The 72,089-nt window shown below is 34.7% G+C and overlaps 1 protein-coding gene and 1 pseudogene across 2 annotated transcripts; one reads left to right on the forward strand and one right to left on the reverse strand.

Moving 5' to 3' along the window:
* The first annotated feature begins 14,267 nt into the window (after positions 1 to 14,267).
* LOC123537853 (obg-like ATPase 1) lies at positions 14,268 to 41,523 on the forward strand. Of its 2 annotated transcripts, none has more exons than XM_045321725.2 (12): positions 14,268 to 14,327; positions 20,313 to 20,429; positions 21,028 to 21,110; positions 21,675 to 21,735; positions 22,495 to 22,622; positions 25,691 to 25,866; positions 27,675 to 27,749; positions 34,008 to 34,105; positions 35,146 to 35,289; positions 37,042 to 37,138; positions 38,761 to 38,883; positions 39,206 to 41,523. In XM_045321725.2, exons 2-12 carry the CDS (start codon positions 20,326 to 20,328, stop codon positions 39,311 to 39,313), a joined length of 1,197 nt encoding a protein of 398 aa, XP_045177660.1. In that variant the 5' UTR covers positions 14,268 to 14,327; positions 20,313 to 20,325; the 3' UTR covers positions 39,314 to 41,523. The 2 variants fall into 2 exon arrangements, with proteins under 2 accessions (XP_045177660.1, XP_045177661.1); XM_045321726.2 differs by having other exon boundaries at positions 14,309 to 14,449.
* A 9,663-nt stretch (positions 41,524 to 51,186) lies between these two features.
* On the reverse strand, positions 51,187 to 57,325 carry LOC123522874 (uncharacterized; annotated as a pseudogene).
* Positions 57,326 to 72,089: the final 14,764 nt, after the last annotated feature.

The raw sequence follows: 72,089 nt of genomic DNA on the forward strand, positions 1-72,089 counted from the left end.
AAATATACTATACAGAACAAAGTGTGACAATAATTTTCATCCTGTTTTAAGTAAATAATTTAAAATTCATACACAATGTAATGAGGGGGCGGAGCTATATCTCTCACAGTGTGAAAATATAGATTTCATATAGGAAGTATCAACGCTTTATAACCGATTTATTAAGAAAATTCAAAATACAATAGTGCTATCTTTGGATGACATTGTAAACATATTCTAAAATATTTTATTGCTTAGAAATGATTGTCTTTACTCTGGCTTAGCCTTCATATTCTTACATTATGCCATGTTGGTCTAACATCATAAGAGATACTGAGTACATTGTATAACATTTGTGAGAAAATATTTCTATTCAGCAGTTTTATCAAGCTTACCGGAGCATTTGTTTTTTTTCGCCGTTCAGTCATATAACGGCGGGCCGTTAAAGTAACCAATGGCTCTGAATTTACTATCAATACTGACTTGTTCTTCGCAAGTACCTGCCAACTGATGGATCACATGTGGACGAGAACTGATTTCAGACCGTCACGGAAAACATATGTCTTGCCCGAAGCAGGAACACACGATTCTGCGAATCGTAGATCTGCGCTAAGCCAAGTGGATCGCACATTGTTGTGGTAGTGTGCTATATAGTGTTACTATTGCCTCAAGGTGCTCAAACGAACTAATTTACATTCTGTGTTTGGTGTTTTACAGCACTATAGAAGTCTTACAGAAAGATCTATGCGACTTTTAGGAATATAAAGTATACACTGTTCCAAAGGAGCCCGCTTACAGATTATTGTCATGTTTATCGGATCGGAATTTAGAGTGTGCTCTCACCAGTAAGTTCATTAGAATTAAAAGAAAGCAACAATATCTTTACCATTTATCATTTGACAAAATGATTGTCTAGAAAAGCCTCCATAAGCGCGCAAGACATGCTATAGAATCTATATATAAAATAGAAAAGTATAACACCTAGCCCGGAGGTAGCGAGTTCAAAATGTCTGCAGTAGCCGAGTACCTATCAGAGATCCAGGAAGCGGTCATCGAAGCTGTGAATAATTTTCAACAACTGTCAATCGATGTAAAATAAGTTAACTTAAAACTAAACATTCCATGTATTTGTCAGCAGCCTACTTAAAACGTGCTTATGTTGAAATTAACGACACATCAGAATGTGAAAACTTTGTTAACCCTTACCCTGATAAACTTATCCATTTTTCAATTTGGACAGTACCATTAACTATTAAAAGGGGTGAATACCAAAAAGATACTGACTAAATGGCGAACAGTGTAGATCTTGATCAGACTGCACGGATGGGCAAGCTGATCATGATCTGCACTGGTCGCAAAGGCAGAAGAAATCATGTCCAGCATGATAAGGGTTAAAATGTCCTGCGATCAGTTTTGCACAACGTAAGTGTGTGGTGTCTTCGTCCCATACTGAAAGGGTTTTAGAAATTAAAACAAGGACAGAAGAACAAGTGTTTTTTTTTATATATATATAATTTACAAAATAATATAGAAACAGAATATCATTTCTCATTCGTCTGTCCAGGATATATGAACATGCACTAGTCTGTTACACAGTTAATTAGTCCCCTACTGGTTGAAAACCAGTTTCGGGGACTATAGGAATGCGCTTTTCCGTCCGTCCGTTATTCCCTCATTCCGTCCGTCTTTCCGTCCGTCCGTCCGTCCGCAATTTCGTGTCCGGTCCATAACTCTGTCATCCATAAAGGGATTTTAATATTACTTGGCACAAATATTCCCCATGATAAAACGACGTGTCCTGTGCAAAACCCGGACCCCTAGCTTAAAGGTCAAGGTCACAATTGGAGGTCAAAGGTCAACAGGGCCTTTTTCTTATCCGTTCCATAACTGCCATCCATGAAGGGATTTTAATATTACTTGGCACAAATGTACCTCATAATAAGACAATGTGTCATGCACAGACCCCTAGCTCAAAGGTCAAGGTCACAGTTGGTAGTCAAATGTTAACATGGCATGAACAGGGTCTGTTTCGTGTCCGGTCTCTGCCATCCATGAAGGTATTTTAATATTACTTGGCACAAATATTTCCCATGATGAGATGATGTGTCATGCATAAAACCCGGACCCCTAGCTCAAAGGTCAATGTCACAATTGGAGGTCAAAGGTCAATATGATTTTTTTACTGTCCGGTCCAGAACTCTGTCATCCATCAAAGGATTTTAATATTACTTGGCATAAATATTCCCCATGATAAGACGACGTGTCAAGCGCAACTGCCAGAACCCTAGCTTAAAGGTCAAGGTCACACTTGGAGATCAAATGTCAATGGGACATTTTTCCTGTCCGATGTATAACTTTGTCATGCAAAACAGGATTCGAATATTACTTGGCACAAATGTTCACCACTATGAGACGGAGTGTCATGCGCAAGAACCTGGTCCCTAGGTCGAAGGTCAAGGTAGCACATAGAGGCCAAAGGTCAGATACAAGAATGACTTTGTCTGGAACGCTTCTTCTTCTTGCATGGAGTGATTTTGATGTAACTTGGCATAAATGTTCACTACCATGAGATGGATTGTTTTGCGCAAGAACCAGGTCCCTAGGTCTAAGGTCAAGGTCACACTTAGAGGTCAAATGCTAAATTCAAGAATGACTTTGTCTGGAGCATTTCTTCTTTATGCATGGAGGGATTTTGATGTAACTTGGCACAAATGTTCACCACCATGAGGCACTCTTGTTTTTAGAACTATGTCCCTTTGTTTTATTATAAATAGCTTATATTGTAACTTATTTATTACAGGCCGTAGGGAAAATTGAGACCAGTTTTCTGTGGTACAATATACATGTTACATCCAATTTTTAGGTGTGTTTTGACCTATTATATGATACTTATTTTGATAATCGGCCAAACAAATGCTATATGAAAACAACTAGGTTTTTATATATACAAATTTTAATCCAAGTGTTTTGTTATAACATACTGTATATATAGTACAATATTGTTTTTACATTATTTACAGATATCAGTTCATTATGTTATACTGCAGTAGAGAAAATTAGGTGCCTTCCAGTAGGTTACTTTGTATTGCATGGCAATACTTCATTCACTTGTTTAAAACAAGTTTACACAACTGGCCCAAAAGTACATTTAATCGCCCACTGAGTTACAAAAATATACATCAACACATTGCCTTCACATTATTTTAGAGGCAAAAGCAAATACCTTCTCTTTAGAAAGCTATATAAGAGAATCATAAATATTACTATCAAGTGTCCTTCTGGCCTCATATCTGTCAGGATGAACAGTGTACTGCTCTTAACCAATATGAAGCGGACGAACCTACATTTTGTACAATTCCGCAGACAATCGTTCTCAAACGAAATCATGATATTCTAGCAAAACGACATATTTCCCTTTATCCCCATCAGGTCTTTAAAATGTTCTTACTAAATTTTCACTTTCAGTAGCTCGAGGAGTCTGTGTTAAGAAATAAGGGATTGTTTTTCTTTCGAATACATTTCCTTTATTTGGGAAACGAGGGGCAGATAACTGTACCTAATTACCATATCCAAAATGTAAATTTAAAAAACTTTTTACATATGTGTGTGTTTCTGTACATCTGAACGTGAAGATGATTTTATTTGAGCATCACGTACGCTACTATCGCATTTCAATATATATATGACTTAAATATAGACAATACAAAGTGTTATACCACAGGACCACCTTCCACTTTGCACGTTTTTTGATTATGGTATTTTAGGATAATATACTTTTGACATGTGAATAATATATCCTAAGGAAAGTGGTACATTCAAAACTGTTATGAATAGTATAGTAAATACATACGTATGTTTTAAGTGTTTGTACAGCCTATTATTTCAGAATGAACTTCTCTTTGCAGGCATTACATGAACATATGTAGACAAATTGTATCTTGTACTTTCCAGCTCAAAAGTACAGCAAATTAAGTATGGCTTTTTATGTCCCAAGTAAACAGTAAATAAGTGGTATGTATGATATTTTACTTTCTGTGCAGAATGCTCACATTATAAACTTGTGTCCATTTTGAGTTCTAAACAACATTCTTCCTATTGCCTCATTTTAATCGAACAATTAAGCGCTCTATGCGATCGAAGGACTCGCACTTATTTCAATCGTTCCCATGATTTGCATACAATTTCTTTATAAAGGTATGTGTTTATTTTTATCCTTTGCAACGATTTTAAATGTTTGAGAAAAAGTCGATGTGAGTTACATTTAGTGCGTTTCCTTTATGCTAATCTGTACGTATATTGCCGTCACATGAATTCCCTTTAATATTTTTTTAAAAATATTTTACCATACACCATGTATTTTCATTTTCGTCATTGCTAATTCCGTTGCTCTGTTACTCTACGACGTCAATGCATGACCAACGTGGGAGTGTCGTATTGTATAAAAGTGGCGAGTTTTCCCGCACAATGTGTCAAAGCAGCTTTGGAGATATTTCTTAACTCAGCACGCCGTAGAAGATAAAACATAAAATGGAAACATTGTGTGTACCGTCACCAACATTTGGAAAACATGTAACGAGTTGTCCAAATATAGATATAATGTCAGGAGAAATATTCATCCGCGTGTTCATTGATGGGAAACCTATAAAACTCAGGATGTATATGAAAGTGTTCAAAAATGAGTATGAACACCATGCACAATTGTACACCGACTCTGAGTACACAAATACCAACGGGTTCATCAGTTTGAGAAAGTGCACCATCAAAAATAACGAGATTTCGAATATCATTCATATTTCAGGAGGGAAAATCAGCAACTTTCGTTTGAATGACACTAATTCTAATTGCTTCTCATTTGAGGCCAAAAGTCAGAACGAGGCTAAAGAATGGCTGAAGTCGCTCAAACCGAGTAAACCTTTCTCTTGTGAATCAGAGTTCTCACCAAATCCTTCTCGCCGATGTCAGAACGGAAATAATGAATAACAATATACACTTGTCCTGTACTTGATTGAGTATTCAGCATGTCTTCGGCTGCTGCCGAAAATCAATGACATTCGAATGTGAAGCCGATGCGGAATGTAAGTTCGAAAAAAAGAAACAGATATGAACATGAGCTTTTTGCTGTTAAAAACATTGTGCTGGAAAACAAACAGAGTAATTCCCCAGAGCGTGCACAGAAAAGTCAGACATTGACGTAGTATATGAGTTAAAATGTTAAAGCAGGATAAAAGACTTGTGTCAGCATTTATGTTTTATATTTAGTAACATGCCAAAGTGTATTTCGTTTTATTTTATAAGTTATAAAAAATGACACGTTTCTTTATTTGTAAATAATATATGCAATACATGTTGTAAACATTTCGTTTTAAGAAATTATATACTAAATATGGAAACATTTCTAACAGACATATGTACGTGCTTACACACGTATATCGAAACTGTTACCCTTATATATGATCCGGTCTTTTATGTTTTGAATATTATTTTATTACTGATACGTGTTGTAAATAAAGGTCTGTAATTTGTTAGAAATAAACGTTCTGAAAATGAATGTTCTGTTTTTATTTGTAGCAAAAAGATAACTGGTTTGTAAACGAAATATCTTTCAATTTTGCAATAGATATAAGTCAGTTTGGTACAATCTAACAAATACAAGTAGGTCTGTTTTCTGTCTTACAAAAATACGTCTCGCATACGTTCAAAAGCCTAACCCTTGATTGTTTACTAATAGCAAATCAAACAAAGTTATTTTTTATCAATTTCCGTTTAGGTCCGTATTTTCCAGTTTTCACTTTGTCACAGACCGAAACAAGATATTGTACGCGTTTCCACTGCAGACGATAAAATAACGCCAGCGATAAACATAGGGCCGCAGATCAAGAACCGTCTCGTAGAATAAACGTTCAGGACCTATTTTTGATACGTTCAAACAAGATGTGAATACAAGCATGAACCCTGAATTTATCAATGTGAATAAACATTTTATGAGATAAATAGGGTAGGCAGTGCATATAACATGTGCTGAAATGTGAAAACTGGTGGTCATGCGTTTGAGACTCATTGGGGTCAAGGTCATACGTTCTCATATGGCACCATTACTGTTTTTTTCCTGGAAGCGGACTCGAGAGTGATTCAAATATCTTTTAAGCTTTCACAATCACAATCGAGGACAAACTCGTATTTAAAGTGAAAATATGGTCTATCTAGCAGTATACATCTACTAGGATTTGTTTTCGGTGTCACCAAGAAAGTACAATCTCCTAAACAAATCATCCTGTCCAAGAAAAGGAACACATCAGACTTATTTTAAAGACCAAACCTACAATAAGATTTTGAACGTATTTAACTATTTAACAGTAACAAGGTTAATGTGTGCTTCGCCAAAATATAAGGACGTAAACGTTTTTGTCAAGTATAGTAACGTTTTCCTTCAACTTGTCTCATTTTTCAAAACGCTACTATGCTTCATGCATATGATGACAATTAAAAATTAAATCAGAATAGACATGCAATGCACGAACAGAATGATCATCGTTTTAATTCGCTTAATGTTAATGGTCAGTGCCTGCTACTTGCATATTGTCAACCAATGAAGAAATCGCGTCATACTCGTTTTTTATAGGAGCATGTATAGTACTGTCATAGGCGATAAACTTTTTACTTGTACATATTTCAATTCATTTAACTGAAAGAAAAGTGCGAATATTCATGACATGCAACTTACTGTACATTCTGGCACTTTGTTAAGTCGATAAGAATTCGTCATAAACAATCATCTTAACGCATATTCTATAATACGACATGAGTTTAATATATTCAACTACTGTACCATCTTCGCAAAGATTCTAAGTGTGAAATATTACGTTAGAGATGTGTTACATTGGAAAGTAAATTGTGATATAATGATATCTGCAGATTCGGAGACCCTCATAAACGATTCATTTTCAAATCATATTTACAAACGACAACATACACAGCGTTAGTACGTATTTCTCAACGCCGATTAAAAACGTAAAAATAGCAGGTCACACAAATATTATTCCATAATATATATTTTATATAAAATGGACACTTTACACAGAGCCGTCACACATAGCTAAACCAATTTCAGGGTGCAAATCCCTACCTCATTTTAAAGAATTGGCCTTAAACTGACATAAAATGAAGAGGAAAGTGCAGGGTCAGATATATTTTGAGAGAGATTTTTCGTGTAATATTTTCTTTCTACAAAATCATATCAAAATCACATTACTGCGACCTGGTACTGCTCATAATAAAGTTGTGTTTTCAATCATCAATATAACCTTCTGTCTCATTTGTTTCTACCAAATTGTCAAACATTAAAAATCGCTTTAATTTAGACCTCCGCAGCCGCCCAAAAGTGAACAAATATAGGAGGGGGGTGGGGGGAGGGGGGAAACCGATGGATACTCACGGAAGTATGATTATTGCCTTTAAAAAGCACAAAAGCGGAATTCATCTAGAAATACTCCAGACAAGGATGGTGCTATATAGTTTACTAATGTTGAATAATCAAAGAGCAATCACTCACTGAAAAATGATCCGACCGCAACATGAAGATAATACTAGTATGTCCATCTCCTTTTGAGAGTTAAGCTCCCTATGAATTTTCATTGAATTCCAGACAAGAAATGATGCTATTGTTTACTATAATGTTGAATAACCGAAGGTCACTTACTCCGTGAAAAAATCATCTGATCAAAACATTAAGACAATTTGCGCATCTCCTCTTGAGGGTGAATCTTACTATGAATTTTCACTTAGTGTTAGTTAAAGATTCTTGAGAATTACTTCGGACAAGGATAGCACTATAGTAAAATAATGTTGAATAATCAAAGGGCAGTAGCTCATTGAAAAATCATCCGACCAGAATATGAAGACAATACAAATGTATGTGTATCTCCACTAAGGGTTGAAGATTCCTATGAATTTTCACTGAATTCCAGCAAGCTGTGGCTGAGAAAAACATCGAACAAGAAATGGTGCAATAGTATAGAAATGTTGAAAAATCAAAGGGCAATAACTCAGTAAAAAATCATCCGATTGGAACAAGAAGACAATATGCCCATCTTCTCCGTAGTGTAAAGCATCTTATGAAATGTCCCTCAATTCTAGTGAGGGGTTGTTAAGAAATACTCCGGACAAAAATGCGGGACGGACGGACGGGCGGACAGAAGAACGGGCGGAAAAACGAATGTACAATCACCATTGCGCGGTTCTCACGTTTGTTACACTCATACTGTTGCCCATTAGTAGTCTATTCACTGTACAACCACCCAATAGGGGAGAAGTAACGCCTGCTAATAAATTATTCATTTCCCAGGTAGCAAAATATATTGGGCCCATATGGGCCCCTTATTGTTTTCTATGTGGGGCCCACATGGGCTGCCAATAAGGGACCGACATGGGATTAGCAAACGGGATTGGCATGGGTCCCACATGGGCTTCAATATGGGATCCATATGGATCCAGTATGGGACCAAAATGACACCTAAATGGGCAATCTGTATGGGCCCCACATGGGCTGCCAATAAGAGACCCACATGGGTTTTGCAAACGGGATTGGCATGGGTCCCACATGGGTTTCAAGGAACATCGCGGAAATGTATGACATAAAAATATGAACAAGAAATGTTCAGTTAAAGACGAGATTAACCTGAAAATAAAAATGTATTCAAAATCTTTAAACAATTACTTATTATAAGATAAATAACGAGTACATTTGTAATAATTTTTGTTTCGCTCGTGTTGAATTTGCCATTTTTCCACAGAAAAAAAACGCGCGCGCGAAATTTTGTACTCTTGTGAGATTTTGCGTTAGTATTATATTTTCTAATCTATTTTAAATTTGAATAAAATAATACAGTTGTACCTGTCATTTTTTAAAATATAACGTTATATGACTTAAAATAAATGTTATTTTTAAAAACAAATAAAAAGAACTGTAAAAACGGAAAATTGTATGGAAAGTTACGATTTGTCACGATTCCTTTCGATGTGGGACCCATCTGGGTCCCATACTGGTGCAAAATTTGACCAATTACCAAAATTCGTATTAAAAGGATGATAACTGATGAAAATTTACACTGCTGAACCGAGCAGAAAATAAACATATGGCAAACATATTGTATTTGCTCCAAGGGCTATAGACATGGGCCCCATATGGGCCCGATGTGGGCAAATAATTACATATGGGTCCCATATGGGAACAGTATTAATCTGCCCACATGTGCATACCCGTATATAGCCCATAAAGGGCCCATATGGGCTTGCTTGCTTGGTTTACACTCAATATGTGCGTACATTCAACTAGAAAGAATTAATGTTTGTGGACAAAGTCATTTAAAACATATAAATAACATAAAATACTAAAAGATCTAGATTAAACTATTAGTGTATATGACAAGGATAAATGTGTACTTAAGACAATTACAAATACTATGCTATGCTATGTATGCTATTTGCTAATTCTTATGCTTATAAGCTTATACTTATACTTATACTTATATGCTTATAAACTTATACTTTTACTTTACTTATACTTATATTTATACTTCTTATACTTATACTTTTTTCTTATACTTATACTAATATTCTTTTGCTCTCATGAAAATGACAGCATAGCATGGCATAGCATAGCAAAGCAAAGCAAAGCATAGTAGCATAACATAGTAATAGCATAGCATAGCATAGTAATAGCATAGCATAGCCTAGTAAGAGTATAGCATAGCATAGCATAGCATAGTATAGTCATAGCATAGCATAGCATAGCATAGCATAGCATAGCATAGCATAGCATTGTAATAACATAACAAAGCATAATAATAGCATAGCATATAATGGTAATAACTTAGCATAGTATAGTGCTAGCATAGCATAGTACAGTATAGCATAGTATTGTTTAATCTGTACAATACGAATATTTTCAATAATTAAATTTCTATTACTCTATTTAGAAAAATAAATAAGACTTAAAAGTTAAATATCATAGAATACAATCACAGAAATAAAATCCTAGAAATCCAAATCAAGTAATAAAACTATCCAAATCCCAAGGGCCAGATGAAATACACCCCAAAATCATCTACGAATGAAAAGAGGAAGTCTGTGAAATTCTGACTAATATAAAAAATCTCTTGATGAAGGTAAACTACCACATGAATGGAAAAAAGCTATTGTCACAGCAATACATAAAAGTGGAAATAAAACTAATGTAGAAAACTATAGACCCATAAGTGTAACAGCAATATGCTGTAGGATAATGAAAAAAAATATAAGAAAGGCTATAATAAAGCATCTGGAAGATAATGAAATAATATCAAACTTTCAACATGGATTTAGAAAATGCAGATCTTGTACTATGCAACTGTTGGAATGTATTGAAGAATGGATATCTGCAGTTGACGAAAACTATTACAAGGCTGCATTCGATAAAGTTCCACATAAAAGGCTATTGAAGAAAATCTGGAGTATCGGAATAAAGGGTAACATTTACAAATGGATCGGGGTCTTCTTGAACAATAGGCTACAGAGGGTCAAAATCAATGGTGTCACTTCCTCATGGCAAAATGTCACCAGTGGTGTCCCACAGGGTAGTGTTTTAGGACCTGTCTTGTTCCTAATCTTAATCAACGACTTACCAGATGCTCTAAGTTGCGCACTAAAACTCTTCGCAGATGACGCCAAGCTATACTCCGCCTTAAGAGGTCATGAAGATGAAGTAAAGCTGGAAGATAACATTTTGGTACCTGCGAGTGTGCAAATAAGTGGCAAATGACCTTTAATTAACATCAAGAAATGCAAAATGATGCACATAGGAAATTCACCTACTACACTGAAAACAGAATAAACAGGATCAAGCAAATAAATGAAGAAAAAGACTTACGGGTAATATTTGATGATAAACTCACCTTTAGCAAACATATAAGTACTTAAGTTAATCTTGTAAATTGGACTCTTGGACTGCTTGATTATTAAAAACTTAACGTACATGAACAAAGAAATGTTTTTACAACCATACAAGTCACTTGTACGTCCACATTTATATATGCATCTGTTTTATGGACCCCGAAATACAAGAAAGATGCCATATATTATTTATTATATTTGACTGGCATATCCTAGTAGGTTGTCCCCGTTGAAAATTTTCCGATAATCAATATTGGTTAGTGATTTCTCTTTGAGCAATAATTTATATAGGAAATTTATTTTCAATGATTAATTTGAAATATAAATTTAAGTTTGTGAATATTTTAACACATATGGCAGTATACATCAATTTCATGTGCAAATATTTATTCTAACTGAATATCTTCTTGCTTCCAATTTTGTTTTAAAAGTATCACAATCGCTTATATTGAACATTTAGTGAAAATCACTAAACTTTTCAATTTATTTTTACTTTAGAGGCAAATAAACTATATTTTCCAAAACATGACAACTTGTTAACACATATGTAGGTGTTCTTGACTTTATAAACAATACAATGGTATATTTATAATTGTAATAGGGTAAAAGCTCCTTGCTTCCATTTAACGTCAAAGTGTCTCAAGAAATTAAAAACTGTTGATTTTCTTAAGTTTTGATGTTACTCAAATGGCGATAATTTACGAAGTCATATACCAGCAAATGACCATCGATTCAATATAGATTTTGGAAATAATAACGTTTATATTTGTCTCATTACACAAAAATAGAAAAAAAATGAACAGAACAGAATAGAACAGAGATTTGATTTTACATCCAACTGTTTAAGTGATTGCAATTAACTGTGTGGTATGAGAACAATATTACGAATCAACATAAATTACATTATTTCCGACTGAAAGCTAAATATCTTCTGAATATTGAAACATTCGACAACAGGAGAAACACTACGTCAAAAAATATTTTTCTTATGAAATAGTGTAATTTGCAAGTTAGGCGCTCATTGAAAGCTGGTGAGAGGGGGAGAGAATGTGTACATTTATCTTAACAAAAGACACAGCATGGTTTCCATGCTGTGCAAAGAAAGGGTGAAATTAACAGACGCGCAATATCGTGTCTATTTTAGAAATAAAATCCAAGCTTGAAAACAAAACAAAACACAAAAACAACAACAAAAAAAAAACAAAAAAACAAAAAACAAAATGATTGAATTGTATAGTATGTACAAACACAATCATATCTGAATGGCATATTTGATTTATGTATATCATTGATTTTACAAGTAACTTAGACACTATAAATAAGTATACAGGGTGAATCAGAGCTTTAAAAAAAACGTGAGTTACATATACACCAATGCTGATAAGAAATAGAAACTTGATTCATAATGAAATAGATTCTTTCTTCCTTGATTTCTATGGAAAACCTAGGACCAAGGCCAGTTAATAAAACATGTGTGTGCGTGTTTTAGTAGCATGTATGTTTTTTAAGTTTGTTAAATTGCTCGGGGTTGTTTTTGCCACAGTGATTGCATAGTTTATTACATTATTTTATCATGTCTTGAAGAGTAAACTTCTAGGCATGAAAGTTAAACAAAAGTACCGTTATATGGACAAGAACAATTAAACTAAATGGGAATGCATGTATCTTCACACAAGTTTCGTTTTTCTCGAGGAAAACTATTATACATGCTTGTGTGGGAAAGGTCGTTTTAAGAAATATTTAATTCTCGGATTTCAATGTTTAGCGGGATTCAAAGTTTCAAAAGAAAAGAAAAGAAATTTATCTAAATGTTTTCATTTTCTGTTACATGACAACACGAATTTCGCTATATCATAAACTAACATAATGTTTTTTACAGAAATGTTTTATGTCTTTACAATAATAATATTTCTATATGAATCTATAAAACATGATTTATATCAAAAACTGGCAACATGTTTTGTTGCTTTCTATGGAGTAACATGCGAGCTTAATTGCCGTGTATGTTTAGTGTTCAACCCGTTTACATTTGGACACTACGCTTCCCTCTTTGATTGCGTTTGACGGAAGAGGGGGAGGACTCTATGAGAAGCTATTTTTAAATCCTACCAGGACTGAACTGTTTTGATATTTGTCTTCTGGCCTGTTTCGTCGGGCCCTTAAGGGTGTTTCTCTTGTTGCTCTGTCTTCTGAAAAGGCATTGAGTACATACGTTTTTGGTTCTTAAGGTTTGCTTTTTATATATTTATACATGAGCATTTTTGTGTTTTACATGCCATGCCTTTTTGTTTCCATTACGTGTGTAAGAGATTCACCTGGAGGGGATTACTTTTATTTACACTGTCCCGTGTCTTTGGAACATGGTGGGGGTAAGAGTGAGGTTGGGTGCGCACCATAAACCGGTTAAAGCTCCCCAGTGGTGTTTTTGCCACTGACCGTTCCAAGGCGGTGCCCCACTGTGTTCCATTGTTTGTTTGTTTTGTCCTTATGTGTTGGCTTTGTGTGTGTGTGTGTGTGTGTGTGGTGCACGCGTCTGTGTGTTCCATTGTTTGTTCGTTTTGTCCTTGTGTGTTGGCTTTGTGTGTGTGTGTGTGTGTGTGTGTGGTGCACGCGTCTGCGTGCTGGGGGTTTCGTTTTGAAGAGGCTGCGTTTTTGGTGCGTGGCATTCCCTGTTTGATATTTGTCTTTGTTTTTTACCTAAAGCAAAATTTTAGATCAATGCAAAATCCATGACAAAGAATTATTGACTTGGGTCATGACTGACACGACTTTAGCTAATGTAAGGGAGACAATCCAATTTGAAGGGAATTGCTTTAACACAGTCAATAATAAAGGGAGAGAATTCTTGCAAATTCTCGTTAAAAGCTGACCATGTTAATCCGACATGGGCTGCCTACCAGTAAAGACTGTGCTAGGGAACTAGCAAGCTATGTCCCTTTTTAAAACTTGGTATTTTTAAATGTCAGGCCAGTCATAACTCAAGCATAGGTGCTATGGTCCCAACTAGCAAATTACAGTACATATGAAATTATGGAGTGTATAGACTGTACTAATAATTACTATTAATTATGTTTTTATTATTATTTTTTTGAAAATGTGGTATTTTTAAATGTAAATAATGATAAGATAAATAATATGTGTCAGTGATACCAGTATTATGACAAAATGGAATAGAATTGTACTACAGTAGTACTGTAAGGATATTATTAATAATAATAATAATAATAATAATAAGGATATTAATAATAATAATAATTAATTAAAGCCAAATTGGGAACACAAATTCAAAGTCCGTTTCGCGAAATGAGCACCATTTCGCACTCTATCCCACCTCGCGAATTAATGCTTCCGCTTCCCTGGTTTCCAGCTTCTTTGGGAACCAGAACATTTCACCATATTGGGCAAAACACGTTGAAACACCGGTAAACATTGAATAATGTTGTAATATGTGTGAAATCTTGATTGATACATTTCTAATATATTTATGCATTGAATGAAGTTTTCTTAAAGTTTAGTTTGAAATTGTTTGCGGATTTCTGTTCAGGTCAGTAAGCTTGGTCTGTCCTGTCATGCCTGTCAGTAACAGAGTAACACTACTGGTACTGATGATAAACCCGGACAGATGATAAAGTCGAACACCTTGGAAATATTCGATTGCAATCGGTTATTTATAAAATTGAACACACCATCTAATAGTTTCCACTTACAACACCAACTGGTGTAAACAAATACAAAAGGCAGTGGCTAGGGTTACGGTACCGTAATCCTAGCCTCCGATTCTAGGATTACGGAAGTTCCGTATTCCTAGACAATCCTATAAGAATAGGCTAGGATTACGGAAGTATTTAAGAGGAATCAAATATATATGTTAGGACATGCATAAATGATGTTGTAAACTTACTTGTTTCTCTTTAAACAGCGATTTTTCAAGTCTGCTACTGGTACTGATGATAAACCCGGACAGATGATAAAGTCGAACACCTTGGAAATATTCGATTGCAATCGGTTATTTATAAAATTGAACACACCATCTGATAGTTTCCACTTACAACACCAACTGGTGTAAACAAAAACAAAATTGGTAAATATTCTGTATAAATAAATGACTTACATAAATCTGTATAAAAAATATTTATCCAAAATTACTGGGGAAGAGGGTGTTTTTTGCGCATGCTCACTGTCGAAACATGCAGGCCTGACATTTGTTAACTTTTCATTACTTGATCAGGAATGACTGTTGCAGCTTTTTGGGGAAACTTTCAATATAATAATACCAAGGAAATTTTGTAAATGACAAAGGGTTCGAATTTATCATCAGTCAACGTTCATGAAGTCCACTTTTTACATACCCATTTCATGCCCTCAATTCGTGTGAGTTTGCTTACTAAATATAAATTTGAATTATGTAAAGTTTTCAGCAAAGGTTAAGCTTTATTTTGATACCGACCATTGATTTCAATTTGGAGAAATAAAAAAGTTACAGGTAAAAAACCTCATTTTCTGTTCGGGTTTATCATCAGTACCAGTATATATAATATTTCGTGTTATCGATCCGCCATTTTTGGTAGGTAAAATATAGGTGCACAATTATTTATGCGCTGTTGATGACAGATTTTTAATGATAAAAGTTAAAATCTTCTTAATGAAAATAGTAATGTTGCAATCTTTCAATGTCTACATAATTAATTGTCCAACTACATCCGGGCCATATCACGAGGAGGCGCTTAGTTCATGACTCAGTTTTTTTTTCGTTTCAATTTCCATAAAAAGTAATCGTGTTTTTTTGGGGGGTTTTATTTTAAATATATATATTGTAATTTTGTTTTGTGTTTAGAGAATGTTATTATTTCATAGTCATGATTTTGCATTTTTTCTTTCATTTTTTAATTGTTCTCTATTTTTTTCTTTTCTCTTTCTTCTTTTACTAACCCACCAAAATGGCGGATCGATAACACGAAATCCTAATATGACAGGCATGAAAAGTCGCTATTTTAGGTGAAATAAGTAAGTTTACAACATCTTTTATGCATGTCCTAACATATATATTTGATGTCTCTTAAATACTTCCGTAATCCTAGCCTATTCCCGTAGGATTGTCTAGAAATACGGAACTTCCGTAATCCTAGAATCGGAGGCTAGGATTACGGTACCGTAACCCTAGCCACTGCCAATACAAAACTGGTAAATATTCTGTATAAATAAATGACTTACATAAATTTGTATAAAAAATATTTATCCAGAATTACTGGGGAAGAGGGTGTTTTTTTGCGAATGCTCACTGTCGAAACATGAAGGCCTGACACTTGTTAACTTTTCATTACTTGATCAGGAATGACTGTTGCAGCTTTTTGGGGAAAGTTTCAATATAATAATACCAAGAAAATTTTGTAAATTACAAAGGGTTCGAATTTATCATCAGTCAACGTTCATACAGCCCCCTTTTTACATACCCTTTTCAGGCCCTCACTTCATGTGAGTTTGCTTACTAAATATAAATTTGAATTATGTAAAGTTTTCAGCAAAGGTTAAGCTTTATTTTGATACCGACCATTGATTTCAATTTGCAGAAATAAAAAAGTTACAGGTAAAAAACCTCATTTTCTGTTCGGGTTTATCATCAGTACCAGTACTCAGTCAAGGGTTTATATGGAAGTGTGTATCAGCACAGTTTATTTTTCTTATTCGCATGAAGGTCTTGCCGATTAGTGTCCATTTTCGGACGGCTGCATGTGTTAAAGCAGCATTTAGATTTTGGCAGTGACTAGGGGTCCAGTAACCAGGTTGGAGACTCCCCCTGGATAATTTGAGAGACAGTCTCTTGATCTTAAACACTGTCTCTCGTTTGAAAGACAAAATGTCTTTAGATCGGAAAATCTGTATTTAGCTTAAGTGTTGAAAAAACATGAAATCATTATTAAGGTACTTCCGCAAATTGAAATTAGAAATTCATGTGAAAAATCAGAATCCTCGAAACAGCTTTCGAAATGCAAGGACATAAAATATCTATATGATAAAGAAAGTGTCTAGGGGTACGGATCTGTACCTCTAGAATCTGATTCTAGAGGTACGGATCCGTACCTCTAGACGAGCCTGTTAGGGGTTTTCTAGGGGTACGGACCTCCGATTTTCTAGAGATTAAGGGTCATTTACATCTCAAATTTTGTTGAAAATGAAATAACAAATAAGAATTCACCTTAAACTTGGGTCTAAATGGTTTACAGATAACAACGTTCACCCGATTTGTCACATTTTCTTTCGAAACGTAAATAACCGAGGAACACCTAATAAATCATGATGATTCGAACTGGCAGAAAAAAAGATATAAAGATTAAACAGAAAAATGTTAAATATCTTGGGGAAAAAAACTATTTGTAAAGATAATTAACCCTTAGGGTAGTTATGTTTTCCACACATTTGGTAGCCGTTACAAGATACAAAGGACGTTTTCACAAACAGTTTCTTTTACTTAATGTCGGTTAATCGATAATTAAACAATCAGTTCCACGCCGATTATCATTATATAATAATCTTGTTAAATAACAAAATAAATAGGTGCATATTATTATGCTTAATTTATTTTTTTTTTCTGCTGAATTTCAAATAGAATTCATTTAAGGGTTACAAGCACTCATTTATCTGTTATCAAAAGTTTATTTTATAACAAACTTATCGGCACGAAACAGTGTATTCATTTGGAGTTCCTCAGTTATTTAGGTTTTGAAAGAGAAGGTAAACAATCGGGTGAAAGCTGGTATCTGTAAACCATTTAGATCCAAGTTTTAAGTGAACACTGGTTAAGTCTTATTTTTTTATTTCATTTTCAACAAAATTTAAGATATATAATTATAACCCTACATATCTAAAAAAGGAGGTCCGTACCCCTAGAATCAGGTTGTAGAGGTACGGATCCGTACCCCTAGACACTTCCTATGATAAAAGTTGAAAAGATATATCTGCAGTTAAACTTGCGAGCATGAAAGCTACGCTGAAACCTATCTACACAGTGCTTTGGAAGAAAATGAATGAACATTTTTGGTGCAAAATTTTGGTATCGTATGCAGCCTAAATTGCTATAAAATATTTATTTTCAAATCAAAGAAATGCCAAAATAGTGCACACGAGCATTACTTTTTCAAGAAAATGTCGTTAAACATTCTAATGCGCAAAACACGTGCACAGTTTTTCTAAAATATTTCGCCGCCATGTTTATTTCAAGGAATGAAATATATGATTGTTCTTTTACCTCAGATTTCCTTACTGAAATATGTATGTCTACTTATTCATGGTAAGAGATATCCATTTAGTATAGTTTTTCACTGTCCGATCTCCTTAATCTGTTAGCGATTCTTCACATTTAAATAATAAACGCAATGTGTAATGATAGTGTTTCGCTTTACATACCTCTCTTGGACAAGTAAGCATCCGCTGGCAAAATATTAATGAAAGATCGGAACTTTTTCTAAAATAAAGTTGAATATCAATCATTTTTAAAAACTGGAAATATTGCACATTGTGTTGAATTTATAAATAAAACAAAAATCCCCAAAATAAACCATTTTAGAACTTTTCCGGGAACAATACATTTCAGTCGAACAACGCATTTCAAGATAACACAAAACTGATTTCTCTTCGTAAACAATGTCAAAGTTCACATGAGGAATATTGCTGAAAAAGTAAAAGTGCTTACTTGTTTCAGTATTACGTCCTGTAGAAAACAGTCAACTTTCAACTTCAAATGCATATAATATTATGTTCTATAATTAGTCCAATACAAAAAAACGTCGGATCTTTTCCATGAGAAATAAAACGAAGCATATTTAACTATTTGTTTACACTTCAACCTTGTGAAATTAAAGGCATGTACTATCACGAGACTCCCGTGCATTTTGAACCTCGTGGTGATAAACTGAATTTACTTTAAAGTATGGTGTCTCAGTTGAGCCATTTATTTGTTAATTTCAGAAAACATACATTAAAGAAGTTAAATGAAATGGCTGTGTATTCCCATTCTATCCGTAAATATTGATCCCTACTGGGCTGAGAGTACGAAGCTCGTGGATCCCAGAGTATTACCTGTTACATCTTATATTTTTGTGTTATTTGTCGTCTCTGGGTCATTCTGCATGATTTCAATGATTTTGATTAGATATACGTATGCGGTACGTTTAATGTGTAGTCTTTAATGACTTGAGACTTTACATATATACTTAGGATCTATGTTGCTTCTTTTTAAAGCTGCATACATATATTGGATATGTCTAAGGCTATCCTCATCTTTTGAGTTGTTTTGCTTTCACTCTCTGTTCTGGGGCGCTGTATTGTTAGTGCCCGCGGTAACTGTCGTGCTGGCGTAGCTAGAGGCAAGTGTATGGTTGCAAAGATAGTTGCCGATGCTGGAGTTACTCCCAGAGGTGGGATTCGTAGTTGGAGTTGCTGCGGAGCAGGTCTCCATGACCCAAATAGGGTTGCTTTTATTATATTCATAATTGTGGCTGGGTGTGAGCCATGGAGGACATGCTCTCTTCGGAGCCCCTGTTTTTGGACGCATGCACAGATAAGGCCGGTATTGTTTACATCCTTGCAAAGAATAAAGACTAGGGTTTAACAATTTGTAGATTATTTTTGCAAACAATTTGTATTTAAAAATAAATATAATGAAAACCCTCATTTTTTATCGGAAACTGGTCTGAAACCAGTATAATGCTTAAACAAAATGTTCAAATAATTTTGATTTTGAAAATTTCATAAAAGAAAGATAATTTTCTATATTTGAAATAAATTTGCGCATTCTATAAAGAGAGTTTTAATATTACTCTTAATTAGTTTATTTCGTTGATTTTCATTGCTTAAGCTAATTTGAGTCTTTGAATTTGAGTGGTTTGAATATAGTAACCAATTAAATACTAATACGAAATAACCGCTACGGACCATGTATTTAACAAGGCGTTGGCATCCATAACTTAAGTAAGGTGTTGAAGAATAGGCATAAATTTAATCACCACTTCCGGAATTGGAATTTCGCTAATATAAGATTTATAAGAACCTTCGCGAATTTAAATTTATGACCCTCCCGTCGCGAATTCATAAATCCGCGAATAATTCAGGGTGTGGGAATCCACGAAATAAAGATCATGCGAATATAAAGTGATTTACAGTATTAGTAGGGCTTTCATTTCATTAATTATTAATTATTTCCTGGGCAATATATGACCATTTTGTGTCGATTCACCATAAAACCCAACTCACTCACCCCATTCATTCATTATTAAATTATAAAGTGGAAGTTGACAAGTAGAATTGAGTCTTGGGGTTCAACTATTTAGAACTTTACTTGCTACAGGAAAGGTAGCCCGTAGCCTGCTATATAGGAAAGTAGCCCATGTTTAATACATCTGTTGATTTTATAGTGAGGCCGTGAACATGCCACCAAAGAAGAAGGATGATGGTGCGAAGGCTGCTCCAGCGTTGTTGGGACGTATCGGAACTAATTTAAAAATAGGAATAGTCGGATTGCCAAATGTTGGGTATGTTTAATATACACTATGTTGTAATTTTCGCGAATTAAGATATTTTATTTAAAGGCAAGATTGTACAATATGTTTTTGTTGAACATTACATAATACATCTCAATATGAGGGTTTCAAAACAAAGTTTCAAAAAATTCATGTATCATTATATATGAGAAAAGTATGAAATTAAAGTCAGGGTATAATGAGAAAAGTATGAAACTCAAGACTGGGTATAAATTTGCAAGTTATATACTATGACAAAATGCTATAAGTCCTGTAATGTAATGTTATAGAAAAAGGTTTTATTCTTTATAAATGTTTGAACTGAGACGTGCACTTCTTGTCAGACATTACCACTTTCTGTTTCATTAAATAAAAAAACATAAGTGAGCATGTGGAGTTTGTACAATATGCTGATTTGTAATGTGTGACTGTAATAAAAACCTGTATCAGAGCATATCTAATACAATAAATTAATTTAATAAGAGCTTGGAAAATATTGTCTTTGATAATTTTCAACTTAAAATATTATCGGACAATGTGGTACTATTAATTACTGTGCAGAAAATTGTAGGTTTCAATAAACAAGTAATTAGTGGTATTTCTATTTCAGAAAGTCAACGTTTTTCAATGTATTGACAAAAAGTGCTGCTACTGCGGAAAATTTCCCTTTCTGTACCATAGATCCAAACGAAAGTAAGTTCACCTGTTTTTCTTTGAAGTGTTGAATAAATTACATGTATGACCTATTAGCAAAAAAAAAAAAAAATACCCAGTAGGCGACAAAGTCATGTCCTTTGTAGCTTTCACAGTTAAGGCCAGTATACACTTCATAAACTGTTACTGTGGATTGAATGATATTTGTGGTACTTTTGCTGATGTTAGTGACTAGTTCCCAGTGACACTTAGACATTGTTTTTGAAGTTCTCTTTACCTCAACCTGAGATTTATGTGGAGAAGTAAGAAGTGACTTGCAGAAAACAGGTTACAAAATACAGCAACTGCCTTCAGTTATGTACTGTTGAAAAATGGCACTAAACAAAAACACGAACTTGCCATATGTAAGTATAACTGGTAAACAGAATGTGGGGATAGGAGTGTGTACCGCCAGTATACTAGTTACAGTTTTTAAATCATAAATACTTCAATGAGAAATCATGTTACTAAATACGTCTACAGATCATTGTCTGTCAGGTTTTCCTTATTGATTTATTATCTTTTATTAACTAATCAAGATATAAACTTTATATTTCTGTACAGGCCGGGTACCAGTTCCAGATGCTAGATATGATTTTCTAGTTCAACATTATCAGCCTGCAAGGTATGGTTTCAAGTTTTCATTGTTTTGCAAAAGCTAAAGGTTTAGGTGTCATACCACAAACCAATCAAATCTTTCTACTGAAAATATTCTAAGCTTGAAACTTCGCACAAATAAGGTGTAAATGTTGCAGCCTGTGTTAAAGCTGCGTCTTTGGTAACCATTATAAATCTCTGCAGTATACATATAAGCTCTTGTTTTACATTGTGACACTGCATTTTTCTTTCTAACTGCTAGAAATGTTTGCAGTAAAGCTCCCCAAAGTCACACTTAATGAAGCAAAAGGAATATGCATACCTGAATATGACGTGTTGTAGATACCTTTAAAGGAGGTCAGTCGCATTTCAGCAGTATTTTATGACATGTTTCACTAACTGTATATTCAATTCATTTACTTCCAATTTATCTTGATAACACAACCAAGCTAGGCAAAGAAAGGTAATAATAATTTTACAGACTTGCATTTGTAATGAATTTCGACTGGTTATGCAAATCTTTGACATTATATAAATAGTTCCTATATTTAGATCATTCCTTAGCCTTAATTAATCAGATTTATAATGATGATAAAATAACCGTCTTGGAATGGGACCCAGAATATGAAAGTCAGATTAAATAATAACCCAAAGGAAAATCAAGTGTAGGCAGCAGTGAACATATGTAATTGTAAATGATCACGTATAATCCATTACTTGTTCGAAATCTGATTAACCACCTTTGAAGTATATAATATTGTATTTTAAGAATTTGCTTATTTTTCAGCAAAGTTCCAGCATTTCTGAACGTGGTGGATATTGCGGGACTTGTGAAAGGAGCTCATGAGGGGAAAGGTTTAGGCAATGCCTTTTTGTCAAACATCTCCGCTTGTGATGCAATATTCCATGTTATCAGTAAGTGTTTACATTTGTGATCAATTTGAACTGCTGGATGATGGCTTTAAGATTTGATTCACTTGTGGTAAGGTATTACTTCCAAGTTAAAAAATGCTGTACCATGTTTTGATCTATAAATGAAAAATGACAACACCTAAAATTAGTTTATCAAGGTAAATTCTGTTGATTTGTTTCAATAAACCAAGTAGAAAGAGTAATATTATTACTATGCCAATTTCATGATTTGATACAAAACAGACTTCATAATTGTTTCTACTATTAAAAATTATGCATTTTAGCTCACCTGAATTTTGTTTAGTGTGTAGGTGGATAGTCCGGTATCCATTTCCTTGCATCACCATTTTTACTTAAACTGCCTCTTGAAAGTATTGGTGAGAATTACTCAAAAATTGGTCTGTAACAACCTGGCATGGACACCATTCATATTTATTCAAATGGTTCGTTTGAATCATTTTAGTGGCCGCTAAGGCTAAAAATAGGAAAACTTTTAAATAACTTTATCAAGCAAACCTTTCAGGTTTTTGAAAATGCTTCAGCTTGACTTCTCTTCTGGCCAGGGTCTTATCATGTTTTGGGATTGTTTTCTGACTAAACAAAATGGTTGCATGAGTTTTGAATTTGTTTGTAGTTCTGATTGCGAAAATTGGTAGAGGTAAAAAGTCCTTGTGAATGGTATGATTTTACAACATTGTATCCTTTCAATGCAGGCAGTCTTTGTTTGCTTATTGGGGAGATTGCATGGTATTCTGGCCAAGGGGAATAAAATTCCTGATGTAATGTCAATTTTAGCAGAAAATTGCATTATTTTCAAGAAACTTTTCCAAGGGTTAGGGAAATACTACTGTAGGAGACAAAATACCTGCTATGACAAGGCTTGTTTTCTGGTCATCATTTAATTCTTGGGAATGAAATTTCAAGGTTATGGACAAAATTGCTGTTTCAATTTGCCACCAAGGTCATCGGTGACTTTTGATATTCTTGAGATGGTCAGTATGTTAAGAGTTGAGGATAGGGTCCGACAACTCCGTCTAAATCATGTTTTCAATATATTCCATGGCAAATCCCCAGAATATCTCAATCATAATTTTCAGAGGGTGTCATCTTTACATACCAAAACAAGATTCAGCCAACTAAATTTTATTATTCCAAAAAATTATAGTTTTGTAGACAGTACTTCCTTTTTAATGCTATACATGACTGGAATAATCTGCCTGATTCTATAAAAAAGATAAAATCCAAAAACTGTTTCAAACAAGAAATAAAGAAACATCCGCATAAATGTGCGAGGCAGAGACAAAATGGTATTTTATAGTGTAAATTTTTAGAGATATTTATATGTATAGGCAGAGCTCCAGATAAGCTTTTGATGAAGTATTTACCTGTCACTTTTTGTCTGAACTTGGTATTGGAAATTTGAATAGGATAAAAATAATATCATTACCCAGCCTTATCAGAAGTATTTGGGTATTTGCTAAAACCAATTGGGTATTTCTCCAATATCGCACAAACAGTTGAGTATTTTTATGCCCCCGGCATCTACTGATGCGGGAGGCATATAGTGATTGTCCTGTCCGTCCGTTCGTCTGTTTGTCCGTCCGTACGAGGTTAACCAAATTGGACACTTTTCGTCTATCATGAATACCCTAACTAGAATGGCTTGATACTAATGCAGATGTATCCTGTGACCATTCCTCATCTTCAGACATCATCTGACCTCAGTTTGACCTTGACCTTGAAATTGACCTCATTTTGGACTTAGGCTGCTTTGTATCAACAAGGATGCCACCGGGGGCATCAAGCGTTTATTAAACGCAGCTCCTTGTTTGCTTATAGTATACATGGTATATATATATCATTAACCAGGATGACTAACTACATAAAAGTACTTCAATGTTTAAAAAAAATGTACTTAAAATTGTAATGAAATGTGATTAATTAAAACAGTACCATCTTTTATAAAATTCTTTTGACATGCCTGTAATCAATGCAAACATGCGTATTTTAATTTTAATTTAGTACCAAAGATATATTTTCTCCAATCATTTATAGTCGGAGATCAATTCATCAATATCCCAAACGATGTGTTCACCGCAATATGCGTTCTCTCATAAGATGTCATCAAGTATTGGTGACACTACATCATCACAAAGAGATTACTGTCATTGTTGTACAGCAAAACATCCCACTAATTTGTTTGTTTGTGCTGCAGTAATGCTTTTTTTCTGCCCTCTTTTATATTTTTGTTGGCGTACAGAAAACTGTTTACAAAGCGTCCAAATAACACCGATCAGTTGATTGAATGGTCCTGTGATTTTTCCGATAAATTGCAACCTGTTTTGAGGTAACGTATAACCAGTCAGTTGTCTAGCGTTAAAGTCTCGTACCTGTTCTAGTAATAAGGAAAATGCGATACGCAAGCGATTTTTTATGAATTGGGTATTAGGAATTTTAATTGCGTTTAAGTACGCACACTGTAGGAATTCAATTGGGTTTTCTGCAATTTTAATTGCGTAAATATGCAAATACGCAGCTTATCTGGAGCTCTGGTATAGGTCTATAGATACAATTTCAGTTTTAGTTTGTAGATTCATTATTTATTTAGAATTTTTACTGATTGCTTTTTTTCCCATTCATCATACAAGAATATAAAAGACAATTTACTTACTTATTATATAACAACAATTCATTTTTAGCTTTTGTCTATTTTTACAGGATATATAATTTTAGGGACCCCATTGGAAATAAGTGGTTAAGTTTACTTTAATGGGCCATCCCAGGCTATAAGATCAAATTTGCATATGATTAGTTATTAAAATATCATATTCTTAGAATTATTGTCTTTTATATTTAATACGTATATGTTTATGTGATGTATGATTTTTTTAATATGATATTATATACTTATGATCTTATAACCTGAATAAAATTGAATTGAATTGCATGGAGATACAAATCTATGGATTTTGACTAAAATATTAACTGAATTTTATGTAATTGTTCGGGCTTAACATTGTGGACTGATGCTTCAGTTTGTAGGAGTTTACAGCATTTTAACTGTTTTTCAGGAGCATTCTCTGATGAGGAAGTGGTACACGTAGAAGGTGATGTCGACCCACAGAGAGATCTGTCTATCATTCATGACGAGTTACGCTTAAAAGATATAGAATATCTCAATAAACACATGGACAATATAGAAAGAGCTGTTTTAAGGGGCGGAGATAAATCAAAAAAGCATGAATATGTAAGAATTTACAGCACACTGATTTCTTTTAATATAATGGTAGCCTCTGACAGATGGAAAGAAAGTTTTACAATATTCATCGTAGGGATGGCAACAGATAGCATTTTTGGTATTCGAATATTCGGTCCACCTTCCGAACGAATATTCAAATATTTGGTCATCAACTGATCAGCAAAACAAATCAAAATCTATCATTTTATCATACAGCGACTCGCATAAATTCTACTTTCGTTTTCACCAGAAATAGTTCAAACTGACTTATTGTCTGCGTCGCTTGTTCAATTTTTAGGGGAAATGAATAATCGAATTTATTATTACCTCACCTGCGCCAAACCCGTCGGCGTGTTTCAACAATTTCTAAAAGAATCTTCTTCTTTAAAACCACTGGGCAGATTTACACCAAACTTCAGAAATTATCCTTGGGTGGCCCCTTTCAAAATTGCCCAAAGAACTGTAATCCATGCAGAACTCTGTCTGGTTGCCATGGCAACCAAAATGGAAAACTTTAAAAATCTTCTTGTCCAAAACCAGAGGTGCTAGGGCTTTTTATATTTGGTACGAAGCATCATCAAATTATCCCCCTAGGGTCAGATATAGCCCAGCCCTGGGGGTCACATGGTTTACAAAGACTTACATAGGGAAAATTTTAAAAATCTTCTTGTCCAAAACCACAAGGCTTAGAGCCTCGGTATTTGGCAGGTGACATCAGCTAATGGTCCTCTATAAAAGTTGTTCAGATTATATCCCTGGGGTGAAAAGAGGCCCTGCCCCATGGGTCTCAAGTTTTACATAGATTTATATAGGGAAAAACTTTAAAAATCTTCTTTATTAAAACCACAAAACTTAAGCCATTGATATTTGGTATGTAGTATTGCCTTATGGTCTATCAAGTGTGTTCAAATTATTACCCTGTGATGGAAAGAGGCCCCGCCCCGGGGATCTTAAGTTTTATATAGACTTGTATAGAAAAAAACTTTAAAAATCTTCTTGTCTGAAACTGCAAGGCCTAGGCTTTATATATTTGGTATGTTGCATTGCCTAGTGGTCTTCTACCAAAATTGTTCAAATTATGCCTCTAGGTTAAAAAGAGACCCTGTGGTGCTGGCGGGGGTGGTGGGGGGGGGGGGGGGGGGGGGGGGGGGGGGGGGTTCTAAGTTTACATAGACTTATATAGGAAAAAAACTTTTAAAAATCTTCTTGTCAATGACTGAAAGTTCATGAACTATGCCCCCTTTTTACTCATAATTTCAGTTTAATTTTGATGCTTTTTCACCATATCCCTGTTGTTACTAAATGGACTTGATACAAACTTGAAATGCTTGTCCCACATTATCACCCATGCCATATGACACAAGGTCCATAGTGCTGGCACCAATAGGTAATGAGTTATGCCCACTTAGATGCTTAGAATTTCAGGTTCAAGTTGTGATGCACTTTTGCGCTATCTCAATTATTACTAAATAGATTTGATTCACTCTTCAAATAGTTATTCCACATCATTAGTCACATGATTTAACACATGGTGCATTACTTTTGCAGAAATTTTCCATGAATTATGTCCCTTTTATACTTATTTATTGTTTTGATACATTATATCTCTGTCTCTGTTATTAATTAATACTTTTGACACAGAGTTAAACTATTGACATATTTCTTTATCCACATTGGAGTCACTCCAGTGACAGCTCCAGCTTCCTCAGATGTGCCCAATTTCACAATCCAGCATCAAAATAGGCAAGCGCACTGTCTCCTGTGAAGCTCTTGTTCTGTTTTGATATTTTTATAAACAAATGTTTATTGTATTACAGGATTGTTTGAAGAAAGTTCGAGAAGCATTGGAAGATAAGAAGTGGGTCAGAAATCTCAGCTTTGATGCAAAAGAGGTAAAAATGTGTTTCAAATACACTGTATTTTCTCCTTCCTAGTAAATAACCCATTCCTTATTATTTTTAGGTTAAATCGTAGAAAAACCTTGTTAACACCCCTAAGTTTTCTGTTTGATCATTTTAAAACTTTGAAAGAATGTTTGTCTTTTTAAAATCTGGGTTATGTTCAAAACTTGGTCACCCGAGGTATTAAATTAGGCCATTAGCTCAAATCATAGATAAACAGTGTTCACACTGTAGAGGCAACATTTATTCGTCTCTCCCCCCCCCCCCCCCCCCCCATGGGGGGGGAGAGATATTGTTTTTGCCCTGTCCTTCCTTCTGTCCATCACAATTAATTTCCGATCAATAGCTGGAGAACTATTTGACCTAGAACTTTCAAACTTCATAGGGTGACAGGGCTTATGGAGTAGCCGAGCCCTATTGTTTTTGGGGTCACTCCATCAAAGGTCTAGGTCACGGGCTTGAACATGGAAAACCATTTCCGGTAAGTAACTTGAGAACCACTTGACCCAGAATGTTGAAACTTCATAAGATGATTGGACATGCAGAGTAGATGACCCCTATTGATTTTGGGGTCACTCTATTAAAGGTCAAGATCACAGCAGACAGAACATGGAAATCCAATTCCGGTCAATAACTTAAGAACCATTTGACCTAGAACCTTCAAACTTCATAGGGTGATAGGACTTAAAGAGTAGATGACTCCTATTGTTTTGGGGATCACTCCATCAAAGGTCAAGGTCACAGGGGCCTGAACATGGAAAACTATTTCCTATTAATAGCTTGAGACCCACTTGACCCAGAATGTTGAAACTTCATAGGATGATTAGTCATGCAGAGCAGATGACTCGTATTGATTTTAGGGTCACTTTGTTAAAGGTCAAGGTCACAGCAGACAGAACATGGAAATCCATTTCCAATCAATAACTTCAGAACCATTTGACCTAGAACCTTCAAACTTCATTGGGTGATAGGACTTACAGGACTTTTGGGGTAACTCGATCAAAGGTCAAGGTCACAGGAGCCTAAAAATGGAAAACCGTTTCCAATTCATAACTTGAGAACCACTAGGCCCAGAATGTTGAAACTTAGTGGGATGATTGGACATACCAAGTAGATGATCCAAGTTGCAGCCAACCATCAGTGTCTCTTTGAGTTTTGCTCATATCCCCTATTGACTTCTTGCCTATATGACTATGCATTGGGGGAGACATGCGCTTTTTAGCTCACATGTCACACAGTGACAGTGTGAGCTTTTGTGATCGCGCAGCGTCCGTCGTGCGTGCGTCTGTGCGTAAATTTTTGCTTGTGACCACTCTAGAGGTCACATTTTTCATGGGATCTTTATGAAAGTTGGACAGAATGGATATCTTGATGATATCTAAGTCAAATTCGAAACTGGGTCAACTGCGATCAAAAACTAGGTCAGTAGGTCTAAAAATAGAAAAACCTTGTGACCTCTCTTGAGGCCATATTTTTCAATGGATTTTCATGAAAGTTAGTCAGAATGTTCACCTTGATGATATTTAGGTCAAGTTCGAAACTAGGTCACGTGCCGTCAAAAACTAGGTCAGTAGGTCAAATAATAGAAAAACCTTGTGACCTCTCTAGAGGCCATATTTTTCATTGGATCTGTATGAAAATTGGTCTTAGTGTTCATCTTGATGATATCTAGGTCAGGTTCGAAACTGGGTCACGTGCTATCCAAAACTAGGTCAGTAGGTCTAAAAATAGAAAAACCTTGTGACCTCTCTAGTGGCCATATTTTTCAATTGATCTTCATGAAAATTGGTCAGAATGTTCATCTTGATGATATCTAGGCTAAATTCGAAACTGGGTCATGTTCGGTCCAATACTAGGTCATTAGGTCTAAAAATAGAAAAACCTTGTGACCTCTATAGAGGCCATATTTTTCAATGGATCTTCATGAAAGTTAGTCAGAATGTTCACCTTGATGATATTTAGGTCAAGTTAGAAACTGGGTCACATGCCTTAAAAAACTAGGTCAGTAGGTCAAATAATAGAAAAACCTTGTGACTCTCTAGAGACCATACTTTTCATGGGATCTGTATGAATGTTGGTCTTAATGTTCATCTTGATGATATCTAGGTCAAGTTCGAAACTGGGTCACGTGCTATCCAAAACTAGGTCAGTAGGTCTAAAAATAGAAAAACCTTGTGACCTCCCTAGAGGCCATATTTTTCAATGGATCTTCATGAAAATTGGTCAGAATGTTCATCTTGATGACATCTAAGCCATGTTCGAAAGTGGGTCACGTGCGGTCAAAAACTAGGTCATTAGGTCTAAAAATAGAAAACCTTGTGACCTCCCTAGAGGCCATATTTTTCAATGGATCTTCATGAAAATTGGTCAGAATGTTCACCTTGATGATATCTAGGCCATGTTTGAAAGTGGGTCACGTGCGGTCAAAAACTAGGTCAGTAGGTCTAAAAATAGAAAAACCTTGTGACCTCCCTAGAGGCCATAGTTTTAAATGGATCTTCATGAAACTTGGTCAGAATGTTCATCTTGATGATATCTAGCTCAAGTTCGAAACTGGGTCACCTGCGGTCCAAAACCAGGTCATTAGGTCTAAAAATAGAAAAACCTTGTGACCTCTCTAGAGGCCATATTTTTCCATGGATCTTCATGAAAGTTGGTCTGAATGTTCACTTTGATGATATCTAGGTCAAGTTCGAAACTGGGTCACATGCAGTCAAAAACTAGGTCATTAGGTCTAAAAATAAAAAAGCCATGTGACCTCTCTAGAGGCCTTATTTTTGAATGGATCTTCATGAAAATTAGTCAGAATGTTCACCTTGATGATATCTTGCTCAAGTTCGAAAGTGGATGACGTGTGGTCAAAAACTAGGTCATTAGGTCTAAAAATAGGAAAACCTTGTGACCTCTCTAGAGGCCATATATTTCATGAGATCTTCATGAAAATTGGTCAGAATGTTCACCTTGATGATATCTAGGTCAAGTTCGAAACTGGGTCACATGCCTTTAAAAACTAGGTCATTAGGTCAGATAATAGAAAAACCTTGTGACCTCTCTAGAGGCCATATTTTTCAATGGATCTTCATGAAACTTGGTCAGAATGTTCACCTTGATGATATCTTGCTCAAGTTCGAAAGTGGATGACGTGTGGTCAAAAACTAGGTCATTAGGTCTAAAAATAGAAAAACCTTGTGACCTCTCTAGAGGCCATATATTTCATGAGATCTTCATGAAAATTGGTCAGAATGTTCACCTTGATGATATCTAGGTCAAGTTCGAAACTGGGTCACATGCCTTTAAAAACTAGGTCATTAGGTCAGATAATAGAAAAACCTTGTGACCTCTCTAGAGGCCATATTTTTCAATGGATCTTCATGAAACTTGGTCATAATTTTTAGCTCGACTATTCATAGAATAGTAGAGCTATTGGACTCGCCCATGCGTCGGCGTCGGCGTCTGCGTCCGCGTCCGCGTCCCGATTTGGTTAAGTTTTGTATGTAAGCTGGTATCTCAGCAGCCACGTGTGGGAATGGATTGAAACTTCACACACTTATTCACTGTGATAAACTGACTTACATTGCACAGGTCCCATAACTCTATTTTGCTTTTTTACAAAATTATGCCCCTTTTTTGACTTAGAAATTTTTGGTTAAGGTTTTGTATGTAAGCTGGTATCTCAGTAACCACTTGTGGGAATGGATTGAAACTTCACACACTTATTCACTATGATAAACTGACTTACATTGCACAGGTCCATAACTCTATTTTGCTTTTTTACAAAATTATGCCCCTTTTTTGACTTAAAAATTTTTGGTTAAGGTTTTGTATGTAAGCTGGTATCTCAGTACTCACTAATTGGAATGGATTGAAACTTCACACACTTGTTCACTGTCATGATCTGACATGCACAAAGCAGGTTCCATAACTCTATTTTGCTTTTTTTACAAAATTATGCCCCTTTTTCGACTTAGAATTTTTTGGTTAAGGTTTTGTATGTAAGCTGGTATCTCAGTATCCACTAATGGGAAAGGATTGAAACTTCACACACTTGTTCACTGTCATGATATGACATGCAGTGCAAAGGGTCAATAACTCAACTTTGCATTTTACAAAATTATGCACCTTTTTAAACTTAGGAGTTTTGGGTTAAATTCTTATATGTAAGCTGGTATCTCAGTACCCTCTAATGGGAATGGATTGAAACTTCACACACTTGTCCACTGTCATGAGCTGATAAGCACTATGCAGGTTCCATAACCCTATTTTGCTTTTTTTAAATTATGCCCCTTTTTCGACTTTCGTATTCATTCAATCGACAAGGCTGTTGAATAGTCGAGCGTTGCTGTCCTCCGACAGCTCTTGTTATCTCAATATCTAGGTCAATTTCAAAACTGGGTCACATGAGCTCAAATACTAGGTCACTTTGTCAAATAATAGAAAAAAACGACATCATACTCAGTTCAAAACTGGGTCATGTGGGGACAGGTGAGCGATTCAGGACCATCATGGTCCTCTTGTTTACAAAAGCATCTTCTAGTTAACACTAGAGGCCTTATTTATGTCTCCCACCAGACAGTGATGTGGGAGACATATTGATTTACTCCTGTCTGTGTGTCTGTCTGTCACAAATCTTGTCCGCACTCTATGTCGAACATTTCTTATCCGATCTTCACCAAACTTAAACAAAATGTGTTTGATCATAAATCCTTGGCCAAGTTCGATAAGTTCGATGGCCCTTGAATTACTGAAAATTGGCTTTTTTATACGGTTCTAGAAGAGCGGTGTGTATTATGTGAACACCCTTGCACACAACTTGTATCACCACAAGATCTTGGTTCCTTTCTTGAACTGGCCAGATTTCGTCATGGGTTCCAGAGTTATGGCCCCTTAAAGGTCCAAAATTGGCTATTTTGGCTTTTGCAGCCATATAGAGACTTCATTTATGGTTTTTTTTTATACAAACTTCCAAAATAACTTCAACAACAATAATTCTTGGATGCTATGACAAATCAGATCCAAGCGTAGGTTCAGAAGTATTTTATATCTGATTAACTCCCCTGATTGTAATCAAAATGGATTTATATCAGTAAGTTCTTATAGGACTTATTTGAAATTTCGTTATTGTCATTAGTTGGAGTGAGCCAATCAGGGTAGATAACTGTGGACTGATTTTATGTCAAATTACCTCCCTTTTAGTTTATTTCAAATTAAAATGGGTATATTTCCGTAACTAATGAAGATACTGATCTGAAATTTCATTTATGTCAACAGATTTATTTGGCAGATCCTTCTTTTGTTCACTTACAATAATTTTTTTTTTTTTAATTACTTCCCTTTTATGTTACTATAAATAGCTTATTTTTAGTAACTTTTTTATCATTGGCCGTAGGGAAAAACCGAGACCACTTTTCTGTGGTACAACATGGATGGTACCTCCAATTTTTAGGTGTATTTTGACATATCTGTACCTTGTAAGATTTTTTTTTCTTTTTGGTTAAATTTCTTCCCTTTGTTGTTACTGTCCTTTGGACTTAGATATTTTTTCTGATGACTTTCTTGTCCTAAAGTGCAATGATAACAGGTGAGCGATATAGGGCCATCATGGCCCTCTTGTTAGTGAGTAAACAGTATATAAAGACTGACTTACTATTTAGATGATTAGGCAGTTGTGGGAGACATTGTGCTTTTCTCAAAAGCAGCTCTAGTTTCTACATGATATTTAGCTCATCTAATTTTTGAAAAAAATCTACAAGGTATTGTCGTCACTTGATTGTCAGTGTCAGCATCGGCATTGGTTAAATTTTTTGTTTTAGGTCGGCCTTTTCTCAAACATTGTAAGAGCTACAGCTTGTTTAGCATCTATGTAGGCCAAAACCGTAATTCTGATATGCATTTTATCAGAATTATGGTCCTTTTTAAACTTAGAAATTCTGAAGTACAACTCATTTCTTACATACTGTCCTGCACTTGCAGACAAGGGATGGCACCCGTAGGTGGTGCTCTTGTTGGAAATATGTCCCTAGGCAGGGGAGGTTGGTTACCCTGTTACAAATTCTTGTTTGAACATAAAATGAATGGGAAATTTACTAATTTTGGATTTAATTTAGTGGTTTGACTCTGCAATAAAAATGCATTAAGTGTTTTACAAAAATTAATGATTTTACAGTACCTTGAAAAAGATACAGTGCATTACTGTAGATGAAAGGAAATAAAATCACTGTACTCCACTAAAATGGTTGTATTACATTTCAGATAGATGTGTTGAACATGCACTTATTTATAACAGCCAAGCCAGTGATTTATCTAGTAAATCTATCAGAGAAAGACTATATACGAAAGAAAAACAAATTGTGAGTATATATATAAACAGGTAAATCAGGCAAGGTTGACACAGTATTACCAGTTCAGGCTTTTCAGCCTGGGAAATCTGGTTTTTCTGGGCTGGGCAGTATCTGTCAAATGGGCGGTACAAATAAGGTGACTTACGAGAGTGGGACAAAACCCTCCAACAGCAACCCCTTCTTTTGACTTAAAAAAGCAGACAAATCCCCTCCCATGATATTCCCTTATTTTTATAAGCCAGTGAAATGAATCGTATTATGTGATTATCTGTGGCAGTGGGTGGTCTCCACACACACTACCAAGTTTGGTCATAACATGTCTGGGAATATATATTTCAGTATGTTCAGTAATCAGATAGATTGTACCAGTGGCGCTGAAATTTAGCCCTTGAATTACTAAAAGTTATGAACATTGACAGTGTCCACTCTCGAATATGAGTAGTTCAGAATTGAATGTTCTACAAACTTGGTCATGGTGTCTATGGGCATTATATATCTCGGCCATGTTTGATAACCAGCTGGATCTTCCATCTTTCTGGCGTCTGAGTTATGGCCCATGAATGACTCAAAATTGGAAAAATTGACAGTGTTAGCAGTACATATCTGATGTTCACCAAACTTGGTTAGAATTATCTTGGACAGGTTTGATAACCAGCTAGATACTACCAGTCACTCTTGAGTTACTTAATTTTTCGATATTGGCAGTGACCATGCAGGCCTGCTTTAAATGAATGTCTATTTTTGATCACATATTTTTCTTTATACCAAAATTTATTTGTGGATTTGTGAAATATGCTAAGAAGTTTGTGACTTTGTTGAAACTTAAATATAGATATATGAACATTTGCATGTTCTTCAAAGCTTTAATGTTTAATATCTGTAGTTTGGAAAAAAATAGTACTATCTCTAAAAACTTAAAGTGTTCGTTACATTTCTTTGCATTTTCATCAGTTCATATGGTTTTGCTGGTTTATACATTCATTATGAATAAGCATTATAGATAGGTACCTGTCTGCCACCATGTCTTACTGTATTTCTTGTTTATGCAGTTTAGTTAAAATAAAGGAATGGATAGACACAAATGATCCTGGTGCAATGGTTATATTGTTCAGTGGACAGTTTGAGACCAACCTCCTTGATTTACAGTCTGATGAGGAAAGGGAAGCATACATGAAGGAACACAATGCTCAAAGGTTTTATATGTTGTTTTTAGCTCATCTAACATACAGTATAGGTGGATGTTTCGGAGCACATGGTCCTGTTTCAACATTTTTACACTTTCTAATAACCCCCTTGTCAGAATTACACTAAACCAGATCTGTAGTATCATGGCATGGATCTTTCTTAGTGATATATATTCAGATGGTTCCACTTGACAACTTGTATGGGCCAAAAGAAGTGAAAGTAGAAAATGATTTTAATTTTTTTTTCTATGAATGACTTAATGGATCTTCATGAAACTTGGTATGTAGCATCATTGTATAGACCTCTCTCAGGTTTCTTTAGATTATTATGCTTGACCCCTAACAGCAGAAACATTTAAATTCTTTATCTTGACCAAACTTGGTCAACAGCATCCTTGTCCACTTAGCCATAGAGACATTGCATATTTTTAGCTCATCAGGGCACAACATTCTCCATATGAGTTATCAGAATTACTTGCATCTGTCTGTCTGTCTGGCATCACATTACTTTTCAAACCACATTTCTAAAATCCTTTTGCAGATGATGATGAAATAATGCATGTATATACCCTGTATTGTTCTAGAACAAAATTATCAGACTGTTCCATTTAGCTTCACATAGGGACAATCAGAATTAAAGATGGAAAAAATATTCAAATGATACAATGCTCCGGAACTGCTAGTCTTATTTTGAAATGTTCTTTTAGTGATCACTTACCAAATGTCAATTTTTCCTGTATGTATATACTAGCAATTTTAAAACTATGGCATCTAACGTGTTAATAAGAGAAGTGTGTCTTGAATTTAATCCCAATACACATGTAAAGTTCCCAGTAGTTTTATTTTATTTTGACTTTTAAAGTCAAAATCCAGCAGATAGTATATTTGGCCAACACCATGAAGTGAAATGTTTTCACAGTATAGTGAAACATTGCTAGTTCAAGCATAGATGATATGCTTGAGCATCTGGGATTCCTTGCACTTTCAATTTACTAAGTCCTCCTTTCTTTGTTACTGTATACAACTTGTCTAATTAGCTTTGAAAATTATATGACTTGTGCTGGAGGTTGTTCAGTTGATAGTATACATAACATCTGGAATAAACAGTTCAGATTCAAAGAAAAAAATTCAGTATTATTCGACTGTCAGATATCTGCAACTCTATCCAAAAATACACCGCCTCAGTAGCTTAATGGTAGAGTGTCCGCTTCAGGTGTGGGAGGTCGTGGGTTCGATCCCTGGCTGCATCATACCAATAATGTAAAAAATGGTACTGGTAGCTTCCTCGCTTGGTGCTTAACATTAAGAGGATAGTGCTAGGACTGGTCAGCCCGGTGTCAGTATAATGTGACTGGGTGGGGTATCATGTCACGTGTCTACGGCGTGATATTCCAGTGAAGCAGCACTATAAAGTTGGGCATTGCGCTCATCGCTACAAGTAGACTGACTGAAAAATTGTTGCAAAAGACGTTAAATCCGAACACACACACACACACACTATCCGAATTTAAGTTGACTGTTACGGTCATAGAGATTTTCAAGGGAGAACCAAAGAAGACTTACCTTTTCCATATAGGAGTTAGGATGATCTCCCTTGTGAAAAGTTACAAAAAATAGACAGTCAACTTCTGCAAATTGTATTTGTTTGTTCCCAACCTGCCAGTGTAATGACAATGTTTAAATCCTCATTTAATCTCGATATAAGGTTACCATATTTGCATTCAGCATCAGCCTAAATAAAATGTGTTTTTTTTATTTCAGTGCTTTAGAGAAGATTATAGTGAATGGATATAAAACATTGGGCTTGATATACTTTTTCACAGGAGGAAAAGATGAAGTTAAAGCTTGGACAATACAGGTCTTTATAACTTTGTTTTAGAATGTTTTATTTAAGCTTCTTTTCAGTAGTATGTTAGTTGACTGTGTTTAATGCCCTGGAAGGCAGCATGTAGTAATCTGATTGTCCATCTGCCAACCTGTCTGTTTGTCCATACATCAGTGACCTTGTTTGTTTGTTTTGGGTTTAATGCGGTTTTTTCAACAGTATTTCTGTCATGTAACGGCGGGCAGTTAACCTAACCAGTGTTCCTGGATTCTGTACCAGTACAAACCTGTTCTCCACAAGTAACTACACACATGAATCAGAGGTGGAGGACTAATGATTTCAGACACAATGCCGTCTGCTCAGAAACTGCTCGTGTTTGATATTCGTGGCAGGCAGATGACCCCCATGGATTTTGTGGTTTGATGGTCAGAGGTTTTGGTGATCATGATCTTTAAATCAGATTCTGTTTGATAACTGAAGAATGCTTCAGCACATGAACTTTAAAACTTGATTGGCAGTTTTGATCAGAATAAATGACTTGTATCAATTTTGTGGTCAGTAGATCAAAGAAACATGACTAGGTGATCTGCGCAGTTATGCCTGACAGTTGATTATGAATCTCATGTTACAGTGAAGTCAGTAAAAAAAACATTTTAGCTCGACTAAAGAATAAGTAGAGCTATCCTACTCATCATGGCTTCGGCATCACACCTTGGTTAAGTTTTTTGTACTAGTCCACATTTTGAGAAAACCTTTCGAGATAAAGCTTTGAAACTTTTAACACTGGTGTACCATCATCATGCCGAGTTTTAGGCATGAGTACATAACTCTATCAAAGATTTTGTCTGAATTATAGCCCCTTTTAACATAAAATCTTGGTTAAGTTGTTCATACCAGTTCATGTTTTGTGGAAACTGTTTGACATTTATGGCTTTGAAACCTATCACTTGTTCATTATAATAGTCTCTCTCTCTAGGCAAGAGTACATAACTCTGTCAACTATTTTGGCTGAATTTTGGCCCTTTTTGGACTTGGAAATTGATTCAGTTTTCGTACAAGTCCATGCTTTGTCAAAACTATTTGACATGTGGCTTTGAACTTTGACCACTTGTTAATCATCACGATCATTATCTGTAGGCAAGAGTACATAACTCTGTCAAGTATTTTGGCTGAATTATGGCCATTTTTGGACTTAAAAAATCAGTTCAATTTTCATACAAGTCCAGATATTGTCAAAACTGTTTGACATGTGGCTTTGAAACTTTGAACACTTGCTTACCTTATGGTCACACATTGCCATATAGTGCAATACTTATCCAGTTTCACAAAAACAGGTACATTGATTGTCTTATCTATTTTTCTTCTTTTGTCTGAAATTCTATGGTAATATTTTGACCCCACATCAGTTCTTCCAATAGTCCAGCGCAGTGTCAAGAGACAGCTCTTGTTTAAGTCTATTTTACTACCCAAATTTTGTGTCAAAGCTTGTTACCCGTAATGTCACTTGGCATTTTGCATGTGATTATGAAGTTCTGTTAAGCAAGTTTGCATTTTGTCAACATAAAGTGCCTCAACACACACACAACTTGCCATTAAAAGGAAAATGCCAAAATTACATACAGATATCTGTTTAAACATTGGAACAATTTTTTCAGCGTGGAACAAAAGCACCTCAGGCAGCTGGAAGGATTCACACAGATATGGAGAAAGGGTTTATCATGGCAGAAACAATGGCTTATGCAGATTTTAAGGAGGCTGGTTCAGAGGCTGCTTGTAAGGTATGATCATTTTACCATGGTTACGGTATGGACTTTTTACAATGTGTAAAGGGTGGTTGTTATTCCATGTGTGAGGTATTGGCAATTTACCATGCGTGGAGCAAACTTAATAACCATTCAAGTTATTTACTTTAATCTTGGTATCTAGGTAGGTGGCAACAAAAACTAAATGACTCATGGCCCCACCTGAGGTGATATGAAATTTTTACTTAGTATCGCATTGTTAACAAGTACCATATGACTCTACAGTGAGTAGTGGAGGCATCAGCGTGGACATCATGGACACATTTCTAGTTTAACCTTTGACATTGTTTAATTTCAGGCTGCTGGGAAGTACAAACAGAAGGGAAGAGAGTATGTAGTTGAAGATGGGGACATTTTGTATATAAAATTCAATGCAGGAGCTGGGTTGACTGCCAAAAAGAAATAATGATTGTTTGTCATACTAGGACATTTTACTACAACAATTAAATCATTTATTAGCAATGGAGTCCATGCCACAACAGATGGTACCATTAAGATTTCAGGTTTTACTAAGTGAGATAATCAGCTGTGGTAATGTTCATTTTAATGAAGTAAAATTGTGCACGAGTTAATTAACAGTGAATATTATATTAATATTTGACTGGGAAGAAAAGCTTTCCGTTGATTTTTGCCACATGTACTACCTTTCTGATTTTGACCCTAATTCTAACAGTATACTCATTCTATTGTCAAATTGTTCAGGTGTATGAACTATTTTTTTTTTTTACTTTTAAATTAAAGAAAAGCTGATTAAAAGCAGTACCTCTTGTTATATCCCGGAACATTTACATGTGCAGACATGTATCTTATTATGTTTTAATTCTGGTACAAAGGTGTATTTATGCTTAGGGCTTGTCAAGTTGTAATCCACCCACCTGCTTAGCTCAGTGGGGAGAGCGCAGATCTACCGATCGCAGGGTTGGGAGTTCGATCCCTGGGTGAGACAGATGTTATCTGTGACGATTTTATAAAAGACATTGTGTCTGAAATCATTCGTCCTCCACCTCTGATTCATGTGGGGAAGTTGGCAGTTACTTGTGGAGAACTTGTTTGTACTGGTACAGAATCCAGGAACACTGGTTAGGTTATACTGTTAGTAAATACTGTTAGACCCAAAACAAACAAACAAACCAGTTGTAATCCTAGTAAAGACTTGTGTTTATGATTCTGGCTGGTCAGGTTGTAATCCTGGTACAGAGATGATATTTTGATTCTGCCGGGTCAGGTTGTAAATAAACCTGTAATCCAGGAAATTTATATGTTTATCATTCTGGTTGGTCAAGTTGTAATCCTTGTAAAGACATGTGTTTGTGGGAATTCTTCATGTGAGGAAGCCATCCAGCTGGCTTACGGAAGGTCGGTGGTTCTACCCAGGTGCCCGCTCGTGATGAAATAATGCACGGAGGGGCACCTGGGGTCTTCCTCCACCATTAAAGCTGGAAAGTCGCCATATGACCTATCATGTGTTGGTGTGACGTTAAATCCAACAAAAAAAAAACAAAAAAAGATCTTAGACTACCAAAACATTCCCTGCAGTGCTCACTTTTGAAGGGGTATCAGTGTGACTCTCGTCATCTTGGTAAGCTAGTCTGCATATAATATATGGACACTGTTTTAACATTAATGACTTGTAAAGGAAAGCTTGGCATAAGTGGTATATTAAGAGATTCAGAGGATTGGAAAACACTTATGCAGGACAGAGATCAAATCAGAATGCTTGAAAACAAAATGTGATAATTTGGTGATTGGTGTGGGAAGAAGTCTTAACGTGTCAGGCCAAATGTTTGTGGTTTACATGATATTTTTGCATCAGAAATAAATATTCCCATGCTTGTTTCCCCATTGCCCTTACTGTAAATTATATTCTCTTATGCAATACTTGTGTAATTCAAATGAATGAAATGGTTCTTATATGTGCTAGAAACTGTTATTTTATTTATTAACAATATAATGATGCTGTTTAATGTTCTTAATACCCACTTTTTTGTGTAAGAAAAGACTATCTGGCAGATTTATAAAGAAAATCTTTTTGAAATGACTATGAATTTAGCAGCTTTCAGACATCTCATGTGCGGAAGTTGGCAGTTACTTGCGGAGAACAGGTTTGTACTGGTACAGAATCCAGTAACACTTGTTAGGCTAACTGTCTGCCGTTACATAACAGAAATACTGTTGAAAAATGGTGCTAAACCCAAAACAAAAACAAAAGAGAGATAACCCAGTAAACAATACCTGAAAATGTATGTGGTACTTTGATCTTGTATACCTCAGATTGTAGAAAATGTGATGGTATGCTTATATTTTTTCAGAGTAGTGCATTTTATTGTACTTTATTACATTATTTGAACTTTCCAATGGAATTCTTATCAATATGATGGTAATAGAACATTCAAGTTTTAAAAGTTATTAGATTATTTACATTATTAGACCTTTTTGATGAAAAAGTATTTCCATTTTATTCGCATAATATACGAGTCAAGAACTGTTCACAGTTGTATGCTTTGGCTGATTATTTCTGTTAGAGACATTGAAAACAAATAAATTTTTCAGTGTATATCTTCAATGTCCATATTTGCAATAAATGCTCTTAGCTAAATGAAATATTTTAAACTTTTATTTAACTTGTTTTATTTCACCATTAGCACACCTGATTTTTGTTCAGAGTGAGCTATTAACTCGGGTGGATGATCCGGCATCCATTGTCTTGTGTCAATATATTCAAGTGTCTTCTCCTCGGAGACTACTTGTCACGGTTACACAAGACTTGGTGGATCTGCACCAGACTTGGTCTGTATCTTTGTTATGTCTTCTCTAAAACTTTTAAAAGTGATTTGACTTGGCCATTTTAAAGGTCACCAGAGCTAAAATAGGAAATTTAAACATCCTCTCATGAACTAATTGAGGGTTTTTTTCCAAACTTGGACTTATACATCATTTCATATACTTTCTTCAAATTTTATTCAGATGGTTGTTTAACCCATTTTAGGGACTGCTAGAGCTAAAAAAACCTCTTTAACAACTTTTTAGCTCACCTGAGCAAGGTGAGCTTTTGTGATCGCCCGTCGGTGGCGGTGGCGGCCGCGTCGTCAACAGTTTGACTGTTAACACTCTAGAGGTCACAATTTTGGCTCAGTCTTAATGAAACCTGGTCAGAATGTTACCCTCAATAAAATCTTGGACGAGTTCGGTATTGGGTCATCTGGGGTCAAAAACTAGGTCACCAGGTCAGATCAAAGGAAAAGCTTGTTAACACTCTAGACGCCACATTTGTGACTGTATCTTCATGAAACTCAGTCAGAATGTTAATCTTGATGATCTTTAGGCCAAGTTCGAATCGGGGTCATGTGGGGTAAAAACTAGGTGAACGGGTCAAATCAAAGGAAAAGCTACTTAACACTCTAGAGGCCACATTCCTGGCCATATCTAAATGAAACTTGGTCAGTATGTTAATCTTGATGATCTTTAGGTCAACTGTAAATCTAGGTCAAGTGGAGTCAGAAACTTGGTCACCAGGTCAAATCAAAGGTAAAGCTTGTTAACACTCTGCCACATTTATGACCATATCTTAATGAAACTTCTAACACTCTAGAGACTAATTTTAAGTTTGAAACTCATGGGAATTGATCATAATGTTTGTCTTCATGAAACTCAGTCGGAATGTTAATCTTGATGATCTTTAGGTCAAGTTCGAATCTGGGTCATGTGGGGGCAAAAACTAGGTCACCAGGTCAAATCAAAGGTAAAGCTTGTTAACAATCTAGAAGTCAAATTTATGACTGTATCTTCATGAAACTTGGTCAGAATGTTAATCTTGATGATCTTTAGGCCAGATTGGAATCTGGGTCATGTGGGATCAAAAACTAGGTCACCAGGTCAAATCAAAGGAAAAGCTAGTGAACACTCTAGAGACCATATTTATGACCATATCTTTATGAAACTTGGTCAGAATGTTAATCTTGATGATCTTTAGATAAAGTTCGAATCTGGGCCAGGTGGGTCAAAAACTAGGTCACTAGGTCAAATTAAAGGAAAAAGTAGTTAACACTGGAGGCCACATTTATGACCATATCTTAATGAAACTTGGTCAGAATGTTAATCTTGATGATCTTTAGGTCAATAGGTCAGGTGAGCGATACAGGGCCTTCATGGCCCTCTTGTTCGAACCACTTGATTAATTTTTACTAAACTTTGCTTGTAGGATTCTTGTATGGTCATCTCTCAAGAAACTTCAAGGCTTCTTTTATATATGTGTTACAGATTTGTTCCAGCTCCTATCAGTACATACCGATAGTCATGTCTTGCACTTACGTTTGAAGAATTTCAGTAAAAAATTATAGCAATAATATCTACCGGTATTGTAGTAAATTGCGGCCATGCAAGTTTCTCTCAGGTTTGTTGAGGAAGACGAGATTTATGGCCCTTTGTAATTATACATAGAACATGTATCTTTGATATGATTTAAAGGATCTCAATAAAACTTGGTAGAAATGGAAATGCTATCCTGCTACTTTCAGTCAGATTGCTTGAAGAAGAGAGATTAATGGCCTTTGTGCTTATATAATCAAATTTGACCTTTCAGCTCCATTTGTGACCTTAACCTTTGACCTACAGATCTAGTTTATTAAGGCTCTACACATCATCTCATGATCATCTACCAATATGCCAAGTTAGAAGTCAATAACTTGAATGGTTATTACATGACATATTACAGACGCACAGATGCACGGACAATCACATAATACGTCCGGCGTATAAAAAGTGAGCAGTTTTGGTTCCTGCACACAGCACTGCCACGTTATAGCCCATGTCATTGTGTGAAGTTGTATCTGAATCCCTTTTGAGCTCTGCTAGGGAATTATTTTGAAAACCTGACGGCCATTTCTTAGAAGTTTTTCAAAGTTTTCCATATGTTAGCTATATAACCTAGCCAAATGGTAGCTATGTTTTTAGACAAATCAGAGTAACTTAAAGGAATTTGGAAAAGGGTGAACCAAGAAAAAATGATGTAAAATTATATTTCAAAATCGGGCCTAGGATTTCAGAGGTTTTTCCAAGTTTTCAATATAGTCCTATAGAAAAAAAACTAGCTCAATACCCTAAGTTCAAGGCCTAAGCGTTTGATCATATTTCCTAGACTGTTTAATTATAATTACCTGATGACCCCAAGTGATTAAGGGTCACATGACTGACCTTGACCTACTGACCTACTTTTTTTTTTTTTAAGATACAGCCTTGACATTTGGATGACATGTACAGTTTTTCACACTGATCTTAAACATGGGCACTTTCAGTGACCATGAATGTGACCTACTATCTTAATATTTTAGCATCAGTTAGACAGTTGAAAAATGTAGCTCATATTACTCCGGTGAGTGATCCAGGGTCATCTTGACCCTCTTGTTTAAAGAATCAACATGGCTCGAATGAATTTGGTAGAAAGGTCACCTAAGGAACATTGCTACCAATTTATTTTCATTTAGTTTCAGCTGGAGATTTTTCAGTTTTTTTTCAAACGGTCATATACGAAAACCTAGCCCTGTCCCTTAGAGGCCATATTTTTTTAACAAAGATGAATTATTTCAATGAGCTTGGTAAAAGTTATCCAAGGACCATGGCTGTGAATTATTTCGAGATCGGGCTGGTGGTTTCTGAGAAGAAGACCTTAAAATTTTTCCTATTGTTGCCAATGCAACCAGAAGTCTACATGGATGATCAGACCTGAAGGAAACCGTCAAAGTAACATTCCTGTGAAGATTGGTTGAAATTTGCATAGCAGTTTAGGAGATGTCTACGACGTGATATTCCAGTGAGGCAGCACTATAAAGTTGGGCATTGCGAGTAGGTTGTGCTCACGTGAGCTAAAACATTGGTAAACCTTAAACTCCGATCAGCTAAACATTGCCCTGTCGTCAAGATTTCCGGCTACTTTTTAGCTCGACTATTCGAAGAATAAGTAGAGCTATCCTACTCACCACGGCGTCGGCGTCGGCGTCACACCTTGGTTAAGTTTTTCGTACCAGTCCACATTTTGACAAAGTCTTTTGAGATAAAGCTTTGAAACTTTCAACACTTATTTACCATCACCATGGCCAGTTATTGGCAAGAGTACATAACTCCATCAAGGATTTTGGCTGAATTATGGCCCCTTTTGACTTAGAAATCATGGTTAAGTTTTTCGTACCAGTTCATATTTTGACAAAGTCTTTTAAGATAAAGCTTTGAAACTTTCAACGCTTGTTTACCATCACCATGGCCAGTTATAGGCAAGAGTACATAACTCCATCAAGTATTTTGGCTGAATTATGGCCCCTTTCGACTTAGAAATCTTGGTTAAGTTTTTCGTACCAGTTCATATTTTGACAAAGTCTTTTGAGATAAAGCTTTGAAACTTTCAACACTTGTTTACCATCACCATGTCCAGTTATAGGCAAGAGCACATAACTCCATCAAGGATTTTGGCTGAATTATGGCCCTTTTTGACTTAGAAATCATGGTTAATATTTCGTACCAGTTCATATTTTGACAAAGTCTTTTCAGATAAAGCTTTGAAACTTTCAACACCTGTTTACCATCACCATATCCAGTTATAGGCAAGAGTACATAACTCCATCAAGGATTTTGGCTGAATTATGGCCCTTTTTGACTTAGAAATCTGGGTTAATATTTCGTACCAGTTCATATTTTGACAAAGTCTTTTGAGATAAAGCTTTGAAACTTTCAACACCTGTTTACCATCACCATATCCAGTTATAGGCAAGAGTACATAACTCCATCAAGGGTTTTGGCTGAATTATGGCCCCTTTTGACTCAGAAATCTTGGTTAAGTTTTCCGTACCAGTTCATATTTTTTGTAAAGTGTTTGACATATGGCTTTGAAACTTTTATCACTTGTTTAGTATAATAGTCTCTGTCTGTAGGAAAGAGTACATAACTCTGTCATCTATTTTGGCTGAATTATGGCCCTTTCTGGACTTCGAAATTGGTACTGTTTTCATACAAGTCCACCTTTTGTCAAAACTATTTGAAATATGGCTTTTAAACTTTGAACACTTGTTTATCATTATGATATCCATCTGTAGGCAAGAGTACATAACTATTTTGACTGAATTATGGCGCTTTTTGGACTTTGAAATTGGTTCATACATTGCCATTTAGTGCAAGACTTATCGAAATCAAAGAAATACAGGAACATTGTTTGTCTAATCTATTTATTTCTTTTGTCTGAATATCTGTGGAAATATTTTGACCCCATTCTTCAATCAATTCTTCGAATAGTCGAGCGCGCTGTCATCAGACAGCTCTTGTTCTTCATCATCTTAACTTTAAGTGATACAGATTTTAAAGATTCTTGTAGTTGCCACTCTGTAACCAGTAGGCACAGATTCAAAGTAATCTGAAAAGGGCCATCCAGAGAACATTATTATGAAGTAGCATAGAATGGTGTTCTTTATCCCTTAGCCTGCTGGCAGCAAGGGATTCTGCCTTTGCGACCAGTGTAGACCAAGCTAAGCCTGCATGGTTGTGTTGATGGTCTGCACTGTTCACTATTCAGTCAGTAAATTTTCAGTGAACACCCCTTCGAATTATGAATGGTATTGCCCAAATTGAATGATGAACCATTCCATTTTAGAAAAACCGGTTAGAGAAACTGCCAACAGATTTTGACAGAAAAGTAGTATGTATAGGTGCAAGGAAAACTAGCTTGCTATTAACTTCAACAGAAAGTGATATCATCTGAACAAAATTTTAACACTGGAAATCACTGCACACCACTTCCAAATATCTTCCAGGAGACAGGAATATTTTCCCCATGACGATTTGGTAAGACACTGTCTGAAATCGTTTGTCCTCCACCTCTGATTCATGTGAGGAAGTTGGCAGTTACTTGCAAGGAACGGGTTTTTACTGGTAGAGAATCCAGGAACACGGGTAAGGTTAACGGCCTGTCATTACATAACTGATAATTATACTGTTCAAAAATGGTGTTAAACCCACAACAAATTATAAGGATCAAATACAGTCAAGTGGTCCGTAGTCTACTACAAGCTATAGTTTGGATCGGGCTGTATTTTTTGGTGTAGGACAGATTTCTTAGAAACGAATTTTGTTTGTAACACCAGCAATAAGTAATAATGGACAAAATGAAGTATTTTATTATTTATTACATAAACATTCAGCACAATATCTATATCACATGCAACACTTTCATACAACATTGAAATACCACACATGGTACATAATATATTATTTTCTTCTTTATGAAATAAAAGGGTCTTGTTCCTTTAAAGGCTCATTTTAAAATTAAAAATAACCATTTCTTTAATAACTGAATAGATATATATTATTAAAATGTGAAAATGTTGAGTTTTTTCATTATAAATGCTATATATGTGTTCACTGATTTCTCAATACATGTTAGATTTTCACTAGAAGTATTTATAAAATTGAATTTTCCTATCCTGGTTGCCGAAGATAACATTGTTTTAGCATATTAAAGTAGAAATTTAATAAACACATTTTGCCTAAGGAATAATATTAATATAAGCACTATTATATTAAATTTGTAAAATATTTGTATTAACAAGTATATATTTTGCCAAAATTCATTACAATTGCAAGTTTATAACATTATTATTACCTCCTTTTGCCTATCTAAAAATAGATTAATTTCAAAGCTACATGCTGTTTTAAAACTTACCTATTGTTTCAGGTAGTTTAAATATCACGAATTTATCAAATGCAATTGTAAAACTAGAAATTATATTGAAATACTTTTTTGAATACTTTTATGTTAAAGGGAGGTAATTACAAAATGATCACAGAAAAGTAATAAAATATACATTTTAAGTATGGATTTAACTCTATGTAATGTGTCTTTCTGTTCCTTAAATGAATCTCTAACGGAATATATGAAAACTGAAAAATGTCATAAAATGTTGCTTGAATGTGACTAATCACCTTAAAGAGTGACACAAACACTTCTCTGGAAACATTAAAATTTCTGTAAGGTCTAATCAAACATGTTAAAATAGTTGACTTTATCACCCATCTTAAAGAGCTCAAAACACTTTACCATTAACATTTTGCTGTTAATGAGCCGCACCATGAGAAAACCAACACAGTGCATTTGCGACCAGCAAGGATCCAGACCAGCTTGCGCATCCGCCCAGTCTGGTCAGGATCCATGATGTTTGCTTTCAAAGTCTATTGCAGTTAGAGAAACCATTAGCGAACAGCATGGATCCTGACCAGACTGCTGGATCCATGCTGGTCGCAAACGTACTATGTTGGTTTTCTCATGGCGCGGCTCAATGTTTCGTAGGCAAGGCCATATATTGATTGGTATGGTAAGTGATTGTTGAAACAGTTGAAAACACACTAACATTACTGACCTGAAAATCATTAGTATAATATGATTTTAAGGTTAAATAAATTATTCTATTATTGTGTTTTAGTTTTAACAACAATCGCTCAGTATATTTGATACACGAAAATTACTCATTTGTAGGGTTGGTCTACTCCGGCTACCGACCAGATAATCTTCTTTGTTTTTAGAAAAAAAATCTGTTGTATATTCTGACTTCATCGGTCTTGGCTATGTTTTGAGAAGAAATGGGACATAATTATACAAAATTTGAATAGCGTCAGGAGTTATCTCCTATGAACAAAACACGGTCTGAACACAGACTAGGGTTGATCCGGTATTTGACTTTGACTATCAATGAGAAGACATTGAAACTGTGACCCCTTATCAGAAAACTACGATATTATCGGATAACACGAATTAAATTTTATAAACATGATAACAATTACTGTAAACAAGTCATCACTGTGATAAATGATAGGCTATACACCTGACACTAAGTCTTGTGCCAAAGTAAATAGCAGATGGAGGAAACTTAATAAAACAGTCTAATCAAATTTGGTACATAGCGGAATATATCCATAGACATACGATGACGCACCCTTTAGAGCAGAAACGCGTAAATTATCGTTAAAACAGAAAGTATTGATAAATCCGAATTAAGAATAACGCGAGTGAAATATATAAAAAGTGAATTGGATAATGTGGAAACATTCTACTTTAAAATTATTTGTTGTTTAAATTCGTATATTAAACATGTCGGACAAGGTAAGCGGTAGGAAACAACCAAGAGGTACATCGCGTAAAAAGGAAACCAGTCATTCGCATTCGTCTATCTACAAAAGTTCCGAGGAATATTTCGATTATAGCTGTGACCCGTGCAAAACTGTCGGTGATAATGTTGAGGCTCGGGAATACTGCACTAATTGTGAAGAGTATCTTTGTGAAACGTGCTTTCGAAGCCATTCTAGGAGCAAGTTGTCAAAACATCACATTTTGTTAGACAAGGACGCTATGTCAAAGATGACTGCTAAAATCTGCGATCCGTGTAGAACAGTTGGAGACGAAGTAAAGGCCGCTGGATACTGTAAGGATTGTGACGAATACTTATGTGATAGCTGTTTCAAGAGTCATTCGAGGAATAAATTATCGAGGCACCATGTATTGGTGGACAAAGCAAACATGGTTGAAGATTCTGGCCTAGCTGTTACATCTTCCATTGGTAAAATGAATATCCATAAAGAAGGCGCCGCCGAGCTGAAATACAATGAAGAATATACTCATATCCGTGATATCAATATTAAGGCTGACACTGACGAAAAGGGCTGTTACATTATTGATATGACTTTAGTCTCGTTCTGAGCTGGTTCTGTGCGATTTTGATAACAACTCGCTTAAACTCGTTGATGTTGAAAATGGTATCATCAAGGACGTTTTAGTATTACAAGCTGTACCAGTAGGAATCACAGCGATATCCAAAGGCCAGGTAGCTGTTGTGTTACAACGCAAATATCAGATACAGATTATTTCAGTACGTGGAAGACTATCGGTAGTTCGTACTATTAAAACTACCGGTAATTGTGTAGACGTTAAGCTTAATAATGGAAAATTGTATGTGTCCTTTTGGGAACCTGTACAATTTCAGATTCTTCAACTGACAGGTGCAATAATTAAAACAATCAAGCCGGATTCTGAAGTATTAAAACACTGCACTCTCCCGCGTTATATCGCAGTGAGTCCTGATGAGAGTATGATCTACGTGTCTGACTGGAAAACAAACAAAGTTATGTCCTTGGATATGAATGGAAATATGATATCCATGTATCAAGGTGAGCTAGACAATCCGTATGATATCGCTATCTCTCCGTTTGGATCCGTCTACCTCTGTAACAGAGACCAGCACATCGTGTACAAGATGACACCAGACCTGAGAGAAGCTACAGTGATACTAGGACCAGGCGATGGTTTGGGCTACCCACAGGCACTGTGTTTTAATACCGACAAACAACATCTCTATATCAGCAGTGGAAGTACAGACGCCAAATATGAAAATTTTATCAAGGTGTATAAATGGAAATAATCGGACTGTACGAGTACACCCGAGTCTGTACATGCATATAAACTATGAATAAGCAGTGTACGCGTTAAAAAGAACCATTTTAGAAATATGAAAGAAATATCAAACCAGACTTCTTGTTGATAAGATCTACGGTATTTTGTCATTGCTGTTTTCAAGACTTTGCTTGCACCTTTTCTTTTTTTACGTAACCAGATATTTCATTATGAGTGTGCTTTGAATCTTGACGATATATGCGAACTTCAGTCTGTTTTATCTAGAACATTTCATTATGGGTAAGTTTTAGCTAGAACAAAATATTTTTGAACTGATTATGAAATACAGAAATAAATAAGCTACTACGAGGGTTGATCCAAAAGTAATGTCACTGTAGCTGTAAAATCGTGTATAATGAAAGAAAATAAACAAAAATGCATACCAAAGTACCTTTATCTTTTTGCAATATTGTCTAGAAATATCGATAAGATAAGTTTGCATAGTTTTAACGATATCAACATATACGTAAGGCATACTTGCAGTGATCGCCGCACGTCTATCACGTTACTGACGTCTGAGACGTCGTTTTTTTTGCTGACTGCTATCAATATTCATTCCGTTTCAAAGTATCGTCCTTGATTTTCTATACAGCGCTCATGTCTGTTCACCCATTTACAGAATGCAGCAACATACCAGTCCTTTATAAGACTCTGATGAAAATACATTTTTACAAAAATTTTCAAATGATGAAGGTCCTGGAAATTGGCCCCTCGGAGTTTATCTTTCAGATGAGGAAAAAGCGCAAAATCAAACGGCGCCAAACTTACAGGTCTTCCGGTTCTCCTGGCGATCCTCTAGTGACTCATCGCCGTCCCTGCCACCTGTACACTAGTCTCCTGTTCACTGGTTTTGGTCCATATGTGTTATTTATCGTCTGCATAGCCTCTAACGGTGATGTTCCTAAATTAAATCAAGAACTCAGAACAGCGCGCTGCGATGTTTTGTCAGAAATAGACATATTTGCACTCAGCATAAACAAGGGTTAACACCGCATCGATATTTTCAACGAGCGATGACGACTCAATAAAATTTCAACAGCAAACGGTGGAGATACGTGATGTTACGTTGTAAATTTTTTTTTCTGATTCAGCGAGTTATTTTGATAAAGGTCAGCGGCTGTATTTGACAGTTTAATTAATGAACCAATAATATTTTAGCATGCGGCGACATGGCGTCAGTGATATTATTTTAAATTCATGTGCATTTTAAACGAAAAAACGCCGGAAATAAATATTTTGCCATATTATCAGAATTAAATTTTTGTATATTTTGATAGATTTTTATTATTCTACTCAAATAAATAAGCGCGCCATGGACGCAGTGACATTACCTTTGGATCAACCCTCGTACGTATATACGCACGCACGCGCACATGCACGATCGCACGTACATACTTTATTAAAAACTGTCCTTTATGCATACATAAGAAATTTTCCATGTACCGAAAAGCATAAAAAGATTTTTATGTTGAGTGTAGCAAAATAGTAAAAAGCTTTGACACTGAAAATGTAACATGTGTGCCTGCATATTTATATAGTAGAAAAACAAAAACGTAGAATTTCTTAAAAATTCATATTCCTTCAATACGACTGAAGAATGTAAACTAACAAATAAGAATGTACTTTTCTGTAATCTGGTTATCCGTACTTTCATTGCCAATTTGGATGGGAGCAATATTTCAGTTTTAAGCACATAGCATTCCACTAGGTATTTAGAAAGTGAAGAATGACTGAAGAAAAAAGGCACTGCCATTTTCAAGTTATTGTTCACTCGAAATATGTCTCCTTCACAAATGGAATCCTTTATGTTTAGTAGCACAAAGTAGTATTGCAAGATGTTCAAAATGTAATTTTGCAACTGGTCATCTTTCACCAAACTCACATCCAAGTATGTTAGGCCAACACATATTTTGTTGCTGCCGTAACGTTTTCAATGGTACATTGACTTTTAGAAGCTGTCCACGGTTGTGTACCAACATTTCCATTTTCAACAGGTGCTTCAATGCGATGACCTGCAACTTTTACTGGAACTTTATTGGGATCATTCACCTGCATTGAAATAAAATCATTTTAGCTATGAGAATCTGCATGCTGAATATTGCATATTTTCTGTATCTGTGAAATTTATTTTATAAAAGCTTCTTGTAAATATCACAGCTCATTTAACCGAAATGGAATAATAACGTGTTGTCTTTGTTGGTTTAATACTAGAAACACAAAATACATCAGGCTTAACCTGCAGAATGAGCAATGAGATTACTTGTTTAATGTTTCTGGTCATCTGAAAACGTGTTCAGGGTGAGATACTTAGACCGTTCAGATATAGACAGCTCAATATTTGTACCGATATTCGCCATTTTCAATTAAATTTCACACAACATTTCTCTTGGTTGTCCCCAAGAAGAACGGTATTCCATGCAGACCTCTGAAATAGGAAAAATGACGCTGAGCATACAGGTGATTATTTGACTAGTTGTGCACAACCAAGGTTGATTGCCCTTTGTCCCACTTTTTCTAAGATGCAGTCCATGTGCACAGTTTTGCAATATATAGTCCCGTGATTGGACCATTTGTAGTTTTGCAAACTGATTTCTATATTTTAAGCATGAGAAATTCATTTGAATCATGCAAGAATGTATGCTGTCTAAATAAAAGGTTGCAAGGTATCTGTACGTATATTACTATATCCAGAAATCTACTTACCTCATCAAAACTGAATGGTGCACACACAACTGCCATGAACCTATCCATTGTATTGTTAAATGCCTGAAGTCTTCTTGACATGTGAGTGTGACTGATGTTTTCATCTGGAAAGTTACATGTAGTTGGGCTGTCTATACCTTCCATCCCAAAGTGCTCCATGGCTGCTTCAAGTATATAGGCCTTTCCGATAAGAAGTGCAAACTCCTCATGTGCTTATTAAGAGTGTGAAAAATAAGGTGATATTGTTTTGGTGTTGAACAGTGTTTCAAGAGAGATAACTCTTACATGCTAGCAACAATTGAATCTTTGCCTTTGCGAACAGTGCAGATTACCATGCTAGTGACTATTAATCTGCCTTTAACAGTTCAGATCAGAATCAGTCTGCACATCTATTTGCTATTCAGTCTGTAAATTTGCAATGAATACCTAATTAATATAAATGGTCCGAGCTGAAAAGTGGAGTAGTTAATTTTAGAAACATAGCAGGATAAGAGTTGACACTGATTAATAGTTTTAAAAAAGGCCTGGCTGTATGGCTAGTAATTTTGAAAAGCAAATCTTCAAACATGTATACAATGTATAAAGAAGAGCACTACAAGTCATTTATTATTTCTGTTTCACACTAATGACCTATATTTGAAGTGGTCCTAAATGTTTCACTATGCTGTTACACTGAAGGTAAAGGTCACTCTCATTTATCAGGCTATTGTGACTAGTGGTAGTGTTTTGTATCTATATGAAAGGAATCCATACAGAAAGAAATTTGTGCTACATTTCTCTCGCAAAGATGCAGAGAACATCCAGTCTAAGATAGTACTGCTTTTGTAGTTTGTTCATAAAATTATGCATTAACTGAAACATAATTCTGTTTGATTTCAATTCCTGTTTAAAACTAACATAATTACAATGCAAGAATATGTATGTTACCATTTTTGGTTAACTTCCTGTTTATAAAATACAATTCCCTACCTTGAAACGACTTTTAACGTTGCCATTAACACTTGTTCTTTGAATTTGTTTTGATGTGGAACAGTGTTCCAACGTCTCTACCAGATGACTTCTTAAAAAAACTTCAGGATTGTTTTCTAAAATTATTAAAAAGTATTATTATGAATTGTAAACTGCAACCCCAGCCACAAAACCTTCAGTTGAGAACAATCATATAAGTATTGAAAAGCTAGCTTCGGATACAAAATGAAACTTGCTTTAAGCACCCACTATCCTGACTATTAATGCATGTTTCACTTCATGAGAAATGGAAAAGGTGGTTGATATCCTCAAAGCCAAATAAAGCAGTAAAGTCAAATAAATGCTATTTTCAACAAAATGCCTAAACGCTTTGTCAGCTAGAAACAATTAAATCTGCCTTTGCGAACAGTGTTAATCAAGATCATCCTGCATATCGGTGCAGTCTGATCATGAACTGCACTGTTATCTTTTCAGTCAGTAGATTTTATAGGACTCCCCTATGAACTATAAATGATATTGTTCAAATTGAGAGATGGAGCAGTTTATTTCAGAAAACTTGCAGCTTAAGGTTTAACAGTTTTGCAGTTATGTGATTTCACATGGATGGAAAGATGGACCAAAGCAGCATATGCATATATAAGTCTATTACATAATTATGGTTTCCCTAGCTGAAGAGAGTTCATCTGTGTATGAAACATCTCGATTATGACAGGGTATAGGTCGTCAAATCTCTCTCTCTAGGTATGAGCTCCAATTCGCAAGTTCTTGGCACTATCTAACCGTACGCGAGTGAGCTGATCACCGCCAAATGGAACTGTGAGATTCCTTAGCTCATCAGCTGTAACAGCATTAAGTGACGTTGGATTAGAAATAAAACTTATCCATAATTGTAGAAAAAAACAGCTTTATTTATTAATTTGTTAGTGCTGTCATACAGTTTATTTTATTACTTAATAGAGGAAATGAATATTAGCCTTTTAGCAATCTAAAAACAAATTATCATTATCATACTTACATCTACCAGCTTTTGTATACCAGTAGAGATACTTTTCGTAGCCATCCATGATCTGCACACAGTCTTCATATTTGACTTCATTTTTTAACATAACTCGTAATACAAAAGATGTTGTTTCTCTGGACATGATTTCCTGAAAGGCATTGATACAATTTATAAATCATTTTAGTGAGTTTATACACTGTAATGTCTTTACACAGCCAATTATATATGCTTCATAGAAAATGACTAGTACCTGAAATTGTTACGTTTTAAGTAATTAGAAACCATGAGAATAAATAGAAGGAATTACCATACTTTCACAGTATTAATATTTACGACTATTGTTCATTAGGAGAATTTTTGAAAGACGAAGTATGAAAAAAAGGTATACATCAGTTCTCAAAATCCTGTGTATATGTAAAAAATCCTGTGTATATGTAAAAAATCCTGTGTAAAAATCCTGTGTATATGTAAAAAATCCTGTGTATTTGTAACTTTATATAACAGAATATCAATTGACCTTTAAAGGAAAATCTATGTGTTTTGGTACAACTAGTTCCATCCACTTGAAGTTTAGATGTTCAATAAGTTGTCTAGCAATTAACATCTTAATGTTCTCCTTAAACACTGCTGTGTCTGGGATGAACCTTCCAATATGTATGTTGGTATCTTTAGTTACTTTCAGATAGTTCTTGAGATATTCGGGTGAAATCTTCATCCTGAATGGTGTAAAATCACTTGCAAAAAAGTGATAATCTTTTGATTATTTTTCCATTCTTATGTCATTAGTTGTGACAAATATGTCAACATTGTCCCCATTTATTTTTCCGTCATTTCCATCACTTATACATTTTTGTACTTTTTATCAGACGTTGTTCACAGTTTTCTCTACATTCCGTAACAATGTTACGCTTACTTTCAGCTGAAGTTGTAATGTGAATTTTATTCAACCTGCTCAGAAGCTGAAATGAAAAATCAAACATTGGAGTCAGCATGGAAGTCTGTATATCACACATATACAAAATATAAACATGATGGAAAAACAACAACAGTGAAACTAAAATGACTTTACATGTTAAAACCTAAAACTGTAATCAGTAACAATATGACAGGACCCTGTATCAATTTTAAAAAAAGAAACAACTATGTTTAACTCATTTGTTGAGTCTGATCATAATCTGCACTGTTTGCTATTCAGTCAGTAAATTTTCAATGAATATATTTATGGACTATAAATGATTATGTCCAAATTGAAAAATCAACCAGTCTATGTTACAAACTTAGCAGGGTAAGGGTTAAAGAGGCATTGTCCTATAGCTGAAACTGGACATCTGCTAGCACATGAAACATGGGACTGCACACTTTCATAACTAAGGGGAGATTTACAAAACCTTTTATGTTGTATGTATGTCTTTACCTTGTTGTCAGCATGGCATTTGAAAGAAAGGATAGTCATCATCCGCTGTATCCCAGAAACTTTGTTGTTTCGGCTGTGCAAAATCATGCTGTCGATACCGGCAATAGTGGCCTTTTTATTTCCGTTGTTACCAACAACAGCTTCAAACAAATTAAACAAAAAAAGGAATGTTGAGTTCCAACTCCTGGTAGGCTTCATCAAATAGCCTCTCTTCAGCTAATACTAGTGGCTGTTTCTGGTAAAGAGTACTGACATTCTTTAATATCAACTTGGTAATGGCACCTTGCACTTCCAGTATAATCTTCTTTCTGGCATCATCACTTCTGATCTTTGCACACTAACTTTGCCACCTTCTCTTACACCTGTTACTGATATATAAATATGAAATGTCATAAAAAATCAATGTTCATAAAATATCAAATTACTGAAATATTCTAATTATTTGTTATTGCAACATTAGACAAAGTTTACAGAATTCAATCTAAAAACATGAGATGCAACTGGGGTAAAAAAAATATGCATGCAGTAATCATGCTATTATTTTCAACATGTAATAGATGAACATTTGAAACAGCATAACAAGTAAACTCATTTATTACAGACTTACTTCCTTAACAACAACTTCCTATATATTATGGTATGTTTAGAAAACAATCTAGTTCTGTTAAACGCCTGTAGGATGATAAACATTCAAGAGCAGGTGGCTAGTCAAAAAGACTTGTTAAATTTCTAAATGTTCGAATTTGAAACATTGACAATATAACCAAGATTGTGATTGCTACCTACACTCAGTTATTACAATCTCAAACTTAGAGTAACAGTAGATGACTTGAGTAAGGAACAGAAGACTCTTCATTCTTTATTACAAAGATATCCCCTGCAAAGAAAAACTCATTTTGAAAATGTTTCAGAGCACGTTATAGTTACCTATATGTAGTACTCAACATGGCATAAAGAACATAGAACAAATTTGAAAGGAGATAAGGCATATATTGCATTACAGATAACAATAAATGCATGTATGTTGATATCAAATTAACATGTGAAAAGATCCAGTTATTTTGTATGTCTATCAGTTTTTGTTCAAGATGTAAACAGAAACTTATGACCTGTCAAAAGCTGTTGCCAAAATGCAGTAGCTTAAAAAATCCATATCTCCTTTTAAATGCATTGAACAGTATTTATAAACTGTTGTCAGACCTTACACTCAGTCAGTCAGGTAAGTTTCATCGCCTGTAGCTCTTATTTAAGTGTAATTAAGGTACATGCTGAATGTCTAGTGTGAAAAACACAATAATTTGTGTAACATTTTAGTTACATATTTCAATAACTGACAAGTAAAAATATATCTAACCCAATTGTTAGGTCTGACAAGAGCATCAACTAATGGGAATAACAGAATAACAGGGACTGAAATAGCAAAATAATAAATAGTAATTGATAACACAACTAACTACAGAACCAATACCTTCCTGTTACCTGAGTAACTGTGGTCTATAGGTCCAAAAAATTGTTGTTTTTGGATTGAGTTTTCACACCATCATCAGCGTCAGATTTCTTACTGGCTTTTCAAATAACTACCCACATTAGAATATTAAACTATGACAATTATAACATATTATACTAAAACTGGTTGTCATATACCCCAAATTAAGCAAAGTTAGTGACATTTTGTGAATAACTAGGATCATTTCTGTGTAAATCGTACAAGTGTCTGGGCATATGAAAGCAAAGAATTGTAAACGAAGCCAATCTATTTTGTCATAACTGTAAACATGGTAAAATTGTTTTGTAACTGAAGTAAGTTTTCTATCAAGTTACAAACTGACCCATTTCTTTTTTGCCATATAAGAAAAGAAAATGATACTGTGGTTCTTGTAATGGGCTAAAAAACAAGTAGGTACGTAATAATTATATTTTTAAGGTTCAATAACTTAGACATGTTCGGTGAGCACTGTTCTATGTTCAGGGAAAGTGATCATCTTCAGTTGTGTAGCTTTTAATTTCAAAAGGGTCCTAAAAGTAGGGTAAGATTACAAGAACCTCAACATCAGTTTGTTTTGTTTTACTAACCTAGTTTCAGTTTTTCAATACTGTTCATTAGGCCCTCAATCACAGTCACCTTTCTTTGTGGTGTCTTATTCACACGACAATATTATTTGTTCTGAAACACAGCGCCTCCTTTTGGCTTTGGGAGTCACACAACTACTTTTATCAGGACTGATCAACCGCTTTCTTGCCTTAAACATCTTCAAATGTCCCTAGAAAAATATCATAAATGTGATGCATCAGGTGAAAATGAGGGGGGGGGGGGGGGGGGGGGGTCGGTTAGTCGGCCAAAATTATCTAAAATGAGAGTATGATACTGTGTTAATGTTTTTTTTTGTTGATCTTTCACATGTTTTGGCGGTAAAATGAGAATATTAAGTATAATCGTATACTTATAAAACAATTCTAAAATCATTGTTTGGTGTCGTTTTTATCGACCAACGTCTATCATTTATTCAACTATCCAACCTATGCCTGAGACACCAGGTCACGTGTCACATATTAGATCTATATATTGGATATGTGGCTTTATGAGTTATTTATTATAACATTTGTTGTTAGTGTCCAATATATGTGTTCGATGCAAAGGCATCTATATTGTCAGTTTTCACACAACAGGGCTCAAATTGATTGTTACCATTATATATTATTACGGTTGCTTTTAATCTTCCATACATTCCTCTTTCTACTGTCAATTAAATTTTAAAATCTAAAAAATAGCTCATACATGTACTGTACATCGTCCAAATGATTGTCTATTCGACAAAATATTGTTTATTTTTTGACAGGCTGATATCTTCCATAATAGAGCAGACAACGAAAAATGCCAATCTGTCTCAATGGGCCTACCTTTAATTGAACTTGAACGTAAAACTGGTAAAAATGCGATACTAATAAATTTACATTTTATAAACAGCAAACTGTTCCAATTTCTTCCAGCAGCATCTACATATTTTTTCAATATATTCCTTCTCTGACTTAAAATTGACAGCCACAACCTCTCTAACTATATCAGATTCTGCCTTTCGACCTATTAAGGTGTAAACATCTCTTTCTTGTTTACAACACAAGTCACACATGGGCGCTGAAAGTAGATCCAATACGGCGCCTTATTATTTCAGAGGTCTACTGCGTAGCATAAAGGCCGAGGTGATCAGATTGGCTGAAAGCTGTTAATTAAACATTTTATTTTCAACTTTGACTTTTAATTGTATTACAAGTATTATGTAAGATGGTAAGTTCTGTGAGATCATGTTAGGAAATAAAACAAAAACCTTTTTTTTTTTACTTTATTAATTGATAGATTTTTTTTTTCATTTTTCTTAACCTAAATTTAAAAAGATCAAATTGTTGAAAAATAGTTTATTAATCCAAAATCTTCAATGATAATGCGCATTAATAAAAGTATATCAGTTTTGCGTTTGCAAAGATCTACATATATTTTCCTTTGTCTTGCAGTGGATATTTACTATAAAACAAACTCATTATTGGTCAGATAGATTGAAATGCAATATAACTGTAACGTAACATATATTGTGCGGTCATGTCTTTGGCCCTACGTAGAGTGCGCTTTCGCGAAAATTGTCTCCCGTTTCTAAGGAAATAGGTCTCTGTTAAAAGGTCTATATACATATTTATATGAAAGCATTCCTGTATTAGAGACATTTCAATGATTGCGAAAGTCAAAAATTATAATATTTTTCAGTTATATTAAAATAATGATGAATTAAAATAATGTTGTTAATTTTATGGAGAAACCACTTGCTTCTTGATAATTTTAAGGTTCATATTATCATTATGTCCTTGCAAATAAATTGTATCTAAGTAGTATTTAGGTTAAGTATATGGTTTTGAATTATAAAGTTAAAATTGCGATATCCTAAAATCACGATGTCGTTTGCAGTAAAGGGTTATTATTAGGGCTGCACGTCGATGTCAGGTCATAAAATAACTTGACCCTGACATTTTAAAGGAAAAAAAAAATGCATCAAATATCAAACTACATTTCTTAGGGCGATTCTAAATCACAAAACTGCTTTATTGCATATTCTGTTATAAGCATCCTTAAAAACAGATTTCTTGTACGAATTTGATTTACATTAGTTGAAGCCACAAGGGTAATCATAGAAAGAAATGAAACATGATCTTCTACAGCTATAATTTTTCATAGGCAATGTCATATATTTACGGTGGTACGTATCTTTAGGATTAAATTATTTTTTGGATTAAATTATCTCGTGCGCACGGCATTTTATATCGTGCGCCCGACATCGTATCTCGTGCGCACGACATCTTACTTTCGTGCGTTCGACATGTTATCTCGAGCGCTCAACATCTTACTTCAAGCGCTTGACATGTTATCTCGTGCGCACGACATCTTATCTCGAGCGCTCGACATCTTATTTCGTGCGCACGACATCTTATCTCGAGCGCAAGACATCTTATCTCGAGCGCTCGACATCTTATTTCGAGCGCACGACCGACATCTTATCTCGAGCGCACGACATCTTATCTCGTGCGTTCGACATCTTATCTCGAGCGCTCGACATCTTATCTAGAGCTGGTCACAATTAGTCCAAATACAAATAGTGTTTTCTCCCTTTCCTCACGCCCTTTTTCAATAGCATCGTGCTTTGTTTTACTTTACCGCGTTTCAATATGTATCACTTAGCATTCTATCGAAATCGGCATGTTCCTATCGCATGCTATGTAAACATTGCGGTGTAAGAATCTAATGTTTTAAAATGAGAAATTGAAAGAAGCGAACAGGAGTTAATTTAGCGGGTTGTATTTAACGAACTGTATTTTTTTTATATAAAAGTTTTCTTTTTGTTTTTTCTAAAGTAGAGAAATAGTTCTTTATTGGAATACAAGTCTCTGAAAATCTGATATGCTAGAAAATGTGAAAAAAAAAACGTTTTAAAGTGAGTGGATTTCATATAAAATAAAGAACAGCCGGATTTAGTGCTATTCAGCTTTTAAAAGTACATTTCCGCCCAAAGGCACAACGCGGCATTACAGTCAGCCGTACTTTTTAATGATTTAAACATTTCTATTAAGCTTAAATCAATGGCACGTCTGTATAATTATACAAACAACAAAATAATGCATCCATAAACGTTTTTGTTTATGGACTAATAATGTATGTCCCATATTTATGATATAGACATGTAGATCTTTTGTTTTGTTGATGATCACTTTGACTGCGTATCATGTGTCATGTTAAACTGCGTACTTATTTTGGTTAGAGCAGAAAAGTGCGGAAGTAAACTGTCGTTAAAACAGATACTACTGATAATTCTGAGTGAGGAAGAATACGCGACTGAACGATATAAATATCTTTTTTAAAAGTAGAATGAATTGGATTATGTGGAGAGATACTACTTCATTTGTTCTTTAAATTCGTTAATTAAACATGTCGGACAACGTAAATGAGAGGAAACAACCAAGCATTGTGCCCAGACAAGGTACATTGCGTGAACAGGGAACCAGTAGTTCGCATTCGTCTATCTACAAAAGTTCCGAGGAATATTTCGAGTATAGCTGTGACCCCTGCAAAACTGTCGGTGATCATGTTGAAGAGTAATTGTGAAGAGTATCTTTGTGACACGTGCTTTCGGAGTCATTCTAGGAGCAAGTTGTCTAAACATCACACTCTGTTGGACAAGAACGCTATGCCAAAAATGACTGCTAAAATCTGCGATCCGTGTAAAACAGCCGGGGACGAAGTAGAGGCGGCTGGATACTGTAAAGATTGTGATGAATATTTATGTGATAGCTGTTACAAGAATCATTCGAGGCAAAATTTATCGCGGCACCATGTGTTGATGGACAAAGCAAACATGGCTGAAGATTCTGACCGTGTTGTAACATCTTCCATTGCTAAAATGAATATCGTACCAGAAGGCGCCGGTGAGTTGAAATACAATGAAGAGTATACTCACATACGTGATATCAATATTAAGGCTGACACAGACGAAGAGATCTGTTACATTACTGATATGACTTCAGTCGCAAACTCTGAGCTGGTTCTGTGCGATGCTACGAACAACTCGCTTAAACTCGTTGATATTGTAAATGGTATAATCAAGGACGTTTTAGTATTACAAGCTAAACCACTCGGAATCACAGCGATATTCAAGGACCAGGTAGCTGTAGTTCTAGCAAACAAGTTACAGATACAGATTATTTCAATATATGGAGGACTACCTGCTATTAAAACTATCGGCAAATGTCTAGACGTTAAGCTAAATAATAGAAAATTATATGTGTCCTTATGGGAACCTACACAATTTCAGATTCTTCAACTGACAGGTGCAATAATTAAGACAATAAAGCCGGATTCAGAAGTACTAAAACATTGCACTGTCCCGCGTCATATCGCAGTGAGTCCTGATGAGAGTATGATCTACGTGTCCGACTGGAAAACAAAAAAAGTTATGTCCATGGATATGAATGGGAATATGATATCCATGTATCAAGGTGAGCTAGAAGATCCGAATAATATCGCTTTCTCTCCATTTGGTTCCGTCTACCTCTGTTACAGAAACCAGCATACCGTGTACAAGATGACACCAGACCTGAGAGAAGCTACAGTGATACTAGGACGAGTAGCGGTTTGGATTACCCACAGGCAATGTGTTTGAATACCAACAAAAAACATCTCTATATCAACAGTAGAGACTTTATCAAGGTATATAAATGGAAATAAATACACTGTGTATGTACACCCGTGTCTGTACATATTTATAAACTAAAGCTTACTTGACTATATCATGTGTAGGATTTGATTAATTAAACTCGTTTGATAGAAACATTGAGAAATATGGAAGAAACGTAATACTTGTTTTCCTGTTGATAATATTTATCCTATTTTTTCATTGCTATATTCAACATACTGCTTGGACATTTTCTTTGCGTAATTGTGTACATACAAAAAAAGTTTTCATCACGGAAGTGTACTGACTGTTCATGGTATGTGTGGATTTCATTCATGGCTATTTAAAGCACAATATTTTGAGAGGATAGTGAAATATTATAAACACAATGCTCATAAAATCTCGTTACCGTCTATGATTTTGTCAAATTATAGCAAATGTCTCATATATTTAGGTACAGATGGAGATAAGTGATTACAAATACATACTATCCCCTTAACTCTTATTTTGTGGTATTTAACAGCAGGCATGATTTGATTGAACAAAAGTGGTTAAATAATTATATATATATATATATATTATCCTTGGCTTATCAACACTGTTACATGTAATTATGTAATTTATTGCTTTTTATTGACTGCATGCTGGTAAACTGGCCATCACCTCAGTTACCATGTAATTGGAGCCACCTAGGGTGCGAGTAGTTCCTAATTCCTCTCCGGGTCTGTTCCAGTAACTGTATTGTAATTTTATACAGCTGTGACTGTGTACATGTAATATAAACAGTTATGTATATATGAACTGTCAGTCTCAATGCACAGACGACTTGGCGACAAGTTATTCTAAGTTCTTATATAATGTCAGATGAAACATATTTATGTGACTTTAAATCAATCATTAGCCATATCGCACGAACTTGTAATTTTCTATCAAAAAGTTTTCAACAACAGGCATGTGAAAATCTATCTCTGATGGTTACACATTTTGAATGCAAACATTATTATTCTGTATCTAATTATGATGCTATGTAGGTATTTTTTACAATCTGTCTCGTAAAAACCTAAACAATGTTAGAACCACCTCTTTGTAGAAGACGCTACTATCTGACATATTCTATGAATGATATTATTTGGCAAGAGATGTAGGTATAGCAGAATAAAATAAACAAATCAGACATTGATGGATAATTAGGAACAATGCGCACTCTCGGTATTGTAATTTGCAACAGTGGATCTAGGTGCAAGTTTCTTGCCTCTAAAGTGTCCTAGGTGTGTCGGATATTGTCTACAAACAACATATCATTCCGTAACTCCTGTCACTAAGGTTTGCCATAACAAGACATGTAACAAGCACTCAAACCGTTCAAGTGAAAAACACAAAACTACCTCATTTAGAAAACGGATTAGTGTTGTTAAAAGAGCTTTTAGTGTAAACATTTTTTCCGAATATTTCTGTAAAAAATTACTTTTGGAAATTCCTATGTTTAACAGAACTAACTACTTTCAAAAACTTTATATCTTTACCAATATATGAAGTATTAAGTTTTATTTATTAAAAATGTTCTGCGCTCCCCTTTAAAGAAATATTTACTTTTATAGACAGACACCACTTTAATGTCTCCCATGCTTTATAAATATATATAAAGTCGTTAACAGCTACTCTTAACTATCTCGACAAATTGATATTGCACTTTAACAATTACCACGGAATAGCAAAAATATATATAAAGTAGCAATTGCAGTGGCAATGAAAAATAAAACGCCCGCACGAACGCACGCCAGCAAGAATGCATGCAGTCTTATATTCTAAAAAAATGTCACAGTCCAGTTTATAAGCATGATTCGGGTAACTAAACTCCAAGAAAGCACGAGTAAACTACGTGTAATTCAAGGTATTTTGACAAAGTTGATTATATTATTTTATATAAAAAATATCAATTATTGTTTCAAGTGACCGACCATGAAATATGTCACCAGCTGTAGTGTAAAATCTCCATGCATTAACTATTATGACGGTATGTTGTTGTTTTCTCTATGTGAAGTTTTTAGACGAAAAGGTGACGATTAAAATTGAATTTTACCAATTCCGTAACTCCTGTCACTAAGGTTTGCCATAACAAGACATGTACAAGCACTCAAACCGTTCAAGTGAAAAACACAAACTACCTCATTTAGAAAACGGATTAGTGTTGTTAAAAGAGCTTTTAGTGTAAACATTTTTTCCGAATATTTCTGTAAAAAACTACTTTTGGAAATTTCTGTGTTTAACAGAACTAACTAATTTCAAAAACTTTTATCTTTACCAATATATGAAGTATTAAGTTTTATTTATCAAAAATGTTCTGCGCGCCCTTTAAAGAAATATTTACTTTTATAGACAGACACCACTTTAATGTCTCCCATGCTTTATAAATATATATAAAGTCGTTAACAGCTACTCTTAACTATCTCGACAAATTGATATTGCACTTTAACAATTACCACGGAATAGCAAAAATATATATAAAGTAGCAATTGCAGTGGCAATGAAAAATAAAACGCCCGCACGAACGCACGCCAGCAAGAATGCATGCAGTCTTATATTCTAAAAAATGTCACAGTCCAGTTTATAAGCATGATTCGGGTAACTAAACTCCAAGAAAGCACGAGTAAACTACGTGTAATTCAAGGTATTTTGACAAAGTTGATTATATTATTTTATATAGAAAATATCAATTATTGTTTCAAGTGACCGAACATGAAATATGTCACCAGCTGTAGTGTAAAATCTCCATGCATTAACTATTATAACGGTATGTTGTTGTTTTCTCTATGTGAAGTTTTTAGACGAAAAGGTGACAATTAAAATTGAATTTTACCAATTCCGTAACTCCTGTCACTAAGGTTTGCCATAACAAGACATGTAACAAGCACTCAAACCGTTCAAGTGAAAAAACACATAACTACCTCATTTAGAAAACGGATTAGTGTTGTTAAAAGAGCTTTTAGTGTAAACATTTTTTCCGAATATTTCTGTAAAAAACTACTTTTGGAAATTCCTGTGTTTAACAGAACTAATTTCAAAAACTTTATATCTTTACCAATATATGAAGTATTAAGTTTTATTTATTAAAAATGTTCTGCGCGCCCCTTTAAAGAAATATTTACTTTTATAGACAGACACCACTTTAATGTCTCCCATGCTTTATAAATATATATAAAGTCGTTAACAGCTACTCTTAACTATCTCGACAAATTGATATTGCACTTTAACAATTACCACGGAATAGCAAAAATATATATAAAGTAGCAATTGCAGTGGCAATGAAAAATAAAACGCCCGCACGAACGCACGCCAGCAAGAATGCATGCAGTCTTATATTCTAAAAAATGTCACAGTCCAGTTTATAAGCATGATTCGGGTAACTAAACCCCAAGAAAGCACGAGTTAACTACGTGTAATTCAAGGTATTTTGACAAAGTTGATTATATTATTTTATATAGAAAATATCAATTATTGTTTCAAGTGACCGGCCATGAAATATGTCACCAGCTGTAGTGTAAAATCTCCATGCATTAACTATTATAACGGTATGTTGTTGTTTTCTCTATGTGAAGTTTTTAGACGAAAAGGTGACAATTAAAATTGAATTTTACCAATTCCGTAACTCCTGTCACTAAGGTTTGCCATAACAAGACATGTAACAAGCACTCAAACCGTTCAAGTGAAAAACACAAAACTACCTCATTTAGAAAACGGATTAGTGTTGTTAAAAGAGCTTTTAGTGTAAACATTTTTTCCGAATATTTCTGTAAAAAACTACTTTTGGAAATTCCTGTGTTTAACAGAACTAATTTCAAAAACTTTATATCTTTACCAATATATGAAGTATTAAGTTTTATTTATTAAAAATGTTCTGCGCGCCCCTTTAAAGAAATATTTACTTTTATAGACAGACACCACTTTAATGTCTCCTATGCTTTATAAATATATATAAAGTCGTTAACAGCTACTCTTAACTATCTCGACAAATTGATATTGCACTTTAACAATTACCACGGAATAGCAAAAATATATATAAAGTAGCAATTGCAGTGGCAATGAAAAATAAAACGCCCGCACGAACGCACGCCAGCAAGAATGCATGCAGTCTTATATTCTAAAAAATGTCACAGTCCAGTTTATAAGCATGATTCGGGTAACTAAACCCCAAGAAAGCACGAGTTAACTACGTGTAATTCAAGGTATTTTGACAAAGTTGATTATATTATTTTATATAGAAAATATCAATTATTGTTTCAAGTGACCGGCCATGAAATATGTCACCAGCTGTAGTGTAAAATCTCCATGCATTAACTATTATAACGGTATGTTGTTGTTTTCTCTATGTGAAGTTTTTAGACGAAAAGGTGACAATTAAAATTGAATTTTACCAATTCCGTAACTCCTGTCACTAAGGTTTGCCATAACAAGACATGTAACAAGCACTCAAACCGTTCAAGTGAAAAACACAAAACTACCTCATTTAGAAAACGGATTAGTGTTGTTAAAAGAGCTTTTAGTGTAAACATTTTTTCCGAATATTTCTGTAAAAAACTACTTTTGGAAATTTCTGTGTTTAACAGAACTAACTAATTTCAAAAACTTTATATCTTTACCAATATATGAAGTATTAAGTTTTATTTATCAAAAATGTTCTGCGCGCCCCTTTAAAGAAATATTTACTTTTATAGACAGACACCACTTTAATGTCTCCCATGCTTTATAAATATATATAAAGTCGTTAACAGCTACTCTTAACTATCTCGACAAATTGATATTGCACTTTAACAATTACCACGGAATAGCAAAAATATATATAAAGTAGCAATTGCAGTGGCAATGAAAAATAAAACGCCCGCACGAACGCACGCCAGCAAGAATGCATGCAGTCTTATATTCTAAAAAATGTCACAGTCCAGTTTATAAGCATGATTCGGGTAACTAAACTCCAAGAAAGCACGAGTAAACTACGTGTAATTCAAGGTATTTTGACAAAGTTGATTATATTATTTTATATAGAAAATATCAATTATTGTTTCAAGTGACCGAACATGAAATATGTCACCAGCTGTAGTGTAAAATCTCCATGCATTAACTATTATAACGGTATGTTGTTGTTTTCTCTATGTGAAGTTTTTAGACGAAAAGGTGACAATTAAAATTGAATTTTACCAATTCCGTAACTCCTGTCACTAAGGTTTGCCATAACAAGACATGTAACAAGCACTCAAACCGTTCAAGTGAAAAACACATAACTACCTCATTTAGAAAACGGATTAGTGTTGTTAAAAGAGCTTTTAGTGTAAACATTTTTTCCGAATATTTCTGTAAAAAACTACTTTTGGAAATTCCTGTGTTTAACAGAACTAATTTCAAAAACTTTATATCTTTACCAATATATGAAGTATTAAGTTTTATTTATTAAAAATGTTCTGCGCGCCCCTTTAAAGAAATATTTACTTTTATAGACAGACACCACTTTAATGTCTCCCATGCTTTATAAATATATATAAAGTCGTTAACAGCTACTCTTAACTATCTCGACAAATTGATATTGCACTTTAACAATTACCACGGAATAGCAAAAATATATATAAAGTAGCAATTGCAGTGGCAATGAAAAATAAAACGCCCGCACGAACGCACGCCAGCAAGAATGCATGCAGTCTTATATTCTAAAAAATGTCACAGTCCAGTTTATAAGCATGATTCGGGTAACTAAACCCCAAGAAAGCACGAGTTAACTACGTGTAATTCAAGGTATTTTGACAAAGTTGATTATATTATTTTATATAGAAAATATCAATTATTGTTTCAAGTGACCGGCCATGAAATATGTCACCAGCTGTAGTGTAAAATCTCCATGCATTAACTATTATAACGGTATGTTGTTGTTTTCTCTATGTGAAGTTTTTAGACGAAAAGGTGACAATTAAAATTGAATTTTACCAATTCCGTAACTCCTGTCACTAAGGTTTGCCATAACAAGACATGTAACAAGCACTCAAACCGTTCAAGTGAAAAACACAAAACTACCTCATTTAGAAAACGGATTAGTGTTGTTAAAAGAGCTTTTAGTGTAAACATTTTTTCCGAATATTTCTGTAAAAAACTACTTTTGGAAATTCCTGTGTTTAACAGAACTAATTTCAAAAACTTTATATCTTTACCAATATATGAAGTATTAAGTTTTATTTATTAAAAATGTTCTGCGCGCCCCTTTAAAGAAATATTTACTTTTATAGACAGACACCACTTTAATGTCTCCCATGCTTTATAAATATATATAAAGTCGTTAACAGCTACTCTTAACTATCTCGACAAATTGATATTGCACTTTAACAATTACCACGGAATAGCAAAAATATATATAAAGTAGCAATTGCAGTGGCAATGAAAAATAAAACGCCCGCACGAACGCACGCCAGCAAGAATGCATGCAGTCTTATATTCTAAAAAATGTCACAGTCCAGTTTATAAGCATGATTCGGGTAACTAAACCCGAAGAAAGCACGAGTTAACTACGTGTAATTCAAGGTATTTTGACAAAGTTGATTATATTATTTTATATAGAAAATATCAATTATTGTTTCAAGTGACCGGCCATGAAATATGTCACCAGCTGTAGTATAAAATCTCCATGCATTAACTATTGTAACGGTATGTTGTTGTTTTCTCTATGTGAAGTTTTTAGACGAAAAGGTGACAATAAAATTGAATTTTACCAATTGCATTTCAATTAATGTTTGAACTTATTATTATTCATAAAATACATTTTACCTATAAAGTTAATTTCACAATAAACTTGCTTAATATTTATCGTCGGTGTTCTTTTAAATATTTTATGAAAAAAAAAAAAAAAAAACAGTTTCAGTTATTATATCAATGTTTCATTGAAGCCTAGACTCTATTTCTATTTGATCGTATCTTCAAAAACAGCACTGTAATCAAAACCTCCCCTATAATCTCACATAACCTCTATACTTTCAAATGGTAACTTTTTGGAATAATCTTACTGTTTATTTAAATCAACATGGTTTTCAACTGTTATAAATGGCAAATATTAGCAGCAACCCGTCGAAATGTACATAAATTGATCAGGTTCCGATTTGTGTGTTATTTTGAAATTCTGTCGTTGTTTTAAAGAGAAATACCTGAAATATTTTTTTTTATATGTGGTATGTGGTCCAGGTTACCGGGTGGATCCACTTACCACACTGCCTGGATCACATATCATTTGCATAGAAATTATAATCTAACCAGTTTGTTTCATAGATCTTTTGGCAGAAGAAGGTACGTCGTGCGCACAACTAAGACGCATACTTTCACATATATGTTTTTATCATGTTCACATGGTAAAACGTATCACAATATATCATATTCACAACGACAAATATGTACTTAAGCAATGCATTGTTTGATTAAGTTGAATTTCAGAAGCTTTCTGAAAGTAAAACAGACTTGAATTACGTAAAATGTATGGAGGACATGGAACTACTTTTTCTTCGATTTCGGATAAGCGTATCGTTTGTAAATTTGTTATATGGTAAATCTGTGGTCACGCTTCGCTGCCCACAAAAATAGTCAACTGGATATGGTTTCAAAACTTTATTTCAAAAGGTTCTGTCAAAATATGGACTGATACAAAAAATTTAACCAAGGTGTGACACCGACATGAGCAGGATAGCTCTACTTATTCCTAAAAATGGCCACAACAAATTCATATCTAGAACAATATGTTATCATCTATAGTTTATGTTGATTGATGTGATTTTTTTATCTCTTGTGTAGATTGCTTTATATACTAATGAAATTTACACAAAACTTTTACTCAGCAAAGTTTTATAAAAAAAAAAGTGACAAAACAAAGTAGATTTCAGAAATCCTTAATACCAAGAAGCAATTAAAGTTTTCATATGACACATGTATCTTAACTTAAAGGACAGCTGCCGTAAATTAAGAATCACAATTAGGGATTTTTCACAACAAAATTATACAAGTGAAATAAAAACATACTGGGAATAGGCTGGGGCACTTCTTTAGTTTCAAGTTTATTTAGTATGTTACAATAATTTACTTTTGAAAACTGAACTGATCTGAATGAGATAAATTCACACAATGCAGTCTTTTCCATAGAAATCTTGCCCAAAAATGATGAAGGACTAATTAATCTTTCAATTTTGTTACAGAGTACATCTGGACATAAGGTTATGCTGAATCCTTGGTCAGCATAGGAAATATAACCTATTTCAAAGATTCTAACATTAGTCTCTTGTCAGCAGAGGTAATATAAACTATTTTAAAGACTCTAACTTTAGCCCCTTATCAGCACAGGTAATATAACATATTCAAAGACTCTAACTTTAGTCCCTTGTCAGCACAGGTAATATAACCTATTTCAAAGACTCTTACTTTAGTCCCTTGTCAGCACAGGTAATATAAACTATTTCAAAGACTCTTAACTTTAGTCCCTTATCAGCACAGGAAATATAACCTATTTCAAAGACTCTTACTTTAGTCCCTTGTCAGCACAGGTAATATAACCTATTTCAAAAACTTTCAACTTTAGTCCCTTGTCAGCACAGGAAATATAACCTATTTCAAAGACTCTAACTTTAGTTTTATGATTCATCTAAAGGAGATCACATTTTCAGGCTTTATGTGTACCTTTTTAAAATTATGCTAGACCTTTTAAATCCTATAACATACTTGCAGGGCAGTGAAAACTCTAAAGAATATAAACGGTATGTATATATTCCTTGTTTGGGTTAAAAATTGTTTACAAGCAAAAGTATGGGAAAAAATGAAGATGCCTGCACCAAAAACATCTACATTTGCAGTGTACTGCCCAACAATCAATTCTGATTATGTCAATTCTGATTATGACTGGGA

This window comes from Mercenaria mercenaria, chromosome 18, assembly GCF_021730395.1.
Source record: "Mercenaria mercenaria strain notata chromosome 18, MADL_Memer_1, whole genome shotgun sequence".
Taxonomy (NCBI): Eukaryota; Metazoa; Mollusca; class Bivalvia; order Venerida; family Veneridae; genus Mercenaria; species Mercenaria mercenaria.

What these genes read in the sequence shown, in the direction of transcription:
- LOC123537853 (XM_045321725.2), top strand. Translation starts at nt 20,326, where the DNA reads ATGCCACCAAAGAAGAAGGATGATGGTGCGAAGGCTGCTCCAGCGTTG. An exon ending in AATCAAAAAAGCATGAATAT is followed by an intron (nt 25,867 to 27,674) that starts GTAAGAATTTAC and finishes ATTGTATTACAG; the next exon opens with GATTGTTTGAAGAAAGTTCG. An exon ending in AAGGAACACAATGCTCAAAG is followed by an intron (nt 35,290 to 37,041) that starts GTTTTATATGTT and finishes TTTTTATTTCAG; the next exon opens with TGCTTTAGAGAAGATTATAG.